Source organism: Cibotium barometz, chromosome 10 (genome assembly GCF_041138505.1).
Source record: "Cibotium barometz isolate CiBa-2024 chromosome 10, ASM4113850v1, whole genome shotgun sequence".
In the NCBI taxonomy this organism is placed as follows: domain Eukaryota; kingdom Viridiplantae; phylum Streptophyta; class Polypodiopsida; order Cyatheales; family Cibotiaceae; genus Cibotium; species Cibotium barometz.
The window spans coordinates 19,819,896-19,891,984 of record NC_141055.1 but is presented as its reverse complement, the minus strand read 5'-3'; the positions used below and the strand labels follow the sequence as shown (position 1 = coordinate 19,891,984).

Here is a 72,089-nt window from a genome sequence, read left to right as displayed (position 1 = left end):
CTATCACCAGGGTACTCTCCACAACGAGGCAGCCATCACCTTGTTAGCTTTCCACCATCACCCGATAGCGATCATGGTCCCTGGCTGCGCACCCTTCTCTTACTGCAGCTCTTTGCCAGCCCTTCACTCACCTCTCTGGCACCAGGCGGCTCACTTTGCTTCGCCTGCACACACTCTCGAGCTTGCTTTCAACGAGGCGGCTGCTAAACCTTGACCTGCGGCTATCACCACACGAGCCCGTCTGCCTCCACTGTCCAGCCGGCAACCTACTGTTTGCTGCTGCTCAACCACCCGAGCGGTCTTCCACAACCAGGCGGCCACCCAACCTTCGTCGCCTGCAACTCACCAGCCAGGCCTGCTCCTACGCGGTAGCTGCCTTCTTGTGCGACTGTCCCTGCAGCGCCTCAGCAAGGTGTCTCTGCTTATGCATGCCCACCCAGTCGGCCAGCCCATCAGCCTTTAGCGCTAGCAGCTACGCACTCACCCCAAGGCGGCTTCCCTATTGTTTGCTCTTCAAAGTCCAGTCACCTTCCACACCTTCCTTGTCTGCAGAACCCGGGGGGGCCTCCTCTAGGCGGCTAATTCTTCCTTTTCCACTCGCTCACCCACCTTCCACGCCTTCGCCACCTTTCTGGAACCTCTGTGCTGGCAAACAAATAAGACCTCCACGTATCTCTTCTAATTATTGGCCACTTGTATCATATTTTATTTATTTTTAAAGCTCAATAATGGCCACTAATGCCCTCTACATCACCTTGTTTCAAGTTCAAGTGCGGCATCCACGACTTCCTTCCAGAACAGATGTAAGAAGCGCCCACAGCTCATAGTCAGCAGCATCAACTTACCAAACACATTAATTCCATCGGTGCCCATGCACTGCCGATCATCATCACACGCTTGCTAAAAATGGAGTGCCATCCTTGCATCCAGAACCAGCCCCAGATTGACCAACCATCATCACATTCGGGGTTCCCGTAACACTTTCACGTGCAGGCATCACATCAGCTCGTAAAAAAAACCATAAAACCACCCACTCTGTACATTTGCCAGGGCATTCAGGACAAAGTTTATTCACAAACCACGCACACCATATGTACACAGACCCAAAACACCTTTCAGATTTTAGCCTGACAACGGCATATCATTTGGCATGTGAGTACAATTAACAAGATTAATAATTTAAAGAATTATACATACAAGATAATTTCATTCTAGGCAAGATATCTACTATGCATTACATAAGAAGCAATGAAGAATGTAAATTCATTAAGGTCAATAATTTTTTAATTATAATTGAGATCATGGCCTAATTATTTGAGAGGAAGAGGGAGTGAGAGAGAGAGAGAGGGAAAAAGAGAGATAAGAACATGACAACATTACATCCTTAGGATCAAAAATACCACTTTCAATTATAGATAAAACCAAGTTCCTTCACATACACCTTCCAAGTACAACTCTTCTATCATAACCGTTATTTAGAACATACAATAAACTGAGAATTTGACATAATTAATCAAAACAACAACAAACCAAAAATTTGCCAAGGCAATTAATACAAAAGACAAGATGATCTGTAGTTGAGACCATTTTATTCCAAAAAGGTTATTACATGGGCTACTGCAATCTAACATTGTTTAAAATTGAAAACATACCATAACTACCTACGGATCCTACACCTATACACTTTTTTGGGCTACTCTATTCTTTAACTAGGGCTCCTCCGTCTCTTTGACAATATGCCAAGTGCCGATGGCACTTTCAATCTTCATGTTCCACATGAATAAATCTCCAAAATCAATAGGCTCATCCTCTAGCATCTTTGTCCAAAGATTGCAGGCCTCTGTTGTGATTCTAAGATGTTCTGTCGCATCTCTGTCCATTTTGTTACATAAATCTTTGCAAACCCTTTCCAGGGTTTCCTTCAGAGTATAGCTAGGGCCATTAAAGATGAACAAAGGTTAGTTTATGGTGGTGAGGCGTATAGGGAAGAGAATGATAGTGAGAGAGAGAAATACAATGAGAGGGAGAGGGAGGCAATAAGAGGGAGAGGGAGGCAAGATTTGGAAGTGAGGATTAGAGTAAGAGGTAGGAGTCAAATTTATAGATACACAAAGCAAAAAGCAAAAAGGTACTTTGCATGGTTATCCACTAAATTTAGAAAAGTAGATGCATGGCTTTTCTCTAAATTTAGAAAAGTACATACATGGCTTTTCCCTAAATTTAGAAAAGTAGATGCATGGCTATCCCCTTCATTTAAAAAAAGTAGATAAATGGAATGAACATATTCAAGCCATTGACATATAACTATATTAATTATCCTACTAAAATATTAAAAAAACAAAAAGAAAATAGTCCTTACTGGAGAATTGAGACAAAGGACATTTTATTATTGCAACATAAAGGATCTTTTCAAAACTACAGTACAATGTCATCAACAATACTAGGTCTTTTCACATTGTTCTCCTGCCTGTTGAACATTCTCATTAGGTCCTCTGAAACCCTCTCCTGCTAACCAACTTGCATGTTTTATTTTTGCTAGATTGGTGGTCGGCATGTGCGGCACACTAGCATTGTCAATATCCTACAATAGGAGATTACGTTAATTGCAAGCTCCAACTGCATTCTATAACCAGATAGTTAAGTTGGTAATTCATATTCAAAATATAAGCTATTCTTTTCAAAAACAACATACAAAGTAGTCGGTCTATAGTGTGAACCCAACTATATGAGCTAGCGCTATACCTATGCCATAACTCTAGTACTCCAAAGTGGCTGTCACACAGCTTGTCATCCATTGGCGGCATATCAACCACCATAACCGCACCAACCATGCTAGTGACATAAGTGTGGAAGCTGTCACACATGCGGGTCATCAATGTTCATCATAGCACTAGTTAAGCTCCATATCTCAACACTCCCCCTTGAGCTCAACTCCACACACTGCACTCCAAGTAATCTCCTAAACCTATGGAGCTTCTCTGTGCCTAATTCCTTCGTTGAAGATGTCAGCCACTCGATCCTCTTTGCTAACATATACCAGATCTACATCACCTGCTAGAACCTTCTCCCTCACAAGGTGATAGTGCATCTCAATGTGCTTTGTTCTAGCATGGTATATTGGGTTACTCACCAACTGTATGCTACTCATGTTGTCACATTAAATGACAACTGCCCTATCCATGGGCTCACCCATATCACCAAGTAGCTTATGAAACCAAGCTACCTCACAAGCTACCATAGCAGCACCCCTGTACTCTACCTATGTACTCAACAAAGCAACTGTTGGCTGCTTCTTACTATTCCAAGTCATAGCAGCACTCCCAAATAAGAACATAAAACCATTGGTAGATCTCCTATCTGCAACACTACCAACCCAATCAGCATTTGTGTACCCATGAAGCTGTATCTCTATACCATCCTCATAGAAAAGTCCATAGTCAACTATGGACTTTATGTACTTGAGAATACATCTAGTCAAATCCAAGTGTGGCTTCCTAGGGGTTTGCATAAATTGACACATAAGTCCAACAGCATAGCTCAAGTCTGGCCTAATGGTTATGTAGATCAAGCCATCCACTATGCGCCTATATGTAGTGGGGTTCCTCCACCAAAAGCTCACCTGTATCTACGGAAAGCTTTGTGTTCTGCTCCAATGGCATTGAAGTAGGCTTATAGCTTGTCACACCATACTTGGACAACATGTCTAAGCCATATTGCCTCTGCAATAACAAAATGTCATGAGGTGATCTCACCACCTCTATGTCCAAAATATATCACAGCTCACCCAAATCCTTCATCTCAAAATTTTACTTCAAAAGCCTCCCGACATCCTGTATGTCAACATCACTATCACCAGTGATAATCAAGTCATCCATATAGATGACTAACAGCGTGATCCCTCTATCTATCTTTTTTACATAAAGTGAAAAATCTGCATTGGATATCTGAAATCCAATGGTAACAAGATAATCCCCGATCTTGTTTGACTATGCTCTGGGTGCCTGCTTCACAAGGCTTTGTGTAACCTACACACAAAATCTGGATGTACATCACTCTGATAACCTGGTGGATGCCTCATGTAAACTTCTTCTTGCAAATCACCATCATGCAAGACCAACCCTTTGCTGCAGCCATAGCAATGTCAGGTCTTACGATTGCCATTCTTACAACCGAGCTAAACGTCTCTTCATAGTCAATGCCATAAGTCTGCGCATAGCCTTTGGCCCCACCAATCTTGCCTTATACCTGCTCACTAAACCATTAGCGTTATGCTTGACTTTATACACCCATTTACATCCAATTACCTTTTTTTCCTTAGAGGCAAAGACACTAACTCCCATGTTGCATTTGAATCCAATGCTGCCATCTCCTTATTCATTGGCATCTTTCCATTTCTTATTTCCAAGTGCCTACTCAAAACAAGTGAGCTCCAATTCCTGTATTGCTTTAACCATGTAAGCATAATGATGGGCTGTATATCCATCATATCTCAACTTGTCAACATGGTATCTAATCCTCATAGACCTGCGTACACCTAGATCACCACCATGTGTCCTCGAAATAGCCCTCGTTCTCCTTACACCAGGAGTAACCACAGATGGAATGCCAAGCTTCTCATCAAGGCTCTGCTCATAGCCATTGGAGTCACCCTCCACATATGAGTGACCTACTCACAGATCAAGCACAAAAGGTTGATCTACCTTTTCCTTCCCTTTGCGTGATACATGTGTACCTACATCTGTCCTCAACCTGCCTGACCATGGGCTAACATTGGATCCACTGCTAGAGGACTCTCATGGTCCACTAAGCACATGTAATTGCTGCTCTATATGTGGTAAAACATCAACACTTCTTACATCTGTATCTTCTGTTGCCTTCACTACTAGTGCATACTAGCTACTCATCTCGTCAAAAACAACATCTCTACTTACTCACATCTCATGAGAGTGGTAGGGTTATAACATCTATAATCTTTTTGCTCCATAGCATAACCTACAATTGTTGCGGTCTTGGTTAGTCCCCATACATCTAAATGTATGACATCTAATGACCTTGCACTGATATGCTTTTCATGTGGGAAAGCATGTTTGGCCTATGTACCAAGCTGGCATGCTTCACATACTTTATGCAGACCATCAACCTTAAACTTTGGCAAACTTGCAACAATATTTGGGCCTGCATAGACTTTAGTGGCTCTACATTCACATGACCAATGCGCTTGTACCATATGTCAATATCTACAATGACACATGTTCCATGCGCAAACATGGCTGCCTTTGCTTCAGGCATGCTCACATCCAAAGTAAACATCCTGCCATTTCTGTTACCCTTTGTAACCAAGCGACACTGATTTTTGAAGTCTTCCACAAAACATCCTTGAGGATTAAACCTCACTTGCACAACCTGCTCAACCATATGTCCAACAAAAATTAGGTTCTTTGTAATATTTGGAACATGAAGTACATCTGCCAGGTACTTCACTTTGCCATCCTGCATAGACAATGGCACTTTACCAACATGCGCAATGGGATGCGCAGTATCATCACCTGTTTCTACATAACCTAGTTTTTCCATTTTCTACATGTCTCTAAATCACTCAGCATGACTGGTCATATGGTTAGAGGCGCTAGAATCCACATACCATGTATCTTGAGATCTGGACACATCTCTTGTTATGGAACTGAGCATGTGCTGCATCACAAATAGCTGCTCACTTCTGTCATGACCTCCCTATTTACTAGAAGATACATAGTTACCTTGCTGCAACTTTCCACTTTTAATGTCATTCTGCTTTTTATAGCAATCCTTTGCCATGTGCCCTGGCTTGTCATAATAAAATCACTCTATGCTATTTGCATTCTGATTTCTTTGCCAACCACCTCGGCCTCTTTGACTCCCCTTGCCTCTAGACTAGCCTCTTCCACATGTGTATGATTGTTGCTGTTGTGAATCATTGGACTGTTGTCCAGAATTCTAATTTCCTTGTCAACCACCACCTTGGCCTCAACCATGACCTCTACCTCTGCCTTTACCTGAATTGGACTAGAAGGCCTGTTCTAATGTGTTCTTGCTTTGTGAAGAAGAGTCCTCACCTAAAGCCTTTTCTTCTATGATCAGCATAGACACCAAGTCCTGAAAGTTGAGAATATTCTCCTTGACTGCAATGCAAGTCTTGAATGGCTTGTACTCTTTGCCAAGCCCATTTAAACAAACACTTACCAAGTCATCATCTTCCATCGATACATTGATAGACCCAAGGGATTCAACAATTTCCTTGATCTTTAAAGCATACTCATTGATTGACATGCTTTTCTTTTCCACGGTATGCAGCTCTTGCTTTAGCTGCAATTTCCTTGCCTTTGTGTTGGTCTTGAATATATGCACCAGATTCTGCCACACGCAACTGTTGGAGTGTTGGCATCCTGTATATGTCCTATCATCGTGTCTATGACACTAATGGAAAGCTAATACATGACTTTCCTTGCACCCTGGTTCTAATCCTTGAATACCTTTATGTCTGCTGGAGTGGCATTCTCTTTAGACAACTCAGGAGGCTCCTCATTGTCTCCTTTGACATAGTCCTAAAATCCTTTACCCATAAGGAAATTGGTCATTCTAAACTTCCAAGCATGGAAGTTATTCTTATCCAGCTTCTCACTAACAATCTGATTGATTTTGTCACCAAACATGTTTTCTTGCAATAAGAAAAAAACTGCAGCAGTAGCAGACAGTTTCCGTATGCAACTTGTAACACAGCAGTATCTTCTATGACTACTGAAGTGGTACTTCTGTGCAACTTGTAACACAACAGTATCTTCTGTGACTACTGAAGTGGTACTTCAGCACAACTTGTAGGTCACCACCAGATCTGACGAAAGTACATGTACATACACCCAATGTCAACAATACATGTGCAAACACTATCTGCACTCCCAAAATGCACTACTCCACTGCAATAACTAGATTTCGACTAGAGACAGTTCTCAACTGAAACTTCCCAAAATTGTCAAAAATACCTTGCAATGATAGAATGGAGACCGAGGCATGCCCGAAACGTGATTCTGGCTTAAAAATTTAAGTACAAAGCACTGTGTACTACACATGCACCTCCAAGCCTGTGAAGACAGCTCCCCAATCAGAGATGCAGTAGCTCCTGGAGCTACTGCGAGATGGGTGTTGTACCTAAACCAAGAAGGGAAAGAGATGATGATGCTCTTACCCATGTACCACTTCCTTGCTTGCTTGTTCGTGTCTCATGCTTGTCTCCATAGCTCTCACATGAACCAGAGCTCTGATACCATATAAAGAGAATGTGGGGGAGAGAGAGAGCTTGAGTTCCTTGCAATCAAACACACGCACACACAAGAGAGTGCAAGACACAAGAGAGATGTGGATGGCTGAATTTTCTTCTTCTCTTCTCTACAACTATATAACTAAAAGATAAGAGGGCATAAATAAAGGAAAAGTACTCTCCTCTACAACAACATATAAAGTAGTCGGTCTATAGTGTGAACTCGACTATATGAGTTGGCGCTATAACTATGCCATAACTCTAGTACTCCAAAGTGGCTGTCACACAACCTATCATCCACTGGCAACATATCAATCATAATTGCACCAACCATACCAGTGACATAAGTGCAGAAGTTATCACCAAGGTGGGTCATCAATGTCCGTCTTGTTGTAGCACTAGTTGAGCTCGATATCTCAACAAAGAGGGTGGAGACAGAGAGGGAGGGTGGGAGAAGGAGAGAGAGGGAGGGTGGGAGAGTGCAAGGGAGGGAGGGAGAGTGAATTAAAGGAGAGAGATAGGGGAGAGGATACAGAGAGATACCAAAGAGAGCGAAGGATAGAGAGAGTTAAGAAAGAGAAGGATAGAGAGAGTGAGATAGGGAGGACACAGAGAGTGAGAAAAGAGAAGGATAGAGAGAGTGACATGGGGAGGATATAGAGAGCTGGCAAAGAGAGACAAAGATAGAGAGAGAGAGGGAGAGTGAAAGGGAGGGAAGAGAGAGAAGGGGAGGGAAGAGGGTGGGAGAAGGAGAGAGACGGTGGTGTGGGCTGGGCTATGCTGAGCTGGGCTGGGCTGGGTGGTGGTGTTGGGCGGAGATGGTGGTGGCAATAGTTAGAGAGAGATTGTTCAAGTAGAGAGAGAGGACATCCAAGAAAAGCTCCCTCAAAAATCACACTCCAATGATTTTGACTTAAAAAGATGGGGATGTGAGGTTATTAAAAGGGGACAGATTATTAGACATTTAGGGGTCCCTTTTGGGGTTGATGTTACTAAAACAAGCAATTGACTAACTGGGCCCTAGAGAGATTTTGCTTGAAGCTAAACAAATGGGATGGCATCAGAATTCCTTTTCAGACATGATAGCTATATGCAATACTATGTTGAATGCCTACATTAAGCTCTTATGCCCTGTGCTAGAGTTTGGAAAGTATCACTGGCAGAAGATTGTGGGTCCCATAAGGGATTTATTGTGGAGGAATGGGAGTCCTAATAAAAGAAGATCTCAACCTAGCTTGCCTAGGATAAATTATGTTTACCCAAGACTTCAGGCTATATTGCCATTATGCATCTCCCATCTCAGACTATAGCAAGGATTGCTTTACTTCTCCCCAAGTGTCTTAAGCAACAGGAGGTATGGACTAAGATGTTGAAGGAGATTGTCATATCTACTCAAAAGGTAGGTGGCAGGGACTATGATGGAAGGACAAGCTATTTTCATATGCCCCCCCTGAAAATCACAAATTCCCATATCTACTCAAAAGGCAAGTGGCAGGGACTAGGATGGAAGGACAAGCTGTTTTCTTATGCCTCCCTGAAAATCACAGGTTCCTCTTGTTGTAGAATGTTGTGCAGCAAATGGAAGGAAGTTTTGGGGCTGATGGTTTGGGATGGTTGTTGTTGCAGAGCATCAGGGAATTCTTTGTTGAGCCTGGGGATATGGTGGACTCACAAATTTAACCCGCCTTTAGCCCTGCAGGATCCTAGAGTAGTTAAAAACTTGAATAATAATGGGCTAAGGAGGCTATCTGATTGTTGGGATGGGACAACAGTGGGGGGTGGAAGGAGCTTGAACAACTAAAAGAGGACTTTTGATTGTCTTTAAGGGAAAAGCAATTAGCTGGATAGGTGTTGGTTGAGGTATAAAAGGGGTGGACATCTACAGCTTTCGATGAATCCTGTTGGATAAAGGATTGGGCTTGGTACAATGGTGTGAAACTGGACAAAGGGGTAACCAAATTTTTGTATAAGGAGCTGAGAAAAAGTGACGTTAATGTGGAATTTTGTAGCAAAATTTGGAGGGTAAACTGGAGCCCAAACAACTGGAGAAGGAGATGGAAAGCAATATGCGAGATAGGAATTTCTAAAAAATCTCAGGTCTTTCTTTGGAGGATATGTATGTGGGCTTTACCCATTGGGATCAAGTTGCTTTAGAGAAACTTCACGAGTGGTGGATGTTGTCCCAAGTGCAAGGCAGCCTTGGAAGATGGGAAACATGCCTTTTGGGACTTTCTTGCTATTGGAGAGGCATTGGGCAATGGGTGTGCTATAGTATAGGGATACAAGGCCAGTGGGGGGACTGGATATTAGGAAGAGTAAAGTCAATGATGAAGCTACTGATATGATTCAACATAATCAGATTTTGTTGTTTATGGGAGATATGGAATACCAGAAATTGCATAGTCTTTCAAAGAGAAACCAATTTAGGGATGGATGTGACAGAGCTAATGCACAAATGTACATACATGTGTTGGTATGTATTACATGTGAATAAGCTAAATAAGGATGAGATGGTTTAGAAGATTCAGGCATTGCAAGGTGGCATAGGTTGACCCCTATACTTCTTTGGGTGACTTTCATACATACGGTAAATCCTAACAGGCTCTCTTTATGCTTTATGCTTCAGGGTATTACAGGGTTACATTTGAAGCCAAAGCTGTGAAGTTTGGGCCAAAGACCAAAAGGTGGTATCTCAAAGAGAAGCATATTGTATACACTTATGTGGCCTTCATTGAGAACCTTGTTGGAAGTGAAAATTTGGACTAAGAAAGGTGATGTCTTGGAGAAACAATCTCCTAAAGGTTGCACAATTGAAGCTATGATTGAGGCATGTATTCAGCTTGGTTACCAAATTTCTTGGGGAGAGTCTTCTTTTGTGTTGGAAGATGACATATGGTCTTTAATATGTGGTCTGCTCAACATGGAAATGTTAAGATCAAGTGGGTGACACTCATAGGGCTGGCTCTCTCTGCCCTGTCTCTCGCAACCCACTTCTTGCTTGCCCGTTTCTTTGCAAGAAATGAGGTCCAAGTTAGCACGCACGAGATACAAGCCATTATGGGATGGGCCAACCCCACTGAGGTAGATAAAATCCTGCCTCAAAGTTTTTAACTGTAAACATTTTCTGCTATTGTTGAAGTGGATTTGATTTTCTTTGCTAACCGTAACCACAAGCATCATGCACACACACACATGCCTGTGCACCACATTCTCTCTCACATACATATATATGTGTATGTATGTGTGTGTACATACATACATACACTCACAATCATACATACATAAATACAAATATATATATATAAATACAAGTATATGTGTGTATCTATCTGTATAAATACGTATGTATGTATCCATATGCGTGCATATATCTATATGTATGTGTGTGTGTGTGTGTGTATGTATAAATATGTGTGTGTATATCTATATGTATGTGTGTGTGTATGCGTGTAAATATGTGTGTGTATATCTATATATATATATATATATATATAAATATGTATTTGTGTGTATGTATCCTATACGTATATGCGGTGTATATCTATATGTATAAATATGTTTGTGTGTGTGTATATATGTGTAGAAATATATATGTATGTATATCTATGTGTACACACACATATATGAATATATATATGTATATATATACACATATACACATATACACATATACATATACATGTATGTATATATTTATATACATAGTCCTATCAACTATTTATTTGCTGTATTAATTCTTTCTATTATGCTACTTCCCTTAGTGCTAGGCTTCATTATGGCCGAGTCTGCCTTGCATCTCCGGAGGCTTGACAAAAACTCAGTATGAACGGCTTTGTGTGAATATATGCTCTATGTGTGTGTGTGTGTGTGTGTGTGTGTGTGTGTGTGTGTGTGTGTGTGTGTGTGTGTGGAGTGCATGTGTGAGAGCATATCTTGATATAGTGTTCTACACCCACTATTGGGCACTGATGACATTAGTGGGCATGTCGTTGTATCTAGTCCATACTATGCATAATGGAGTTGATAGTTATATAGTCTCGTGCGTTGACTACCATGAGTATATAACATGTACGTTCCTGAAAGGTGAATTTGGGCATGTTCCTGGTTTCATCTAGGTATATAATTTAGCCATATTAGCGGACATGCAGATTTCACATTCTGAAGTTTTCATCCGAGTTGCAGCCAATTGATATTGTACTTATTCTTTCTATCTTTAGTGGTGCATTTGTCCTATCAACTACTTATTTTCTATATTAATTTTTTCCATCTGCTACTTCCCTTAGTGCTAGGATTCATTATGGCTGAGTCTGCTCTGCATCTTCGGGGGTTTGACAGAAACTCAGTAGTACGAAGGGCTTTGTGTGAATATATGCTCTTATGTGTGTATGTGTGTGAGAGAGTATATCTTGATAGAGAATTCTACACCCACTATTGGACACTGATGACAGTAGTGGGGATGTCGTAGTATCTAGTCCATACTATGCATAATGGAGTTGATAGTTATATAGTCTTGTGGGTTGACTACCATGAGTATATAACATGCACGTTCCTAAAAGGTGAATGTGGGCATGTTCCTGGATTCATCTAGGTATATATATATATATAGATCTATATCTATATATAGATCTATATATCTATATTTATATAGGTGAATTTGGACATGTTCTTGGATTCATCTACGTATATATATACATAGATATATATAGATCTATATCTATATATAGATCTATATATCTATATTTATATATAAATATAGATATATAGATATATAGATCTATATATAGATATAGATGTATATATAGATATAGATCTATATATATCTAGATATACATATAGATCTATATATATCTAGATATAGATATATATCTATATATATCTAGACCTAGATATTAATTATATATATATATATATATATATATAGAGAGAGAGAGAGAGATCTAGATCTAGCTCTATATATATATATATAGATCTGGCTCTATATATATATATATCTAGATCTAGCTCTCTCTCTCTCTCTCTCTCTCTCTCTCTCTCTCTCTCTCTCTCTCTCTCTCTCTCTCTCTCTCTCTCTCTCTATATATATATATATATATATATATATAATATTCCGTGAAGTCCGATTCACGACGTGAATCATTTTCTATAACTTCACGGAACTAGAGTTCATGTCCTTGAGAACCGCGTTAAAAAAATTTAAAAAATTAAAAAAAATCGAGATATATATATATGTATATATATATATATATATATATATATATATATATGTATGTATATATATGTATGTATGTATATGTATATGTATTGTCATGTGCAAGACATGCACTAGCTAATCCAGCTAATCTTGAAGAGGTAATAAGATAAAGAATAAAGATCAAAACCAGATGTTGGAGTAGATACTGTTGTTATTGGCAGGAATACCTTGTGGAAGGACACAGAGGGTTGTCGGTCAAGCATGACTGGGGAATATCTCTGTCGACTGTAGCATATTATGGATTTATTTGTCCTTCTTTCTTACAGTAGGTCAGCCAATCCATGAGAGATTCTAGGGGCTATATAAAGCATATGTGTGTTGGAATCAGGGTTGCAGGAAAGCACACAAAGCTTGGAGAAGAAGAAGCAAGAATGCACACAACACAAAGTGTTAGATTGTGTCAATATACAAAAGATAAGTTAGCCCTAGAATGATGGGCGTATATACAAGCCAGGGGAAAAAACCTCCTAAAGAGGAAAAAAGTGCCCCGGCGGTCCTAAGTGTGTTCACACACATCACTGCCTATGTATATGGCAACAAATCCCCCCTGGGAGTGATGGTGTGAACGAGAGCTGGCACTCATGTATAGGGGAGTGCCATGCCCGAAGTAGATCAATCCACAAAGGGAAGCAAGCCCAAAGCTTTGCGGAAAGCTTCGAACTTCTCACGAGGAAGCGCCTTTGTGAAAAGATCGGCGAGGTTGTCCTGTGTTGGCACATAGACCAAGCTAATCTCTCCTACTCAGAGAGTCTCTCCCTGACATAGTGATAATGCACCTCAATGTGCTCTGTGCGAGCATGAAAAACTGGGTTTCTCGCAACTGCCAATGCGCTCTGACTGTCAGTGTAGATAGAGGTGGCAGACTCCTGTCCAACACCCAAATCAGCCACCATAAGCCGTCTGAGCCACACACACTCAACCGTAGTTGTGAAAGCTACCCTGTACTCAGCTTCACAACTAGAAGTGGCCACAGTAGGTTGCTTCTTGCTCAACCAAGATATGCATGAGCTACCGAGCATGAAACAAAAACCACTTGTGGACACTCTTGTGTCATAGCAACCAGCCCAATCTGAGTCCGAAAAGGCATGTAAATCTGGCAGCAACGATCCCCCCTTGGGATAAAACAACCCAAGATGTATGGTGCCACTCAAGTAGCGAAAGATGCGTTTAACTGCCTTCTAATGCTGAGACCCTGGGCTATGCATAAACCTGCTCACCTATGAGACTGCAAACTGAATGTCCGGCCTCGTAATGCATACATAAATGAGGCAACCAACAGCTGTCTGATAGAGTGTGATATCAAAGTGATCTCCAGCATCATGAAGACTCAACTTCAAACCTGTCTCCATTGGAGTAGCAATAGGCTTGCAGTCTTCAAGGCCAAATCTCCGCAACAATGTCTCAATATACTTTGTCTGACACAAAGCAATACCTCCATCACACTGCTTAAATTGTATTCCCAAATAATGATGCAAATGCCCCAAATCTGACATCTCAAAAGAGGCATTCAAATCAGCCTTAAAATCAACAATATGACTCTCATTTGGTCTTGTGAGCAGCATGTCATCGACATAGAGAGCAATGTTTAGATGTACATCATCCACACGTTTAACATACAAAGTGCTTTCTGTTGGACTATTCTGAAAACCATGTGCAGTCAAATATGCATGTATCTTTTCATACCAAGCTCGTGGAGCTTGCTTTAAACCATATAAAGCCTTTTTCAACCTGCACACTTTGTTTTCCTGCCCTCTTTGAACAAAACCACGAGGCTGCGATACATACACCTCCTCATGCAAATCTCCATTCAAGAACGCAGTCTTTATATCCAACTAATGTACATTCCAACCATTATGAACTGCCAATGCACAAATGCTAGGAATGGTAGTCATACGACAAGTGGGAGCAAAGGTCTCATCAAAATCAATGCCCTTTTCTTGAGCATAACCCTTTGCAACAAGCCTAGCCTTATAGCGATCAACACTGCCATCTGGCTTTCGTTTCAACTTAAAAACCCACTTACATCCAATGGCCTTTTTACCAATAGGCAAATCACACAAAGACCATGTACCATTCTTCATTATAGCATCATATTCACTTTGCATTGCAGCCAACCAATTTTCTGATTTTTGTGCCTCATCAAATGAAAGAGGTTCTTCCTCTTCACACATACTAGACACAGCCAAAGCATAACAATCTAATGCATAAGAGGCATGCTGAAAACCTGAACGAGTACGACTAGATATAGGTGCATCAATTTTACTATCACGCAAGGTTTGCACCAACCATTTAGGCATACCTCTAGCCTGCTCATTTTCAACCCTATCCTCATGAATTATATCCTGTAAATCTGCATCAGAAATAGGCTGATCTATGATGTTTGAAATCTGCATAGGCTGAATATTTGCCTCATTAGGACTTACATTTGAACTCCCACCTGTAAATAGAGGCAACAACGTATCAAATATATCCCGTGAGCTCACACCTGTCTCTTTGGTACATGATAACAAAGGCTGCACAACATCTTCCACAAAAACAACATCTCGACTAATCAAGATACGCTTTGACTGTGGATGATACAATCTGTAACCCTTGCTCTCAGCACTGTAACCAACAAAAATGCATTTGACAGCCTTATCATCCAATTTTTTGCGTTGTTGCACAGGCACTAAAGCATAGGCCAAGCAACCAAAGAGTGACCAATAGAAGGCTTCCTGCCATGCCAAGCTTCGTATGGAGTAATAGACTGCAAGGCCTTAGTAGGACACCTGTTGAGTACATATACAGCACACATGACAGCCTCAAGCCAAAACGCATGTGGCAAAGCTTGGCTCTTGACCATACATCGTGCCATCTCCATAAGTGACATGTTTTTCCTCTTAGCAACACCATTTTGCTGAGGGGTATACAGCACTGTACATTGGTGTTTTATCGCACGACTAGCCAGAAATGCATCAAACTCTTTAGACAAGTACTCCCCCCCTCGATCAGAACGGAGGGTGCCCACAGTACAATTGGATACATTTTCAACCATAAGAAAAAACTGTTTGAAGCACAAAAACACTTCGGACTTTGCCTTCAGTGGATACCCATGTATGCCTTGAGTAATCATCAATGAAAGTCACGAAGTACAAGTGTTTACCAAATGACGGAGTTTGCATAGGCCCACATATATCACTATGTACAAGCTGCAATTTGCGAGTGGCCCGCACAGAACCATCCTTTGGAAACGCTGAACGCTGCATTTTGCCCAAAATACAGCCTTCACAAACATGTTTCAATGGTGCCTCAAGAGGGGGCAATGAAGCAACCATATCAAATTTCTGCAAACGCAGCAAACTAGCAAAGTTTAGATGACCAAAACGAGCATGCCATAGTTTTGCATCTGAAACTACCTTTTCATTTGAAACTGCATTTGCTGAATCTTCCACATACTTGTCATAAGAATTGAGCCTATACAGCCCACGAAACAAGGTGCCAGATGCAATAATCGTATCACCAGAAGTCAAATCATGAACAGTACATCTGTCAACCACAAATTTGACTACAAGTCCAAGTCTAGCAAGCGCAGAGACAGATAATAGATTCTTCTTTATCCCTGGCACATACAAAGCATCTGAAAGTGTGAAAGCGCTGCCATTTGCAGCAGTAAGCATAATTTTACCAACGCCCTTCACTAGGTAAGAAGCATTATTGGCACATGTGACAGTATTCCTATTAGAGACAGCCTCAAGACAAGTGAACATATCACGATGTGAGGTAATGTGCTTTGTAGCACCACTGTCAAATACCAAACATGAGAGTCAACAGAAACTGCCAAACATGCATCATGTACAGATGGGTCATACTGGCAATACACGCTAAACGCCCATTCTGTATCCTGCACAACATTTGCAAAATCTGCATTTGTAGAAGCATCCGCTATTGTGGCTGCATTTGACTCTTCCTTCTTTGCCTCTTTAGCCTTTAGCTTAGGGCAATTCTTAATGACATGATCATTTGCCTTACAATAGTTGCACCTGGTCCTTTTCTTGCCTTTATCAAGAGCCTTCTCAGACTTATTGTTGCTACCTGTGGAAGGAGAAGAAGTTGCAGACCTACTAATAGGAGAAGAAACAGTGGAAGGGGCTGCCTTACCACTTCTTCTCTGCTGCTGGGCAGTAATAAATGCTTGATCAACTGCACGCTGCCTAGCCCTGTTTTGCCTGGACTGCGCTTCTTGTAAGAGCTTGTTGACTAAAGTATCATACTTGACACCATCAGGTCTGTCCTCATTAAGAAGTCTCCACGTGGAAGCAAAAGTCTGATATGTCTCAGGTAAAGCATCAAGAACAGTCTGCACAAGAGAATGATCAGGAATAATCTCACCTGCAGAAATCAACTGTTCTTTGAGATCTTTAATCTCAGCAAGAAAAACATTCATGTCATCATCTTCTTGCATAATCTTTAATTCTAGCTCTTTACGCAGGTAAGCGATTTTTGCCTCGTTACGACCTGCATACAAACCAGCTAGAATATCCCAAGCCTGTTTTGCTGTTTTAGGTGAACAAATATGTGGGGTGATGTTACGTTTGACAGAAAGTGCAATCAAGGCATGAGCCTACGCATCTTTACCATCCCAACGAGCTTGTTCAGCAGTGGGTAAAACAGCAGCAACAGTAGAGCTGCTAGAACTTGCAACATCCTCAACAGATCCTACATCCACAGAACCTGGACGTACATCCATACCCTGCACAATGTTCCACACTCCTTTTGCAACCAAAACATGCTGCATCATGTATGCCCAAAGTGGAAATTTGTCATCAGCAGATAACATGCGAAATACATCATTGTTGTTATCAGCCATGGCCACTGACTGAAACTGATGCAAAAGCTACCTGTAATGAAGCAAAGACTGAATAGAAAACAACTCGTGCTATGTAGCACGGTCCACAATAGAGTACGTATGCCTGTTTTGCAGAAAACTGCACTGTCAAAATTTCTGCAGAAAATGACGAAAACACCTGTGCAGAACTTGAAATGCAAAAACGGAGCCCGAAATGACCTCAGATGCGATTTCTGAGAACGCGAAGCCCTACGAGATAATTTGCATAGTATAGGGACCTGGAAGCGCTCGTGAAAGCTCACCTCAATCAGAGGACGTGAGTCGGAGGGTGCTGGCGGCGTAGCCCTGGGAGCCGATGCCTGCTCTGATACCAATTGTTGGAATTAGGGTTGCAAGAAAGCACACAAAGCTTGGAGAAGAAGAAGCAAGAATGCACACAACACAAAGTGTTAGATTGTGTTAATGTACAAAAGATAAGTTAGCCCTAGAATGATGGGCGTATATACAAGCCGAGGAAAAAAACCTCCTAAAGAGGGAAAAAGTGCCCCGACGGTCCTAAGTGTGTTCACACACATCACTGCCTATGTATATGGCAACAATGTGCTCATCGTTTAAGGTATTCAGCTGCCCTAGCTTGGGGCGGGGTCTAGACATAGGCTTAGAGTAGGTGTTATACCTTTTTATGGAAGGCAGTCTAGGGCTGCAAGACTGCTGTACCTTTTTGTACATATATGAATATACTGAATACTAAGCTCTCTCTCTCTCTCTCTCTCTCTCTCTCTCTCTCTCTCTCTCTCTCTCTTTTGCATCAGCATGTTCCCAGATGGTGTTGAGGATTGAAAAGAAAGGTTCCTAGAGCGTCCGTATGTAACATTGGTATCAAATCCATAGTCACAGGGGATGTGGGGGATGGACCACTGGAACGAAGGAACGTCATTCCATAACGCGCGAGAACGAAAACGGGCTGGGGACATGCGAGTCCACGCTGTTACAAGGGGACGGCGAATCAGGAACGTCGGGACGGCTGGCCATGTGGGACGAGACGGGACGGTGAACTGGCCGTTGCACAGTTTGCTGTTACTTGTAGCCGTTGCGCCTGGGAGCCGTTGGGCACCTAGCCGTTGAGCAGCCCTCCTCACTTGGCCCATGGCTATAGCCTATAAGAAGAGCCCCCATTGGCACATGCTATAGGTCTTCAAGAATCAAGACACACCGCGGTCCTCCTTGGCACTTGCTCTAGCCTCGAAGTACCTCTTAGCTCTTGCCTCTTGGTACTTGCAACACTCCTCAAGGCTTAAGCAAGGCTCAACTTTCAAGCTCAAGCCTCAAGGCTCAAGCAAGGCTCAACTTTCAAGCTCAAGCCTCAAAGCTCAAGGCTCCTCAACTCAAGCAAGGCTCCTTGCCGCTCGAACCTCAAGCTCTCCTCTCAAGGCTCAAGCCTCAAGGCTCAAGTGGCATTACCAATTGGGTAAATTGTAATTTCAAGTTGTCACTTGAGTCTTGTAGTCTTGTAAGTTGTTGCTCTCCTACACTCACCTCTTGCTCTAGCCTCTCCATTGGCAAGCCTCTCCTAGTACCTACATCTCTCTCCTACACTCACCTCCATTGCTCAAGGCTCTAGCCTCTCCATTGGCAAGCCTCTCCTAGTACCTACATCTCTCTCCTACACTCACCTCCATTGCTCGAGGCTCAAGCCTCTCCTACATCTCTCTCCTACACTCACCTTCATTCCTCAAGCCTCCTACATCTCTCTCCTACACTCACCTCCTCTTGCTTTAGCCTCTCCTACATCTCTCTCCTACACTCACCTCCATTGCTCAAGCCTCCTTGAGTCCTTTTGCCACTTGGACCTTGGCACTTGCTTCCATGGCATCTTCATTGCGACCATCCCCCGCACCTCGTTTCGGCGGCGCCAATACGAATAAAGGAGGACTGAAGGTTGGTCTTGGTGGGAAGAGGTCAACTCCGATCATCTCGGAAGTGGAGGAGGCTCTCGCCCATGGTCATGCAAGCTATGTCCATATAGGAGAATGCGTGGGGCGGACAAAGTGAGAGCTCACCTCTTGCACGAGCCCGGTCATGAGGTCCGATTTTGTGATCAGGTCACACCGAAAGTAACATAAAAACCCATTTTGCCCTCTTAAAACGGCACGAAACGTTCGCAACAAAACGAAACTTGCCCATCAAAATGGTGTTTCGCCCAAATATAAAGTGAGGTCAAAAAAATAGGCGAGAGGTTTTTTTTTTTTGCAAATGAAATTTTTGCCGTCGTTTCCATCTTTGTTTGCTGCCCATTTGCCACTTCACGCATCAGACACTTCTTCTTGGCCGCAACCTGTTGCTCTGCCTCTTCTCCTCGTTCACTCCTCCTTTTCACTCCTTCACTTCTTCTCCTCCATGCCTCCTCTTCCTCTTTCTCTCTTCTCCTCCACGGTCCACCCCTCCTCTTCCCCCCTCCTCTTTCTCTCCTTTTCTTGTCTTCCAACTTTCTCTCCTTTTCTTCTCACCTCCTTCCCTTTTCTTCTCACCTCTCTCTTCCCTTCCAACTTGTTTCTTTCCTCCTCTCTTTCTCTCCTTTTCTTGCCCAAATTTTGAAAATAACAAAAAACCTACTCCCAAAATCATGAATTTCATACCCACTAGTCCCAGAAAATGCATCTTCATCTTTCTGTTGTCTATGTTACTAATCCTGAAGAGGAAACAAGATAAAGAATAAAGATCAGAACTAGATTTTGGAGCAGTGTTGTTATTGGCAGGAATACCTTGTGGAAGGACACAGAGGGCTAGTCATTGCGGAATATCCCTGTCGGCTGCAGCATATTATGGATTTATTTGTCCAAGAGTTGGCCGATAGTAGGTCGGCCAGTCCATGAGAGATTCTAGGGGCTATATAAAGCATATGCGCTCATCGTTTAAGGTATTCAGCCCTAGCTTGGGGCTGGGTCTAGATATAGGCTTAGAGTAGGTGTTATACCTTTTTATGAAAGGCAGCCAAGGGCTGCGAGACTGCTGTACATTTTTGTACATATATGAATATACTAAATACTCAGCTCTCTCTCTCTCTCTCTCTCTCTCTCTCTCTCTCTCTCTCTCTCTCTCTCTCTCTCTCTCTCTTCTCTCTTCTGCATCAGTAGAGCTTCCGCATGTAACATGTATGGATGTATGTATGTATGTATGTATGTATGATAGTCACAAAAAACACGTTTTGTCTTTTCAAAACCTTTAAAACCTTTTGAAGCAAAACATTTATAAGAAACCTCTTGGTCAGTGATGTTTTGAGAAAAAAAACCTTTTTTTTTCAAAAAAATTCCCCCCTTGAGTAGATCCTTGTGTTATAGCAACTTGAGTGTCCATGGACCCTCTCCTTCTCCTCCTCTTCCTCTCCTTCTTTTCTCTCTTCTTCTCCTTCCTCCCCCTTATAAAAAACTTCAAAACCTCTTGGTCAGTGATGTTTTGAGAAAAAAAAACCTTTTTTTTCCCAAAAAATTTCCCCCCTTGGGTAGATCCTTGTGTTATAGCAACTTGAGTGTCCATGGACCCTCTCCTTCTCCTCCTCTTCCTCTCCTTCTTTCCTCTCTTCTTCTCCTTCCTCCCCCTCTCCTTCTTTCCTCTCTTCTTCTCCTTCCTCCCCCTCTCCTTTTTCCCTTTTTCTTAGTTGTAGTCTTCTCCTCCTCCTCTTCTTTTCTTTTCACCTCTTCTTTTCCCATCTCTTTTTCTTCCTAATCCCGAATCCCTATCTTCTTCATCTCCTTAATCCCAAATTTTATAATGCCTTGTCATAACAAAAATGATAATACTTGTAATGTGTGAGATGACACCATATTCTAGTGGTTTATTCTCTCTCTCTCTCTCTCTCTCTCTCTCTCTCTCTCTCTCTCTCTCTCTCTCTCTCTCTCTCTCTCTCTCTCTCTCTCTCTCTCTCTCTCTCTCTCTCTCTCTCTGTGCGTGTGCGTGTGCATGTGCATGTGCGGTTTAGTTTTTTTTTAACCTGCGGTTTTTTTAGTGAGGGACGAAACCTTTGAAAAAAACCTTCAAAACCTTGAAACGCTTCTTGTGACTATAATACATACATACATTGATGTGTGTGTGTGTGTGTGTGTGTGTGTGTGTGTGTGTGTGTGTGTGTGTGTGTGTGTGTGTGTGTGTGTGTGAGAGAGAGAGAGAGAGAGAGAGAGAGAGACCAAAAAGTAGTACAATGAATCCATGAGAATACGAAGTCATGAAAAAATTGAAAAGGGACAAAAACTAGCTACCTATGCAGTGATAATCATATGAGTACAAAGACATCAAAATGGGTACATTGAGAGATAATAGAAGGCTTTGTGTGAATATATGCTCTTGTGTGTGTGTGTGTGTGTGTGTGTGTGTGTGGAGTGTGTGTGTGTGAGAGCATATCTTGATACATTGTTCTACACCCACTATTGGGCACTGATGACGTTAGTGGGGATGTCGTAGTATCTAGTCCATACTATGCATAATGGAGTTGATAGTTATATAGTCTTGTGGGTTGACTACCATGAGTATATAACATGCACGTTCCTAAAAGGTGAATTTGGGCATGTTCCTGGATTCATCTAGGTATATATATATATATATATATATATATATATATATATATATATCATCATCTTCCATCCAAAATGTGTGTGTGTGTGTGTGTGTGTGTGTGTGTGTGTGTGTGTGTGTGTGAGAGAGAGAGAGAGAGAGAGAAGAAGAAGAAAGAAAGCTGTATTAACGTCTACTAGAGACCGAACTCGACCTATGAGACAAATCAATGTGCAACTGTCAATGTCTTCTGGATGTCCAGAAAAAAAAAGGACAAAATGAACATGAAATAAACTATGAAAGTACTGAGTTAGTGGGGCGGTGTGATGGATGGAGCACTACTGCTAGAGGCTCAGTATGCAACCTATATGTGCAGGGTATAAAAGAATGCAATGCAGATCTGTCTAGCTCCAACCAGTACCATAATGGGGGTGTAATATGTGATACATAGGCGATGGCGAGGCAAAAATACCTCGGAGCATGATCTCCGGGTGTGAGTGTAAGTGAGCTAGCCGCTCCTGGATATGGTGCTGATGTCGAGCCCGTATCTCTGTGATCTCCCTCTGATGTAGTCTGAGAGTCTGGTAGCCTGGTGCTCTCGGTCTCCGTCTGGCTCGGAGGTCCGCAGCAGCGCACTAAAGCGTAACCCCCTCCTGTGTTGTCAAGGTAGGCACTGGGATAGATCTCTGGAAGAAATCAGTGAGCTGGAGCTGTCACCCATCTCTCCCTGTGGTATGAGTCCGTAGCAGTGTCTCTCTGTGGCGCTGTGTCTCTTGCAAGAACTGGCCAAAGCTGCGCTAGTCTGCGGACTCCATGACCTGGCGGAGTGAGGGATGTCCACTGAAGATGTTGGTGTATCTCTCTCTAATGACACTATATGCTCTACATCTGCATACATAATGTTCCTCACTCTCAACCTCCTCCTGGCATAGTCTGCATATCCTCTCTGCTCTCTTGGGATCCGTGCTGCCCTACCTGCCTCAATCTCAAGCTGGTGTGATGACACTCTGAGTTGGCCAATCACCACTCGGGCACTGTGACGCATGTACACATCCATGTATCCAGGTCTCTGTATGAATCCATCCACTGAGATACGCATAAACTGATCTTTGTAGTATAGCATCTTCGGCGGTAGAGGCCGACTGGGTGTAATCCAAGTCTCTTAAGTGTATCGCTAAATCCTGCCGAAGGACTCTGTTCCTCTCACTGTGAGAGAGCTGGATGTGTGGTGCATGTACATCATACTGGAAAGGTGGCAGGTGATCTATGTCAAGACCATGCTGAGTGAGCCATTGTATGATATGCATGATCTCCTATCTCCACTCTCTGCGAGCTGCCTGGATGCCTCAAAAGCTCTATGTGAGAGTCAATCTGATGGCATATCTCTGATCCTCTGTATGAAGCAGATCGTCTAGAAGAGGGCCTCTACTAGCATAGGAGGTGCAGCAAACTCTGTCCGGACAATGTCGTGTGGGACGGAGGGTTTGCTGCTGCGGATCATCCGTGAGAGCATGAGAATCTGAGGCCTCTCTATCTGAGACCATGTGGAGGTGGCGAGCCCAGGCACCCATACTGCTGCAGCATACATCAAAGCAGGGGTTACTAGTGTGTCAAACAACCACCCCTTCCTGTGGGGCTCCTGGAAGTGTGCCTAGTGACACTGTCTCTCTAGCATGGCCAGAGTTGCATATCCTCGTGTGAGTCTATCCCTGGCTGCCTGTGCCATAGTAAATCTTCCTAGCGGAGTCGTAAATTTAATCCCCAGGTACACATATGAGTCTACCACCTCTACCTGTCCTCTTGCTAGTGTGAATATGGCCTGTCATGTCGAACCAGCCCTGGCCTTGGTTTTCCCAAGGTTCACTATAAGCCCCCTCTGTGTGCAGAAGTCATCGAGTGCATGGAGATGGTGCTGTAGTCCCATCCGCGACTCAGAGACCAGGATAATATCATCTGCATATAGCATAATGTGGACTGTGGTACCTGAGATGTCTACCCCGTCCCCACCACCATGAATAATGAAGTCAGCCACCTCATCGATGTATAGCCCAAATAGTGTAGGAGAGAGTGGGCATCCTTGCTTCACACCTATGGTGCTAGCAATAACATCAGATAGCACCCCGGGGCATCGTATGTGCCCGAGGACCTGCTCATATAAAGCATAGATGCCCCAAACCATCTCTGATGGGATCCCCAATGACTGTAGGCGCTGGAAGAGTCTCTCTCGTGGCACTGTGTCAAATGCTTTGCGGAAATCCACAAAGCAGCAGTATAACCTCTTCTCCCGCCCCCTAGCCTGGTCAATCAGACATCTCAGAGTGAATATATGGTCAATAGTGGAGAAAGCTCGTTATTAGAATCCAGCTTGCCCTGGTGCTCGCAGTCCCTCCTTCTCTACATATATGAGCTCAACTCTGCCCCTCGAGCACTGCGCCATAAATTTTGGCCGATGTATGACCAATCATGATAGTCTTGTAGTTGCTGGGGTCTAGCATGTCTCCTGCTTTGTGGAGAGGCACAATGGTGTGCATAGTCCACTCAGCTGGTAGGCCCTCCACTAGTGCCCTATTAAAGAGGTGAGCAAGAAAGGTTCCCAGTGTGTCAGCTGCATAAATAAGATGCTCACTCTGTATACCTGTGTGGTCAGCCGATCTCCCATGCTGTAAAAACCGGCAGATAGCTCTCTCTACCATCAAGGCGGTAAAGAAAGTAGAGGTGGTAGGGCGGGATTCCTGTGGCTGTGGTATGGGCGGCTGCTGAGGGATATGCTGAGAGAGAGAAATGAAATGAAATGAAATGTTATATTAACGTCTTCAAAAGGCCAAAGTGACCTATGAGACCAAAGTTACAACCATGTGACATCTGATACACTGTCTGGAAAAGAAAAGAAAGAACTAAAGGTAAGTATCTAGCCCTACAATACATCAATAGAGGGACCATTCGGAAGCAGCAACTAGGGAGAGTGGGAAGCTAATGCTACTAGTCAAAATGGGGTACATGAGTACATGGATACATGAATACATGAATATGGGGGGGTACAAAAGTGACAGTAAGTACAACAGTATATGGCTGGAGTGGTAATCATCCTAGGAGCTCTAGCATGGGTCTCTACCGGGATGGCCTGGATATCTGCCATAGTGAGATGCCTGGTCAGACGAGCCCGATGCCTTGGTATGTGCGTCCTGATCGACTGTGAGGACGATCTAGGCTAGGCCCCCAGATCTGTACTCCATATAGCATAGCCGATGTGACCAGCGTGTCAAAAAGCCACAGCTTAGTGCATGGCTCCTGAAACTGTACCTGTGATGAGCACATCCTCTCTAGACCTCCTAGTGCTGCATATCCTCTAGTCAATCTGGCCTCTGCTGCCCCCCTCATGGAAAATGTGGGCCCAGTGAACACCACTCCAAGATATGTGTATGAGTCAACATACTCCACTGTCTCCTGCCCATATGTGAAAGTAGGCGCTGATCTCCAGACCCACTCATGAACTATAGTGTTAAACACCATAACCTTGGTCTTACCAAGGTTAACTGAGAGCCCACTGTCCTGTGCATAAGCATGTAAAGTATCCAAGTGCCTCTGCATACCCTCTGGTGAGTCTGCTATAAGCACAATATCATCAGCATATAAGAGCAGAGGTATCCAAGTGCCAGCCAACTAGGCTCCTCTATCCCCTCGTGTCCCAATATAATCAGAGATCTCATCAATGTATAGTCCAAATAGAGTTGGAGAGAGCGGGCAAGGGACTATTTCACCCCTATAGTGGAGTGTACTGGCTGGGAGAGACCCTCTAAAGTCCGCATCTGCCCAACTACTGTCTCATAAAGTGCCATAATAGCCCAAATGAGCTCACATGGAACCCCCAGGTCTTGCAGCCTGCGCATCAGTCTAGCTCTGGGCACTGTGTCAAAGGCCTTGCGGAAATCCACAAAGCCACAGTAGATCCTCCTCCCATGTGCTTTGCCCTCCTCAATGATAGCCCTGAGGGGTAAAGATATGATCGAAAGTAGAGAATCTCCTCAATGATAGCCCTGAGGGGTAAAGATATGATCGAAAGTAGAGAATCTCCTCCTGAAACCGGCCTGTCCCTGAGCTCGAACCCCTTGTCTCTCTACCCATCTGCTCAACTCCTGCTCAAGAATAGAGGCATATAGTTTGGCCACCAGCGAGTGACCAATCATAATGGTGCAGTAGTTAGTCGGCAAGCTCAGATCTCCAAACTTGAGTACTGGCACAATCATGGAAGTACTCCAAGTCCCAGGAAACCCCTCACACATGGCTCTATTAAACATGAGAGAGAGAGAGAGAGATGAAGATGTAACATATTACATATATACATATTATATATTATGTATATGTAATAATACGTATTATATGTATATATATATATCCTGCTACCATTTGAAGTGTGCTTTATGTGTTGGTTTTTGAAGAATCCAAACTACAGAAAAGTGTGTAGGGTAAAACCCTTGCAGAATCTCCGTCCTTACTCTGCACCAAGAAAAGCCTATCCTGGTGAGTAGTTCCTAGTGAAATCAATAAATGTTTCACTAATTATACAATATGCGAACATATACTATTTACAATAGAGAAGATCATGTAGACTTGAATTATCATATATTACCAAAACATGAATATATACAATGAGTTTCCAAATATATACTAAGATCTCTGGTGCATATCCATGCATATCTACCATGCAATGCAAGACGTGTTCTCCAGTTGAGAATTGCTCAAATGAAGACTGTGAATTTGATTATGTTGATGCCTTAGCTTTGTAGTTCCTGAATGATGACCTACAATGAACCTTGCTTTTCCTTATATAGTGGCTTAAGGGTTGGTTGGCTCTGCCGAGGTTGGTTGGTTGGCCAATTGTGCCGATTGGGCCAACTGTGCTTGTAACCCGACTGGCACATTTAAGAAATTAAGTAGACTATTTAAACATGGATTAGGACTAGATGACAATTTAATGAACATTCACATCAAACAAAAATAAACAAAATAATATACTAACACCACATTGGACTGGAACGGGCCGACCCCCCTTTGGAAATACTCATATTTCAAAATACTATATATGTACAAGTTGAGGGAGTCCCACATGACCACCGGATTTCTAGACATAAAACATAAAAGCAACAGAGTAAACAGTACTTGAAGAGTGCCCTTGGAAACACTATCCAAGAGATCTCTTTTTGTACAACGATCCCTCATCCACCATCAAGAAGCAACATGATTTTCCTTGCCTAGGTACAAGATGAACAATAAGGTAGATTTCCAAAAGGATTCTACCATCTAATGCTCCACATAATCTGCCCTACCTCATGCCTTATTTGAACTACACATGTACTTACCAACCCACCTATGGAAAAAGGGTCCTTGGGATACCATTTGTCTTCGCCTCTAGGTGCATTTTATGCGCTCGTAGGCGATGCCGTCGAGGAAGCACCTTGTGGGGTTTTGAACCTAGGACCTCTTGGTCCTAGGCAAACACCTTCACCACTTGAGTTGTCACCTCATTGGCGGGTCCAAGGCTTTCCAATGCTTTTCGAGCTTTCCAACACTTTTCACACGCTTGGGAGGGACATAGCCCATGGATATGTTCATACATCTAGACTAAGTTGTACTGCCATAGAGCAATGACAATGTAAACACTGTATGGGAGCATGCAATGATGATGTTAGCAATAGTATGGTGGGAATAAAATGGAAAATAGAGAGAATGTATGGCTAGATGTGACATGCTAGCAATACGGTAGGTGATAAGTATGACGATGATGATGTCAACAATAGGACGGCCAGGTGCGCAGGCAGTATAGCGATGGTTTGACATCAAGTCGTACAACAGATCTATGGTCAGCTATACGGTACAAAGCAAGTTGAGCGCTTTGTGGTTGGTTTGAAATTGTCCTTGCATGCAAATCTTCGTGCACATCACGGGCTAGTCATCCTTGTTATTATTTTTATTACTCAAATACCTCATATTTTGAATAAGTTTTGGGGAAAGTAAGTTTTAATAAAAACAAAAACACAACTTGGTTTCTCCCCCAAAAAGCAAACCATGTATGTATATATGTATATATGACTGCTATTCACACATGGGGACATAGAACCTCTACACGATCTCCCTCTCCAACATTAATGCCAACTTCATCACATTGGTGTCCTACCATCAACAGACGATCCTCTGGAGCATGTGCATAATCTTCCAGAAATGTGCTAGTAGGTAGTGGGTTACATGCTCAACCTGTTTTTAGGCAAAGTGCTCCCTTTGTTGCTTTAGCTCACGGTAATAGTTCACATGAATAAACTGCTGCAAGATCGCCTTGCGGGAGTCATCCGAGCAATCAGTGGTGCCAAATGTGGTCTTTCCACCACGAGGGCCTTTGCTCCACTCTCACCGAGATTATACAATCCCCGATGATGGCCTCCTAGCACTTGCCTATTGGAAATTGGAGTGGTCACACATGATGGGTTTAAGTTTAGTTTACAATGGGCATTGGAACTTGTGTATTTACTGACTCTCTATAACTTAGAACTTATAAGTTTGGCTATTCTTTTCAATTTTGTTTATAGTGGGTATTGGAGCCTATGTGTAGTGCACTTGGAAGATGGAGTTGTAGAGTTTTTTAACACTCCATTCAGAACACCCATAAAGAGTTTTCAAGGTGTATAAAATTTTTAAGATTTTCAGTTTCAGTGTAGCTTCAAGACTTTCAAAGTTTGGTGTCAACTAATGGTGAGGTTTTAACAGGGTAGTAAAGCAGCTTTTATCTCTTCATGCAAGAACAAGAGACCTTATCTCTACATTGAAGATAAAGCATATGGTGGTAGATATTTTGGGCTTTAGATGTTTTATGTATATATCATTTGAATTGGTAACATAAAATTTCTTGTAATTTACATTGGTTATATAGGCTCCAATGTAAAATGACTCTTGGAGTTTTCTAGCAAAGTCATGACATGACTCTTCTTAGAGGGCCTTTTTGAGTCCAAATTTTGCTTAATAAAAGAAACTTTTTTGGAAGTACTAAAGAGGTTAGAATTCAAAACTATGTGATTTTTTTAAAGAACTAAAAACTATAATGAGAATAGCCATAATGCATTAATTATAATTTTAACATGTGCTTTTTTGTATATAGATTTACATGTATATAATGACCAAGACTTAGAAGTTTTCATAAATAAAAAGATCGAAGTGTTTGTTAATAACTCTAAGGCATATGATGATAGTCTCACCATGCTTACATCTACTCCTATGGCCACTATTGAATACATGATCACTACTCCTTTTATGGGGCTACTAAATATATGGTCACTATTGAATACATGCTTACATCTACTCCTATGGCCACTATTGAATACATGATCACTACTCCTTTTATGGGGCTACTAAATATATGGTCACTACTGTTATGGTCACTACTCACTACTCCTATGGCCACTACTAAATACATGGTTACTACTGGATACATGGACACTACTCCCATGGCCACTACTAGATAGATCACTACTCTTCTGTGGCCACTACTTAATCTATACCCATCACTACTACTCCTATAATGCTCACTACTTGATCTATACCGACTACTACTCCCTCTGTAATGCACAATACTCAATCAACACCCACCATTACTTGTCCTATAATGCCCATTGCTCAATCTACATCCACCACTACTATGTCCACAACCACTCCATACTACTACTCCTGGGAAGAGTAGCGAATCCCCATATATCAGTATAGTTAAGAGAAAGCCTAAGAAGATTTTTGAATTTTTGGTAGAGTATTTTATGATTTCTCTACTAAACAAGTGCAAGAAGTACTAATGGAACAATGACTTGAATGGACAAATTGTGGCAAAAATGTTGTAGAGGAGTACAATTATACTCTTCTTTTCTTTGTAAATATTCAAGGAGGAGGATATCTGAAGTATCTTCTGTTTCTCTACTAAACAAGTGTAAGAAGTAATAATGGAACAATGCTTGAAAGAACAAATTGTAGTGAAAATGTTTTGGAGAACAACATTGTACATATTCAAGGAGGATATTCAAGGAGGAGGATATATGAAATATCTTCTAGACAAGGGCAAGTTATAAAATATTTCTTGAAAGAGGAATCAAGGTTAAATGAGTCCACATTTTATGATGGTTTGAGTTAATTCTCTTGACTACCCTCAAAATCTTGAATTTTTAAACTTACTAATTTATTCTCTCTAGCTTATCGTTATTTGTGAAAGAATTGGTTTATTGTGGTCGTATTGCATCTCATTATTTCAAGGATAATGATGACTTAAAGAGTATTAGGAATTGGTGGATGAATGGCATTTACTATGAATTAATGGGTGGAAGGCCTTGGCTATGATAATTTGATATATGTCATTCTTTGTTATGTTGCAGGGTAAGACCTTTGAAATTACTTTGACCGTTGCAAGGTAAGACCTTTGAATTTACTTTGACCATTGTGAGGTAAGACCTTTGAACTTACTTTGACAATTGCAAGATAAGACCTTTGAATTCGCTTTTGGTTAATATGAATATGTTTCTTGAATTACCATTACACATTTTTAGTGGTCGTTGGAGATTAGATGGGAGAGTGATGGAGAGACCACGTTTATAAGTGGATGTGTAAAGTTTGCAAACCATATGTAAAGTGCTTGGCTCATTTTTATTTCTTATGGTTAAGTGCTAATCATCTTATTTAGCCTATCATAGAGTTGGTTATGATTAACTTTGACACACCATTTATTAAGCTTGGAGTCATTTGAAAAATCAATTGTGTGAGAGGGTTCAATAAATGCTAAGAGTACAAAAAATTATAGTATTGTACTTAATGATGTTCCCAACGGTCTTGTTTATTAACATAGGAGGGCACTAGGCTATGTCCAAAGATATGCCTAATCATAAATAAATAAAAATTGCGTTAAGATATTGTGAACACAATTGAATGTTAAACAATATTGGATTAAAACAAGATGGGATTCTAAATAGCATAAAATTTGGAGCCCAATTGGGAATTTGCTTGAGGAGCTTGAGGATAAGGCATCATACTTGGGTTCCGCAACAAGGATCGAGGTGGTTTGTTGCTCTTTTTGCCATTGAAATTCATGGTCTTCTACACCACTTCGGAAAGACGAAGGACCTTAAAAGGGAAGCACGTCATCAAGTTTTGAAATTATTCCCTCCCCTAGAGATAACATTATTTGCTTAATTTCCACTGCAGCACCACTCACTTGTAATCCATGGCTACTCTTCAACAATGATCACATAGCCAGGTGTGTGCCATCTGGTATGCAACATACATGTTGTAGGGGTTGAGAGAGAGAAGTGTTAATGGAACAACAGAAATCATTCTACTACTCTAAGTTGTGCTGGAAAACAGCTATGACTTAATTCAAGTCAATTAGGAAGGTTTTCACTTCCTCGTCTAGTAGGCTGCAAAATGATTAATTTACAAACAGTTGGTAATTGCCTGGGGCATTTCAAGGATGAATAACAAAAGCATGGGTGTGCAAGCACTCTGCCACGAAGGAATGCATCTCCTTCCTTGGTAGGAGGTGTCCTTCACTTAGGGTAACATTCCCAAAGGCCAGGCCTGTAATAGGCATCAAAACAGCGGTAATGGAATTTTTGCTGGTAAAAACATGATCCAAGTACATTCAAGCTTACACAAGGTTGGATAGCCACAAAACATAACAGTTGAGATGAAGATCTGTCTAAAGCGGCTCCTACTTTGGGTGTGCTCTTGAAGGGGTGTTTATTATGGCGGGGATAGGACATGCGGGGGAGGGGGGGGGGTATGGAGGAGTAGGTGGTGGGGGCAAAGAGAGAGAGAGAGAGAGAGAGAGAGAGAGAGAGACGTAGAAACCTTAGGTGAGCCTAAGGTTGTGGGGCATTAAATAATTACTGTGGGGCATTAATTATTTAATGCCCACAATAAAAGTGAATATGGAACCAATTTTTTTGAATAATTAGTACTAGTTTTTAAAAGAATGGCCAAATCAGATGGTTGTAAATAAACATCTGAAGTTGTTTTTCAAATGTTTATTTAAAGAAATGATACCCCTGCCATGTGTGTTGCTATCCACGCATCAAAATTGCTGTCTTTTTCTCGATCTGTCTTTGCCTTTCTTGCATACAGCCCCTGCTCTCTGAAAATATAGCAAAGGCTTGTAGTCTCTCCCTCTCTCTCTCTTCGTAGTTCAAGGGTGCTTTCTCACTCAGTTCATTTTGCGCTCACTCTCTCTTTGCTCATGCATATTGTATATGTGTGTGTCGTGGGACAGGTGGAGAGAGGTTACACATAGGGGGTGGAAGCGATGCAGAGGGCGGAGGTTAAACGGAGGGGCTGGAAGGGATGGATGGGAGCTGTCAGTTCGTTTTGCGCTCACTCTCTCTTTGCTCATTCAGCGGTGTTTATTATGATCACTTGTTAAAGGGATTATACAGCCCCGCTGCTTTCAAATTCCTGAAATAATCACAGGTGTCTCCTTCAATAGAGAAGGCAGCTTCCTTGAACAAAGATAAGTACATACATGGATAATTCCTTCAGATCTCCTGTTCTAGAAGAGACATCACCTTACATAGTTAGCTTGTATGGTCAAGGTCTTCGTGGCAAGGGGGGGGCATTGCCATGTTTCCAGAACATGTACAATGCAGACAGCTCTAAGACCTGTCACATTGAGCAAGACATTGCATACTATAAAGACAAGTGTGCCAGGCCATACTTTCTGAACAAGTTTATTAACAACACTTGATTATACACTCATTATCTTGGCCAAACATACATGTCAGACTATATCTACAAAGGCTGTCCTAGAGCATTCATCTACTTGAAAGCAGATCATATGCCACAGTGCCAGCACCTCACAAAGCAGGGAGATCATCCAAGCCCAAAAAATCATATGATTGGTGTTCAGAAAAACCACTGTTGCCATACGTCACTGCGATGCTGGGATACACCCTTCCTTTCAGCTCGTGGAAAAGCTTCAAGTTGTCCACCAGCTTATGAAACACATTGCACCCTGCACACTGCAACATATTCACGCTCTTCGTAAGCTTTATCTGGACATTCGAGAGAAGAAAATCTAGGAGTGTAAGCAAGGGGATGCAGAAGAATGCCTTTACCTGCACAAACACAGTGCCATCCGTGTAAGCATGGGGATTGATCGCTCGAGTTGTGCGTTCACCGCAAACATTACATGTAAACGCTACCCGCATGCGTCTACGTGGTGACTTGCTCAACATGGGCCACCGATGCTCACTAACTTCATTTATTAATTGCCCCTCTGTCAGTTCAAACAGGTTGGATGGCCCTTCCAAACCTGAACCTGTTGTCCATCCTGTCCCAGAGGCTGCCCGAAGGACTAAGCCCATAGCCATGTCCTGCATGTACCAATCACATCATTCACACTGCTCCTACATTTAAGGCGAGGTTTGGCCTAGACATGAGATCATGCTGAAAATTCATACCTTTGATAATATTTGAAAATTTGAATGTGCAGTCAGGTTATCCTCTTCTTTTTGGACATGTACCAACGCTTTGACCTCTTCATTTCCATATGTTTCCCATGGATTGCCTGGAAGAGCATGGCAAATATGCATGTAAGACATCAAGTCGCGATGATATTGTAGCACACCAAACAATACAAATTAGCAGCAAAGATAACTTTAGTCTTTATCATAGTACGCGAGAGACAAAGAAAGAAAGAAAGAAAGAAAGCTGTATTAACGTCTACTAGAGGACAAATCAATGTACAACTGTCAATGTCCTCTGGATGTCCAGATTAAAAAAAAAAGGACAAAATAAACATGAATGAAATAAACTATGAAAGTACTGAGCTAGTGGGGGGGGTGTGATGGATGGAGCACTACTGCTAAAGGCTCAGTATGCAACCTATACGCGTAGGGTATACAAGAATGCAATGCAGATCTGTCTAGCTCCAACTAGTACCAATGAGAGAGAGAGAGAGAGAGAGAGAGAGAGAGAGAGAGAGATGGAAGCTAGAGCGCTCTGTAGAAGACAAGTTGGTGGCCCCAAACTTGCCACTAGTTGGTGCCCCCGCAAGTATTTATATATATATATATATACCTAAATGAATCCAAGAACATGCCCAAATTCACCTTATAAGAACGCTTCGTGTTCTTCTTGCTCTTCACATGCAAGAACACAACATTTTCAATCCATACAAAGTGGCATGGAGGCTTTTCCTTTATAGGCACTTTGGCCGAAAATCTACAACCCGAAAAGCAACTTTAAAAGCACTTTTTACACAAAAAATGACTCTTTCCACACAACTTCTAAAAAATTCTCGAACAACTTTGAATTCGAAGATGCCGGAAAAGCAAAGATTGCTCCTCTCAGCAACAAGCTTTATGCAATGACGCAAACAAATCTTCATTTTGATAACTTTGAAAATTAGGGTTTTCAGCTGCAGATGAGGGTTTGCTGAATTTAGGTGTTTGTGCTTCTGGGATCTGTTGTAACACAGGCTGCCCACCATACCTTGCAGCTTCAGCCCGTCATGCACCACATGCTTCAGCAGCAGCCCGTCATCTGCTACAGCCTGCCATGCCGCAACTTCAGTCCATGCCTCCTCTGCACTGCTACTCTCACCTGTTCCCACCATCCATCACTCCTCTGCCTACCACACACAGGTACAACCTATGCCCTCTGTACCCACCATGCAAGTACAACAACTTGCCAAGCGGGGAAGGGTATAAAGTTGCTAGGAATATGAGTGTTGGGTTAGGGTTCCTAGCAAATACAAAGTTGAGGTCTTACTGCCAGTCGCATACACAGAGCTGTATGCAGTTTCTATCACTTCTCTAGAGATGAAGTGTCATTCACACAGCAACAGCACGCACACCACCCCAGGGCACTAAGCAACGTTGGTGGCTGAGCTCCCATCTCCCAGCCATTGCTCCCCCCAAAAACCTGGCCGGAGGAGATATCTATGACAAGGTGCCACCACACCCTATATATTGCTCTTTGACTTCCCATACTCATATACGGGAATCCACCACAACTTCCATTCATGCGACAACCCGAGAGTAGCTACGTGAATTGCCACCTCCAACACCCTCCTTCAATTTGAGCACCTCGATCAAACAGAGGTTAGGACCGCCCAGGACCACACAAGTCGAGCAGGTTGAGCTCTGATACCATGACAAAGTCATGCAGCAACAGCACGCACACCACCCCAGGGCACTGAGCAACGTTGGTGGTTGGGCTCCCATCTCCCAGCCATACTTGCTTCCACTTATGGGATAATCCAAGGCACCTTCTAGCCATAGATCACACGCTCGAAATCGCCAACCTTCCAACACCCTCCCTCGATTCGAGCTCCGCAAGCCACCGAGGCGCGAGGGGGTCGCCCAGGACCACACACGCCCGGACTCTGATACCATGTTAGAATGCGCAGCGGAAGACTAACGCACGTAGGAGACGCATCACCATCGAGCACCACGGACACCCCCAACGGGCAGTACAGGATCCATCCACCGGGCTCCCATCTCCCGGTGAGCTGCCTCCCAAAACACCGGCCGGAGGAGATGATTATGACAAGGTGCCACTCTAGCCTATATATGGCTCTTCAACTTCCCATGCTTCCACTTATGGGATAATCCAAGGCACCTTCTAGCCATAGATCACACGCTCGAAATCGCCAACCTTCCAACATTCAAAGGTTCTAGATAATCCGCAAAATAATCCTCGTCCATCCATTTTGCATCCATAGCCGAATAGTTTTTAAACTTCACAGGATACCTGCGCACTAGCTTGCCACCTGCATGCTTACGCTCTTTATGAAAAACTATCTGCTCAGGTTGCAATACCTCCTCAAGTTCATCCACTTCTAGTGGATCTTCCAAAACTGGTTCCATAGGAAGTGGTCCCACATAAGGCCTTAGCAAACTGACATGAAAGGCATTGTGTATTTTCCAGTGATCGGGCAATACCAATCTATATGCCACTTCATTTATTTTCTGTAAAATTTGGAATGGCCCATAATACCTGTTTGAAAGCTTAGGAAACCGGCCATCCTTACCTGGCCACTTCCGAAGACATGCTTTCTCAAACTTAAGTAATACCCAATCACCTTCCTTGAAACCCACCTCTCGCCTATGTTTGTCAGCTGCCTTTTTCTGCTTAGCTTGAGATCTTTCTATGGCTGTCCAAACCTGTGCAAACGCAGTATTCAAATCACGAACATACTCATCTGCTGCAAAGATTTCATCTTTTGTTCATAAGATAGGTGGAAGCACCAACTTGCCATAGACTCTCAAATGGAGCCTTATTAGTTGAAGAATGCACCGTGTTATTGTATGCAAACTCAACCAATGGCAAATACTTTTCCCAATCTGACTTCTGCTCAGATACATAACACTTGAGCAAGTCAAGCACAGCTGAATTTGCTATTTCACTTTGACCATCCGTATGAGGATGATAGGCTGATGTAAAACTCAGCTTTGTGCCCATATTATCAAACAATGCCCGCCAAAATAAACTGGTAGTCCCAGGATCTCTATCTCCCACAATAGACTTGGGCATGCCATGATGTTTGAAAATCTGAGCTAAGAACAACTTTGCCATGTGCTCTGGCTTGATTGTTTTCCTCACAGGAATAAAGTGTACCTGTATGCTAAAACGATCTATAATAGTCCATATAGCATCATTTCCATGTGTCGATTTCGGCTAATCCATAATGAAATCCATAGCATTGCTTTCCCATGGTTCCTGTGGAACAGGTAAGGGCTGAAGCAAACCAGGTGTCTTGTGTCTATCAAACTTGACTTTCTGACACACTATGCACTCTCGCACATAAGCTTCAATATCCCTACGTAGAGCTGGCCAAAAGAAATATCTTTCCAAAGCCTGTGTAGTAGCCAGAATACCACGATGACCAGCATATGGTGGAGCATGACACTCTTCCATAACTTTTTGGCATAATTCACGCACTACACAAATACGATTCTGCATCATCAGAAACCCATCTCTAATCGAATAAGATGAGACAACAGTACCATGATTCAAATCAGCCCAAATAAGCTGAAAATCTGTGTCCAAAGCATACATATCTCACATCCCTGATAAGTCCTCACGGTAGGCAATAGTTACGGCATGCACTTGTGGCCTGCATGACAAAGCATCATTCTTCTTGCCCGGAGTATGCAAAATCTGAAAATGGAACATGGACAAGAAGTTTGCCCACCTTCGATGCTTTTCCAAGAGTTTAGGCTGTGTAAGAAAGTGTCGCAAACTCTAGTGATCTGTTTTTACCATAAATTCAGCCTCCAAAAGATAATGCTTCCATGTTTAAAAGGCATGAATAACGGCTAACAACTCTTTCTCATAAACCTACAAATACAATTCCGCATGTTGCAGGCGACGGCTTTCAAAAGCCACTGCATGTTCCTCTTGGTTCAAAACAGTCCCCACACAATCTCCACATGCATCACACTTGACCACAAAAGGTCTATGCAAATCTAGAATAATAAGAACTCGCCCTGATATGATGGCATCCTTCAACTTCTGAAAAGCTGCCTTTGTGGGTTCCGACCAACGGAATGCTAATTGCTATGGCAACCACAGGTGAGAGCTCTTCATTGCTTCACATCAAGAAGCTTGAAGGCTCGCATAATTATGATATTTGGCAAACCCAGTGCTACAATGTGTTGCTCCAGAAAAAGCAGCACAAGTCTATCAAAGAAAGGGGTGTGATGCCCGCTTCTCTTACTGCTGAAGAGTGGGAAGATATGGATGAGCTGGCAAGATCTACTATCATGTTGTCTGTGTCAGACTCTTTACTTTTCAGCATTCGTGAAGAGAAGACAGCTTGGGAAATGTGGCAGAGATTGCAGGACTTGTATGCCCAACAAAGTGCCTCAAGCAAAGTGTATTGGTTGAAGAAACTCATAGGTCTTCAGATGAAGGAAGGGGCGTCTATGACAGCCCATCTCAATGAGTTTAATGGTATTGTCAGCCAGGTCATTAATCAAAAGTTGGCAATGGACGATGAGTTCAAAGCCACTTTTCTGTTATGCACTTTGCCAGAGAGTTGGGACACATTCAGGACAGCCACTAGCAATTCGAATGCTATGCTGTCATATGCAGATGTTGAGGGTGCTCTTCTTCAAGAAGAGATGAACAGGAAAAACAACTCTGTTGGAAAGTCCAATGCAATGAATGCACGTGGGAGATCCCAGCAAAGGGGGAAAAGCCAAGAAAGGGGAAGGAGCAAGTCTCGCTCCAAAAAGGATTTGGAATGCCATTATTGTGGCAAGAAGGGACACATTAAAAAACAATGCTACAAATGGAAAAATGATCAAAAGGAAAAGGGAAAAGGCAAAGACAAAGAGAAAGATGAAGCCAAAGATGTAAAGCCAAAGGACAAAAGTGGAGTCAAGATTGAAGAAATCAATGTGTCACATGCAGGTGGCAGTGAGGATGAGGTCCTCTTTACGTCTTCACTTGATGCCCATTCACTTCTTACAGGTGGTCATGGTATGCACTCATGGATCATTGATTCAGGTGCCTCCTTTCATGTCACAGGTTGCAGAGACTTGTTTGTCAGGTATACTGCTGGCAATGAAGGAGTGGTTTATTTGGGTGATAACCATGCATGCAAGATTCTTGGCAGAGGTGATGTGAGGCTTGTATTTTCAGATGGCTCACAGCTTATGCTCCATGATGTCAGGCATGTGCCTGAGATCAAGAAGAATCTGCTTTCTACTGGACAGCTTGATGATGCTGATTATGTTACCACATTTGGTAGTGGAAAGTGGAAAATTAGTAAGGGCTCACTGGTTGTTGCCAGAGGCTCTAAGGTGGACACTCTTTACTTCATGCATGCAGGTGTTTGTCACCATGCTAATGTAAATGCAACCGAGCTGCCGGAAATCTCTATGTGGCATAGCCGGTTGGGACACATGAGTGTCAAAGGAATGGAGCAATTGTCTCGTTTGGGTTACTTGCCTTCTCTAAAGTTTTCAAGTTTTCAATTTTGTGAGCATTGTATATATGGTAGGCAACTACAGTGCCCCCACAAGAAAGCTCTTGGACAGAAAGATGCTCAGTTAGAGCTTGTGCATACAGATGTATGTGAGATGCCTTAGCTTTCTTTGGGAGGGGCAAAATATTTTGTGTCTTTTATAGATGATGCCACACGCAAGGTGTGGGTTTATCCTCTTCGTTTGAAGAGTGATACATTCTCAGTGTTTGAGAAGTTTGTTGCTCTGGGCATCAAGAGGGAGCTCTCTACTCCTTATGATCCTCCACAAAACGGGACAGCAGAGAGGATGAACAGGACCATTCAGGAGAAGGTCCGTTCTATGTTGTCACATGCTGCATTACCTCATGGTTTTTGGGCTGAAGCTGTTCGTCATACAAGCACTTGAGAGTGTTTGGTTGCGTTGCGTACGTGCACATACGCAGGGAAATGCGCACCAAACTTGATCCTAAGTCTCATAAATGCATATTCCTAGGATATGGTGACAGAGGTGAAATGGGGTATAGACTTTGGGATCCCATGAATAGAAAGATCATACGCAGCAATGATGTCATTTTTGATGAAACATGCATGTATAAGGAGCCTGCAAGGCAACAGGAGCCTGGCAGAGTCATCTTTGATGATGATGGACATCATGGACAACAACAAAGGGCTGTAAATCAGCCATTACAGCAGGAAAACCAGCCTTAAATGGTGCTGAAAATGGTCCAAATGGACAGCCAGAGATGGCAGAAGATATCCCTATGGATATACCACAGTTAGAGGAGATACCGGGCATGATTTTTCAGCCTTATGGCATGGAACAGGAGCCACCAATGGGTGATATGCAGGCTGGACAGCAACCTGCAAATGATGGTCATTGGGTACGGAGGTCCACAAGACCCTCCAAAGCCCCTGACAGGTTTGTTCCAGGGGTTGACTACTTGATGCTTACTGACTGTGGGGAGCCCTCATGTTATAAAGAGGCTTTACACAGGGCAGACAAAGCTCTATGGGAGCGTGCCATGAAGTCAGAGATGGATTCTCTGCATAAAAATGGAACATGGAAGTTGGTGCCTTTGCTTGCAGGCAAGAAAGTTTTGCCATGCAAGTGGGTATACAGGCTCAAAGTTGCACCAGATGCAAAGCCAAGATACAAAGCCAGGTTAGTGGCTAAGGGCTTCAAGCAGGAATATGGTGTGGACTTTGATAAGATCTTCTCTCCAGTGGTCAAAATGACCACACTTAGAGCTGTGTTGGCTTTGGTTGCGCATGATGATCTGGACTTGATTCAGATGGATGTGAAGACTGCTTTTCTTCACGGTGATCTCCATGAGGAGATATATATGCAGCAGCCAGAGGGTTATGCAGTGAGTGGAAAGGAGAAGCTTGTATGCAAGCTGAAAAAGAGTCTTTATGGGCTCAAACAGGCACCAAGGGAATGGTATCATAAATTTGATACATTCATGAAATCCCAGAAATTCAGGAGAAGTGACATAGATCACTGCTTGTACACCAAGAAAGCTTTGGATGGCAGTCTATTGATCCTCATCTTGTATGTTGATGATATGTTGATTGCCGGGAAATCTCGTAAGGAGATGGATACCTTGAAGCAGAGGTTGCATCAAACCTTTGATATGAAGGATTTGGGTGATGCAAATCACATCTTGGGTATGCGGATACTTCGGGACAGAAATCAGCATGTGTTGTATTTGTCTCAGAAGGAATACATTGGCAAAGTCTTGCAGAGGTTCAATATGGACAGGGGGAAGAAGACTAGTACTCCTTTGCCTCCATATGTGAAACTCAGTGCTATGGACAGCCCACAGTCAGATAGAGACAGGGCTGATATGGCCAAGATTCCGTATGCTTCAGCATGTGGCAGTCTCATGTATGCCATGGTTGCTACTAGGCCGGACATTGCATTTGCAGTGGGAGTGGTTTCTAGATACATGGCCAACCCTGGCAAGAAGCATTGGGAAGCAGTGAAAGGTGTCATGAGATACCTGAAGGGCACACAGGATTTGTGCATTTGTTTTGGCAAACAGGATGCATTAGTGCATGGTTACACGGATTCGGATTATGCCGGTCATCCAGATAACCGGAAGTCTACTACCGGTTATGTGTTTACATTCACAGGAGGTGCTGTGTCATGGATATCCAGGATGCAGAAGTGCACTGCCTTATCTACTACAGAGGCTGAGTATATTGCAGCCACAGAGGCTTGCAAGGAAGCATTATGGCTATCTCGGTTAGTGGTTGATTTGGGTTATACACGGGATATTCCATTGTTGCATTGTGACAGTCAGAGTGCCATCCAGTTGGCAAAGAACCCTGTCTTTCATGCAAAGACGAAGCATGTGGATGTGAAGTATCACTTCATCAGAGAGGTGATAGAGAACAAGCAAATTCAGCTTGTTAAGATTCATACGGATGACAACCCGGCTGATCTGTTGACAAAGAGTTTGCCTCCGGAGCGGTTTGCTCATTGCAGACACTTGATGGACATTGGATGAGGCCAGTTTCAGCCTTGATATGGCCTTGTATATTATCATGTACATGCTGATTTTTTCTTTTCCTTTACTTAAGGGCACTTTGCCTTTAAGTGGGAGGTTGTTGGGGTAAAGGCGTTATGCCCACCCTTATAGTGTGTACAAGCCCATAAGTTATAGTACATAGTACACTTAGTACTTTTAATGTACTAAGTGCACTATGTGTACTAGTGCAATATACATGTGTGATAGGGGAGTCACACACTCATGCCTCATGAGTTGACTTATCCCCACAACTCTCTCTCTCTCTCTCTCCCTTGCTTCTGTGTATATCTCCCACATGAACTAACCCTAATTCTCACTCCCATTCAGTGCAGTGTTACCCTGAACATCGGGTATAACATTCACACTCGGTTTGGCATCCTGCACATTATTCTTTTTGAGATTCTGGGGGCATTGAGCTTTCATGTGATCTTTGCTCCCACATGTGAAGCACTTCCCCTCTCTCATGCAATCAAAGATATGTTGTCTGGACAACTTAGGATCATCCTTTTTACCCCCTAACTTATTTTCTGAGCCCCCTTTTGCATCCTTGGACTCATGAGGCATAAACTTAGGTGGCTGTCCACCCTTTTTCAGTTCATTTCCAGCTCTGAATTTTCCTTTATATGAGCTGAATTCTTGTCTTTTTGATGCTCCCTTGCCATGCAACTCCTCAGAAATAGTTGCTGAGTATATGAGCTCCTGTTAAGTGTTGTGGGGATACACTGCAAGGCTCTTTTGAATGATTTGTTGCAGCCCTGACTCAAACTTTCTTTTCTTCTCGTCCTCACTAATCGTCATGAAAGGTGTGACTTTAAGAAGAATCCACCAAAACTTTGAAACACGAGCAGCTATCCTATCCAAAAGCTTTGCCATCCACCAATCACTTGCAGTCTCTTTAAGATGCGTACCCACATGCCTGAGCATAGATTTCTCAGTAAATTCCTCAGTGCAAAAGGCTATTTCAAATTGCCTTATGAAAGCAAGTGCCTTGGTAGTATCCAACTTTCCATTATAGCTCTCGAATTTAATGTCCTTGTCCCCTGACTTGAACTCTTTGGCCTTCTTGCTATGACGAGCATCCCGACGCTCTAATACATCATCCTCTTCGCCATGCTTACGCTGGCGACGATGCCCAGATCTAGGGCTAATTTCCCGCGTAACACCTTCCACTCTGGATGAAACTTTAGGAGCAAGAACATACCTAGAAAGTGGAGACACCACCGACAATGCATGAAGATCTTATGCATCTCTTAAATGGGCTGAAAACCCCTCATCATCCCCACGAGCTGCATGTCGATGTACATCATCTCCTCGGGCTACATGCCCCCTCGGTATCTATTGCATGGGCTACAAGGCCCCTCAAAACACTTGCTCGAGCTGCATGCCACTCACATCACTTGCTCGGGCTGCATGCCCTCTTACATCATTTGTCATGTGCACACCAGTCAGGTGTACAGTGACATGGCATCATCATATGGCATCATTAGCATCATAGATATTATCAGGCATTTAATCAGCATTTTACAGTCATTTTTAGGCACTTATGAGGCAGCCGACTGGTTATATTGGTTTTGTATGGAGATATGCACTGGCCGACTGCATTAGTGCTGGCCGACCAGCCCTCTCTCACCCATATAAATACAGGCGCCTCTCCATAGCAAGATCATCCATTCAGTCATCAGCAGGCTCATCAGGGAAGCGCATCCTAGTCTGGATCATCAAGCGTTTCAGCCTGTCATCATCAGCATACAGCAGCAAGCTCATCATTCAAGCATTCATCAGTGTGCTCTCCAACGCATCTCTTCCAGGAGGCCTTGGGAGCAGCAGAACCAGCCAACGCATCAGCAGATCATTAACGCATCTTCATCAGCATTCATCTTCAGCAAACGCAGCCCCATTCAGTTCAGTCCAGCCCATCAGTGCTGCGTTTCATCATCAGGTCAGCATTCAGCCTCTGTTCCCAAAGCTCCCTTCAGCGTTTCCTTCCCAGGAGACAAGGGAAAGAGTGGACAGCAGTTCAACCGCATTTACAGCATTTAGGCAGCATATTCAGCTTTACAGATCCATTTGGATCATCATTGTAACATCATTCATTCCTCTAATATAGCTGCATTGCATTGACACATATCTGTTTGTCTCTTAAACATCATTAAGTGCAGTTTATCTAGACTAAGGTTGTGTTTACGACGGTCATAAGCTCTCACATGTTACATCATTGGTGCGGTTTGTATGCCCTCCCACATCACTAGTGCGGGCTGCAGTGTGAAGACCCACTTGCCCTCATCATCGGAAACAACTTCGCCACGGCTTTTTAAATAAGCAACAGCCAACTCTCGAGGTTTGTCGATTCCCATCTGTTGGGCAATTGCATCAAAAGTGACCACATCAGCATTGACATGAGACTTTGATTCTATGACCCTCTGTACATCAGGATCTCTTTGCAAAGCACGGAGCTCTTCAAGCTCATTCATCAAGGAATCAATATCTTGCTAATCCTCAGCCCTGGCAGACAACGGTGGATCGTTATCCGCCAAAGCCCCAACATGATCCCTGTCTCTATCTTCTTCCCGCAAGTGGCGAATACGGGTGATAAGAGTCCTCCACAGAATGATCAGAATGGCTGGCCATAATGTATCTTCTAGCTTTTCAGAAAGAAAAGAATTTCCCGTGCCCCAGAATCGTTCTCTACCAGTTCCCCAAGTATGATACTAAGTAGACTGCAAGGGTGCAACAGTGCCCCTACACAGACAGGAGGGCCACGAAGTCTTTCCACACTCACTGCCGCTTATACCAAAGGTAACCTCTTTCGAGGCACAACGATAAGACGAGGACTACCTCAGAATCCCAACCTTCTCTCACGGATAATGACTCCTTACAGCCATATCCAACATCATATTAGGCACAACTGTGTAGAAAGCCAGGCTCTGATACCAATGTAAACGGAAGGACAACTGAACATGAAAAATCTAATCAATCATGAAATCTGAAAGATACACATAAGCATGCCAAATAAAACAAGATGACAAATCTGCACAGTACACCACACTAGGGGCCAGAAGATGGGCTGACCCCCCCCCCCCTCCCTTTATGGTTAGATTACCAAAAAGGAGTCTGCTTCCAATAAAACTTTGTGGGTGCCCAGGGTTCACCACCCACCACTGGCTGCACCTGTTTCTTCCAATACAATATGAAAACAAGAAAACATCACATAAACTGAATTTGCTGACAATTCTCAGCACAAGTGAGCATTCCCGGCATCTAGCACATGCAAGACAACTATGGACAGCCCATAGCACTCCCACATCAGCCCGGGACAACTCAACATCATCATCTTCTTCCTGTCTGGCTCATAGAGCAAGTCGACCAGCCCTCAAAGGCTGTTTTCAGCAGTCAACCAGTCCTCAGTAGCCTCAGAAGAAAGTGACCAGCAATTGTACACAAGCCTGCAAACCCCTAGTCGCAAGGAAAACTGTCTAGATGCCCACAACCAGCTCTTCCTCTCTGTTTTTAACCTCTGTCCAGCCTCTGTTCAAGCTATAAATCAGCCGACCAGCAGTGGAGAACATGCAGAAGGAGTCGGCTACCACCTCCCATGCACCTGTTAGGTATTTGTCACGATAGAAGGCTGTAAACAGCTTGGAGAAGCCCCCATGCACCTGGAAAAGCACGTGCCTACCTCCAAACTAGAGTTTTCTCCCATAATAGGATTTCCCTGCTAAAAATAGCCCACACGTGTGCTTTTCTTGTCCAGAAAGGGGCGCCTACACGAAGGAGGTCCAAATAATGTCCAGTGCCCAGTTTTTGGCCGCCACGTGTATTAAATAAGTCCTGCTCAATGTGTACTCACTTATAAGTTGTCCGGCCACTTATAAGTGAGTGAACCTGCATCAATAATTATTAGCATGTGAACTCATAAAGCTGTAAATTGAGTTTTTGGAAATACTTACCACCTGCAAAACACATGTAGACCACTTGTCAGTCCCAAACAAGTGTGCACATACATGTCCACAAGGTGCCCAAGTGTCGCCGGCCCCATGGACAACACAGGCAAAAATCTCAAGCATTGTCCAGGCAAACAAGACAAGTCATCCAAAGATAAAATCAAGGTCAAGCACACACATGAGTGCAGTTACCTTGGAAGAAACACCCATCTCCTCAGTTGTATCTGATAAATGTCCAGGGCTCATGATCCATCCAAAACCTTCCCAGAACATAAATACAAAAGATCTCCAAGATAGCTAGTCCCCAGAGAATTTCATCATGTCAGGCTCCATGGGCCATACACGTACATCATGTCAGGTCCCACAAGCCACACACGTACCATCATGTCAGGCTACGTCAGCCATACATGTACTGTCATGTCAGGCTCCATATGCCACTCAGACACACCACGTCAGGCTACACCAGCCATACATGTATGTCATGTCAGGCTCCATATGCCACACATGAACAGTAGAAAAAAAGAAGTTGTAAGGAATTTTGTGACATACTCATGTTGTGCATATAAATAGTTCAACATTGCACCATTCATTCCATCATATCATAAATCAACCATCAACGTTGGAGCCTTCAACACAAGGAGCATAAGCGATTGAAGCATTCATTACCTCAACCCTCAGCGTTTCATCCTTCAGCATCTAGGAGCATCAACACATTTGTATTCAGCCTTCATCAACCTAAACGCATCAGCATACAGCATTCAACCTTCAGAATACCTTGCGTTTTCTGCATAGGAGCAATTTTCAGCATACATATCTTCATTGTTTTGCTACAGCACTTTGGTGAAGGTATACATGGGGATGAATATGCTAACAGTTTGTTCTCAACTGAACCCTCGGGCCATGTGAGGAATCTTTTGAGATTTTTTAACTATACATTAATAGGTAAGCTCCACTAAAAGAATTAGGAGAAATTTTGAAAGTGATTTGTGGCTGCTGAATCTATGTTAACACGGACTACCCATGATTTGAAAATGCCAAATCCCGCCATCCACCATGGCTACCTACTAGATATGAATAGCCTCTTGTCATTGAAAATCCAAGACTCATATGACATAGAACATGATCTTGTAGGCAGCATATTGCAGCAACAAGTGGACGAGGGGACTGAGTATCCGGAGGAGATGGACAGATTCGTTGCAGCTCATGGATGCGTTGGAGTGGAGCTAATTTTTTAGGTATGAGTTTAAACTCTGTAGGCAGCATGCTGCCGACATGCGATCTTGAATTGAATGACAAACTTCAGGAGTAAAAATCTTACAACCATCATTCGCAGCTATTAACACGATGGTGGTGGTGTGGAGGGCTGCCGCGCATACGCCGATGGATGCACGATTCTTGTGAAGCAGAAAAATCTACAGGTAAGAAAACGAACCAGGAGATGATGACGGGAAGGTGTCATTGGAATCCCGAGACTTTCCGGTGGCATTGATAGAGGAACGACCGAATTTCGGAGCTTCAAAGGAGAGAAACAGACCAGGGTCAGGTTTTTCTGCTCCGTTGATGGGGTTCCAACCGGCCTGGCAACAGCAAGGCAAGAGGGCGGGCGAGTAAGGCCTTGAGGTGCAGGAAGGCAGGGCGCCGGAGAGGGGGTGTGGAACCAGGATGCGCTCCATGATCTGCCGATCAAACAGGATGAATTCGCCTCTGCGCGCGCGTGTGCGTGTGCGTGTGGCAAGGGTTTTTTCCCTGTGTAAACACACTCTTGTGTGTTAACCACACTCTTGTGTGGTTAACACTCTTATGTGGTTAACACACTCTTGTGTGTTAACCATTTCAGCCCTAGGGCAAGGGCTATAGTTCTTTTGTACTCCACTCATTTCATATCATTATCATCGATTATTTTCCAACATCGAGCTTTGCCTCTCTTGCTCTTTGAGCTTGTCTGTCCTCACTGTGTGCGTGTGTGTCTCTATGAGTGTGCAAAGCATTTTCTCCCTCATCTAACAACTACCCACTCTACACACACATCAAGGAAGTTAGTGATCGTGCTCTCTTGCTTTTGTAAAAGATTTCACCCCCCTTCTATAGATGTAACCATGGTGTAAGCAAGCTGATAGAGTTTAAACCATTAAACTCATTGTTGGACCCTAACTACTCAAACCATCAGCCATGGCTAGAGAGGACATGTCTCATTGACCTTGCCTGATTATATTGGAAGAATCTGCAAGATAATTAAGAAGCAAAAGAACAATTGGTGCTACCCAAGAATAAGAAGGTGCAAACTACTATTTAAAAGGCAATGCCAATGAGACAAAATGGCAAAAGCCCTACATCTCCCATTTGAAGGTATAACAAATGTAGATGCATCAAAGGGGCATCAAATGTAGATGCATCAAAGGGGCATCAAAGGAAGATATTGCCTCAAAGCTAAAGAAGGTAGGCAGGGAGTACTCTTCTGTCTACTGGCAAAAAATGCCAACATGAGTAAATCAAACTACAACTTGTTGAAGGTAGTGGAAATGAGGAAGAAGGTGAACTATATAGCAATGGTCTTAAGGAATATGGTGACTCAGGCCTAGAAAATTACTTCCATGGGGGAGGACATTCTAAGATGTGTGGACATTGAAAAGAGGTAGCATAACTCAAAAGCCTAGAATAGTTCGATGAAGAGGAGGAAGAGGATACATAAAACATGCAACACAACATCCAAGAGGAGAGAGAGGAGGAGACATAAAAGTAGCAAAAGCCCTCACAAGCCCAACCCTCCACTCCTCAAAAGAACAAAAGATACATGCCTCTCCTTAACCTATTTGGAAAAGGTTGTTTGAATGGACACATAATCTTGTCACACAAACTAATGAACACCAAGCAAAAGAAGAAAGAATAAGACAAGGCCTAGATGGCAGACCTTGGCAAGAATGTCCTACATAAGGTCCCTCCATCCTAAAAAGTAGTAAGATAAATAAGAGCAAGTGGTAAATCCAATTCTCACCTATGTAAAAAAGTGCACCATGCCATACTTTCTACAAGGTGCAAGGGGGATAAGTGTCAGCTTACCATGGATCATATTCATGAACAAAATGGTGTTGTGGAAAGAAAGAACCACACAGCCATGAAGATGGCTCAAGAGAAAAGGGCTACTAAACATTTTTTGGGATGAGGCAATCAACACTACAAATGGCATTGTAACATACATAACTGGCTCTTAAGAAACCTACAAGCATGCATGTTCAATCATCAAGGAACAAATGAGATTCAAAGAGCCGTAAGTGAATCTTCACATGGAGTTAAAAGTATGCAAGTAAAATCATAGAGTTGTGATGTGGCATTTCTTGGACAACCCCATCAAGAGGAGGAGGAGGCTCCCTCCACTTTTTCATGAGAAGGAGGAGATCACTGCCCCCCAAACAAACACAACCCGCTTCCAAAGAGGTGGGGTTTCCTACATGTCCATTCCAGAGGTGGTGGAATCAGATGATGAAAATGAGTTTGGAAGAGGCATTAGCAGGCACAAATTGAATGGAAGCCATGTAGACATCATGAAGAACGACACTTGGGACCTTGTGAATCATCATCCATTAAAATGCAAGGTGATTAACATCAAGTGGGTGAATAAGGCGAAGTATAAATCTGATGGCTTATTAAAGTAGTATAAGGCATGACTTGGGCGGCGAAATGGATTTGTACAAGTTTAATTTTCCCCAACAGCTAGATTGACATCAATTCGCATAGTCCTTGCTCTTAGGAAGAGACAACTTAGGAAGGTTTGGCATCATGCCAAATTAGGTTGCATGCAAGTGCAGGCTCATATAATTAACCAAACCACACTATTGATTTGGGAGGACACTTTGTCCTAGGGATGTGGGGCTTGTTTAGTAGCCTAGATGAGCCTGGAAGCTTCTAGACCTAGATAAGTCTAGAAGTTTCTAAACCTAGATGGACTTAGAAGCTTCTAACCACCTCGTGGGTACTATATATGGAATCCATTAGGCAATTTCATCATCAATCAATCCACTCATTCACTTATCTTACCTTCTTGGCTTTCGAGAGCAGCCTTGTTCTCTAGCATACAACCTTTCATCTCAACATCTTTCTAGATTGTCATCAAACCTCCTCTCCTAAAGCACATGGGTGGAAAGGAAGCAGCCATCGGTTGTATCATTTGGTTTACAGTATAATTAGATTTTTTCTTCTCCTTATCTATTGCTCTCACAGTCTTGTTATGTGAAGATCATCATGTTGTATTATGTAAACGCCTACTCTGTAATTTCTTACACTATTGGCAACTTGATTCTTATATTTTCTTGTACTCCACTCCTCCTCCTTTCTTTACCTAGGATACTTCCCTCTTCACTATTGGCAACTTGATTATTATATTTTCTTGTACTCCACTCCTCTTTTTTTAACCTAGGATACTTACCTCTTCACTGTTGGCAACTTGATTATTATATTTTCTCGTACTCCACTCCTCCTCCTTTCTTTACCTAGGATACTTCCCTCTTCTCCAAAAAAGCTTTCCTTCGTCACCATTCTCTATATGTTATGCTCATAAAGTAGAAAACAATCTTTTCTTCCAACCATGCGCTTTGCCTTGTGCTGTTATTCAAGAAACCCTAGCTAAGAATCTTATTTGAAGCTTTTTTGGCTCTAATATAGTAGTAGTAATAGAGAACAAAAGTCTCAACTTATCAACATGATGCACACATTTAGCTTCTATTGATAAAAAGTATTGTTTGGGTCCTAATTGCAACCACATTCATTAACGACAAGGAGTGTGTTTTTTGCTAGTGTAGACTACATCCACAAACACAATGCAAACTCAAAATTAGCAATGTGTAGACTACATCCATAAACACAATGCAAACTCAAAATTAGGAATGTGCTTATTAAGGAAAATTATATTTATATGACTTAGTCAAGACATTTGTATATAGATGGTAAATGGCATATAACTTATGGTACATTACACATCACACATGATTCATGAAATGCATTACTCATAATAAAGACAAGTTATCATGGAAGGGAATTTTATAATTTTTTGTGCTGACTCTATCACATCTCGTTATTATTATCACAACATGTTGTGCTATTGATTTATGACACATAACATACATGACACATGAAAGTGCACACTATGCATAACATACAATAGACGTATCACCATCCCTACACATGATATATGACACAAGCCATACACCTTATATACTATATGATACAGTTCACTATACAAAATACCATATTGACACACTACGACTTATGTACTAAATAATACGACACACTACACAACTTACCGTATATACACAAGCCATACACCTTATATACTATATGATATAGTTCACTATACAGAATACCATATTGACACACTACGACTTATGTACTAAATAATACGACACACTAAACAACTTACTGTATATACACATGCCATAGAATACAACACCACTATATGTATAACTACCATATTTGGTAGATAGCATACAATACACTCTACACATGATATACATATCACATGGCATATGTTTTTTTGTTTTTTGAGCCGGGGTTAGAAGCGAGCGCAAGCTTGTTCTAAGACTTGAACAGAGAAACGCTTTTGTCATTAATTTTATCGTCTCAATTCTCAAAGATGGTTTCGCTATTCCTTTAAAACATTACCCTGAAGTTGTGGTTGTGTGGGTAAAGAACGGGAGTGGTCAGATTGGCACGGCAAGCAGTAGCTTCAAGTGACTTAGAGTACCTCAAATGTCTGCTTAATGCATGTGCAAACTCACCAAATCAACAATTTGCAAGTTGGAAGCTGCAGGTGGAATTGGATGGAGAAGTAGTAGATTAGAATCAGTTGTCTAGAAGCTAACATGGCATCAGCAAGTTAGTAGATCTCAAATGCTACCGTGGAGTCAGTAGATCCAAAGTTAACATGGCGTTAGCAGATCCAAAGTTGACGTGGAGTCAACAGATGCTGACGTGGAGTCAGCAGATATGAAATAGTAAGTTTGATGCTGCTGACATGGCACGTCAGCGAATTTGAAAGTAAATTTGGCCAGTTGGCCGAATGTTAGCAGCTAAAGGACTGTAAGTTGTGCGGAAGCCACAATAAAATGTTAAACGCTGATGGGCTGCAAGCTGAATGTTGAATGCCAAGCGCGCTGAAAGCTGATTACTAAGCTATTGACACAGAGGCCGCAGTCGAATTTTGAACGCAGATGGTTGAAAATTGAATGCATAAGCCAAGCGCTGAAAGCTGACTACGGAAAGCCTAACGCTAAAAGCAGAAAGCCGAGCACTGAATGCTGAAGGCTAAAGCCGACGGCTGTAAGTGGAAAACTTGAAGCCGAATATCTAAATGTGGAAGCCTGAGAACCGAACATTGAATGCCATAAGCCAAGCACTAAATGCTCAAAGTTGAATAATTTATTGTTGAAGCTAAATGCTTTGATGCGAAATTCCTGAAGTAGAATGACTGAATGAGGAAAGGCAAACGTTGAACAGTTGACTAGGCAAAGCTGACTGATACAGCTGATGGACGAAGAAGTCCGATGCCGTGAGCTGAAAGCCTAAGGTTCAATTGACAAGGCAAAATCGACGGAAGCAGCTAAATGGCTGATCAATGATCAAGTACAATTGAATCTAAAGATGAATGCTAAATGTTTAAGTGCTGACCGAGAAAATCAAAAGACAGATCTGTTGATCAAGTAAAGCTGACAGACGTAGCTTAATGGCTGATTGGGTAGAATTGATATGGACATAAAAGTCCAATGTCTAAAGGAGTGCCAAATGGTTGATGAGGCAGAATTGATGGACTTAGAAGTCTAATGCCAAAAGCTGAATGTCAGTATTTAGACAACAACAACACCAGTAGAAACAACAAAACTTGGGGGGATATCGATCCAATGCCGAAAGCTTGAGTTGAGTGTAGTGCTAGTGTGTGGGGTCGGCCAGAATGTACGACATCATAGAGAAAAGCTAACCAATGTATAGAGTAGACAGAAACCCTAGATTTGTGTTGTAAAGTGAGAAGTGCTTGAGTTTACTCAGGCTTGTGTGGCGGTGAAGATGAAAGGATGTAAGGTGGCAAAACTGAAGAAGGCCACCAATGTACACTTGATTCATAGCTTCAGAGACTAATGGTAAGGAGCTATTTTCTTTGTAGCCAAGCTTAAAAACTAGCTCTAAACAACGCAACAAGAGCTAACACCAACAAAAAGAAAGGCACCAAGGCCAATGGTAGGAAGTCGAGGTGGGAGGAGACGCAAGTGTCAATGAGATAAGTGCCGATAGTCGAATGCGCATAGGCTCCAAAACCAAGAGACTGAAACCAAGGCCATAAACCTTAACAAAGCTCGATGTTGGAAAGTAATTGATGTGATAATGATATGAAATGAGTGGAGTACAAGAGTACTATAGCCCTTGCCCTAGGGTTGAAGTGGCTAACACACAAGAAAGTGTTCACATAGGGGAAAAACCCTTGCGCGTTCTTCACAACAGGGACTTCCAGGCTAATAGTAGTAACTTTGGCAAGGTCAAAGCCCACATATGTTTCCTTCATGATGAGGGTGTCGCATAGGAGGCATCTTGTAATTATTGCACTCATGCCTACATGTGACCATCTTGTTTGCCTTTTCCACATAAAAAATGCTAGAAATAGAATAATCTTCACCACATTATCATTTTTTGACTCATCTATTTTTAAATGCACTTTTTTCCTACATGTTCTTTCTATCCTTGCATGGTATGCATCCCCACTGTTGGCGGGTTATTGAGACTAGCCCATGGTATGACTATAGAACAAATCCATTGACTACTTTTAGTAGTAGTATAACATTAGGTGAAGTCATACTGAACGTGCCTTGCCCTAGTGTTCTAGTTATCTATATGGTCCTGTCTATCTAAGCTTTAATTTTCCAAGATGTGGACCCATTCTTGAACACCAACGCCCAGTCACCTTCTTGAAAGACTTTGTATTTTATATTCCTATTCACCCATGCTTTTTTTCTCTGTTGCACATGGCACTTTTCAGCATGCCCTCCTCTAATGCTAGTAGTTCTTCTAGTTAGTGATGCACATACTTTATCTAAGTAAAGCCACTCTTGCACTACCACTCTCATGCTTGGCACAGGAAATTTCATAGGCAGCACAATTGCTTCTAGCACATACATCAATTTGAATGGTGTCTTCCCATTTTTGACCTTGTATGATGTTGTTTTGAATGCCCATAGTGTAGATTGGAGCTTCTAATCCCAATGTGTTTGATTTTCATTGACAATCTTTTTTTAGTATTTTTAGTAGTGATTGGTGGACTTTGCCTATCCATTGCCTTGTGGATAGTATATTGTTGATTTTTTGTGTATGAACAAGGGTTTTTTTGTGAACTTGGATATCACATCTATTGAGGAAATATCCCCCTTGATCACTTACCAGCTCTACCAGACATTCAAATCTTGTCATTACATTCTCATATAAAAACCTTTGTCACTTACTAGCTCTACCAGAGATCCATACCTTGTCATTATATTCTCATACAAATTTTTTACCATTGAGTTGGTTTTCTGTGAGAGGGCCTTTGCCTCTACCCACTTGTTGGTGCAATAGTCCATTACAACCAAGATGTAGCAATTTCCTATCCCCGCTGGTGGGCTGCAAGGTTGACCTTACCAAACAAATCTAGCCCCCACTTCATAAATGCCAGGGTTGGGCCTCTGACAAATTTTGTTACTTTTATCTCTTAGACTACTCTCTCTCCTCCTATCTATATTGCATGCTTTCTGTCTCCTCTTCTTCCTCTTCATTGGACTGATCTAGGCTTCCGATATGTGCAACCACTTTTAGATATCCACCCATCTTAGAGTGTCCTCCCATGTGGAAGCCATTTTCAGGGCTTGAGTAACCATGTTGATTTTGAGACTGTTGTTGTGCACTTCACCTTCTACACCATTTCTTCTACCTTTCCATTACACCATTATGATCTTATATAATACCATAAATCATATCTCACAAATCAAAGAGGAGAGGGTACCACCTACATAATTCATAGTACACCACATGATACCCTCACCACCCACATGCTTATAATCCCCTTTCCTTGTTTGCTTCTCCTACAGATCTAGACTTAAGAAAACAATAGCGCTATTGTAAAAAAACCTAATGTGGAAAACAAAAATAAGGAAAAATAAAAAATAAACCCTAATCCCTTACTATGGCCAACCCTAGGTGACTTTGATACCAACTTGAAATTGCTAAGCTAGGGAGGCTCGTAGCAAGTCAATACGGACATATTTGATTAACAAGGATAATTAGCACTAATAGAGGTTGAGAAACACAAAAAATAAGCATAAATAAGATTCTTGCTCTCATTGAAAATCCACACTCATTCAATTAGATAGAGGGCCTTTATATAGGATTGAGTCATCTCCACCATTAGACACTAACTATGACTCATAAGCTTGATCCATCTCCTAATCTTGCCTAGATTTGAGGACCACCTCCCTTGAAGTGAGCACCCACTTGGGCCTTTTGTCACCTTCTTCTAGGCACCTTCTTTTGGCCACCCTTTGGGCTAAACATTCCTTCAAATTTGGGCCTCCTTTGAGCCTTTGAACCTTAGTCCTATGCTAGTGCAACACTTACTTTGTTTGAGGGTCACATAGCACTCCCCCTTTTTACTCAACATCGCTTGTTATTTTCAACATTAGCCACTACTTAGCATAAAAAAGAGGTGCACGTTAATGGACACCTCTTTCTTATGCTATGTAGAGGCCAAATAATTGCACAAATATCTTGCATAGAGCCATTACTTATGCTGAAGAGGCCAAAGAGCCACACAAATATCTTGTATAGAGGCATTACTTATGCATAGAAGATAGATGCCACACATAGAGGCAATCATCTTTTAGTCCCACTTCCCAATTATAATGCCACCTGGGCCATGAGATCTCCTCATCTCCCTATGCTCCTAGAACACCACCATTGAGGCCCAAAAACAATTAATATCACCATCGTGCACATATTGTTCTACACGGTCATGACATGTAGAAGCAAACTTCTTAATTACAAAAAATTGCAATATATCTTGCTTGAATTTTGAATAATGCCTTGGGAGTAGCTAGTGGGAATGAGGGCTCTCTATTTGCCTTTTTTTCTCTCTTAATAATTACTAACATTCAAAAGCCATAAATTCATATATTGCCTTTAATTTAATTATGCACTCCTCATGTGCACGGTGTTTGGTCCTTCTAATGTCTACCTTCTTATACATCCCATACATTCCTTAAACACACTTGAAACATGTGATACCTATCTCAAGTCTAGGAGTTACATGCCTACTTTCCTTATGTGCATCAAGAGCCAACCAAAGAAATGCATGAGGAGATAACAACAAATATTGATTCTTGTAGTAGGCCAATAGAAGACCCAAATTAAACTACATGAACATAGCCAAGATCACATAACCCTGACAAGAGGCTTGAGAAACTACCACTTCCCTTCTCCTACTATCATGTTTATCCATATGCATTAAAGTTGTGTTTTTTATCTCTTTTTTTACAAAACATGAAGGCTAGCCTTATTTATGTGAGTGTTAAACATGGAGGATGGCCCGTTTTATGCGAGTGCTAAAAACATGGAGGATGGCCTTATTTATGTGAGTCCTAAACATGGAGGTTGGCCAACTAAATGTGTAAGTTAATGTGCACATAAAAAACTCTTACTTATGGCCTTATTTATGTGTGCATCATTGCACACATAAAACACTTGGTTAGGGCTTGTCTAACTTTCCTCATCCACGCACTACACCTAGTGTTCTGGGCATTATTGCGCTCGATCTATGGGGGTAGTTAGGATTTGTCTGATTTATTTCTCTCATTCTAATGTTCTAGGCAGTACTATGCTCGATGGCTACACTTTGTTGGTGCAATTCCATGATGATTAGATGCAATCGTGTATCTAAGCCTTATGTAAGGCTTTTGCATCATTTAGGGAATGCCTTTAGAAAGCCTTATGTAAGGCTTTTTCATCATGTAGGGCATGCCTTTAGAAAGCCTTATGTAAGGCTTTTGCATCATGTAGGGCATGCCTTTGGAAAGGCTTTATGTAAGCCTTGTGTGTGTAAGGACTTTATGTTTTACATAAAGCCTTACTAACCTTATATATAAGATGGCTTACATTAAGCCTTGCTCTATTGCAAGGACAATCAACAAGTTCAAAATATAGTGGCATCAAGTCATGTGAAGAATTAGGTTCACCAGTCACTCTTCAAACCTAGTACTAAGTATGTATAATATAGCTATTTAGTCTTTTTTGACGATGTTTTGGTTTTCAGTAATAACTGTAAAAGTGACCATGAGCATCATTTGAACATTGTTTTTTGTTTTCTTAAAGAGAATCACGTGTATGTTAACCCTAATAAAAGTATTTTCTTTCAAAGTGAAATTGAATATTTAGGACACATTGTTTCTAAAGATGGCATTCATGTTGACACAAAGAAGGTAACTACCATTAGAGACTAGCCTATTTTGAATAATTTGCATGAAGTTAGATCCTTTTTAGGTCTCTCTAGTTTTTATATAAAAAAAATGTGCATAATTTTTTCGTCTTTGTTTTATCTTTAACCTTGCTTCTTAAGAAGTGCATAGTTTTTTGCTGGGGTGACTCAACAGATATCTTTTGATTGTCTTAAATACCTCTTGACTATTGCTCCTGTCCTCTTGCTCCCTGACTTCATGATGGCATGTGGACCATAGAGAAGGCCCCATAAACTGGGCATAAGTAATGGCATATGCTAAGATGCAATTTTTCCCCTTAAACCCATATATATCTTGTTTTTTCATGTAAGATGAATCCTAAAAGGGAGCTAGCAAGCTTCATTATAGAACATGTCATGTTTTTGGGAAAAGGGAAGGAAGAGAGAAGTTTACACATGAAAGACAGAAAAGAAAAAGTTTCCAAAAGATTAATGGCCTTTTCATATTTTTTATCTTATACTAAAATCTACACCTACTACAATAATTATCATTCCAAATTTTATGGTCACTCCCCTCTTACATTATAAATCCTATAAACTCTAAATACCACCAGCCCATTGAAAAAAATAAACCTTTAGATACTCTCTATAGATAATGATGAGAGTCATTCATCATTATGGCCACTCCTCTTTTACATTATAAATCCTATAAACTCCAAATTTTATGGCCACTCCCCTTTTACATTATAAATCCTATAAACTCCAAATACCACCACCCCATTGAAAAAAATAAACCTTTAGATACTCTCTATGAGAGTCATTCATCATGATGATGATGACCTAATTAAAAATGTTTTTACTTTAAAAAAATACTTTCATAATTTTTAATTTTTAAGAACACTTCCTTAGATAAAAATAACTTAGGCCAAGTTTCTTCTCTAGGCAAGCCAGACAACATAAGCCTTCTCAAATGCCATCATGCTCATAGGTGAAACTTGTAAGCCTTCATGTTTGATAGTCAGCTACTAGGGGGGGCCGATACTATTAAAACTAGGAGCTAAGAAGAAGAAGAACAAGAAGATAAATCTGAAGAAGAGGAGAAAAATAAGAAGAAGAAGAAGTTTTCTAGGAGAAAAATTGGACAATCTGACTTTCCTCTTGGACAAGGATCTCTTAGTTATGACCTCATAACATATCTTAGGGAGAAAACGGCACAAATCACATTTGGGTAGCTTTTGGCACTCTCTCCAAAGCTCAGAAAGGAATGGGGTAAGCTGGCTGGCACAAGGGAATCTAAGAAAAAGAAGAAGAGGGATAATAGGACTCCTATGGCTCAAAAGGTGGATATTGATGTAGGAGATGATGTACCTATGATTGATGTCATCATTGAGGGGCAAACAATTTCTAATGCATACATTGATGGAGGTGCATCAATCAATGTCATGAGTGAAAAAACAATGAAAGATGCCAATTTAAAGTTGTCTTCTACTAACTCTCCCTATCGCATCAAACTTGCTGATAATACTAGGGTGAAAACCTTAGGAATTGTCAAGAATTCGGGAGTGAATGTATGTGGTATTTCTGTGCCAAAAACTTTCCAGGTCATTCTTACAAAGCCTGATGCTAGGGCTTACCCATTGATATTGGGTAGGCCATGGCTTCGCCAAGTGAAGGCAATTCAAAAGTGGGAGACAAGTGATCTTATTCTACAAGGTGAGAATAAGAAGGTCCACTACAACATCAAGAGTCGTCACAAGAAAGTGGTAAGAGGTAAACCTTCAACTTTCGAAAGTTCAGAGTCAGAGTCATTCGATGAAGATGAGACAAGTGGTAGCTCCGAGGATTCCATCTCAGAAGGGGAGGTGGAGGGAGTTGCATTTGGTCTTTCCCTGGGAAGGGACCGAGGGGATGTTGAAGACAATGGAGCTTTGGAAGGGAAATCTTCTTCAACCATGTTCAAGAAAGGAGATGTGGACCTCACTAGTCTTCACCAATAGAATGAACTTCTTCTTGATGAGTCCATAGCAGGTACTAAAAGGGAGAATTACTTAAAATGTTGGATGGATTTCCTAACCTTTTTGCAAACAACCACTTACAAGTATGCCAAGTTACCCTAGTAGAGCACAAGATTGATCTCAAGCCCCAAAGCAAGCCAGTGGTACAGTGGCTAAGGCGTTTGGGAGTAGTGCAAGCGGAGGTGCTTAAGAATGAGGTAACTAATTTTCTTGAACCTGGATTTATTTTTCCAGTAGAGAATTCAGAGTGGATTACCCCAGTTGTAGTCACTCCCAAAAAGAGTGGAAAATGGCGTGTGTGTGTGTGTGGACTTTTGCCCTCTAAATGCATGCACAAAGAGGGATTATTATCCTCTACCCTTTCAGGATGAGATTTTGGATCAAGTTGCAGGTCATGAGTTGTATTCAGTGTGTGATGGATACTCTGGATACTTTCGAATCCGGATTTGTGAAGAAGATCAAAGGAAAACCTCATTTATTACCCCTTGGGGAGTGTATGCCTATAGGGTGATGCCATTTGGCTTGACCAATGCACCAGTAACTTTTCACAACGCTTCATGAGTCAGGTATTTGCACCTTACTTGGGAAAGTTTATAAGGGTCTTTTTGGATGATTTTTGCATTATTCAAGCCGCATGGATCACTTGGAAAAGTTGAGGTTGGCCGCCTTACAAATTATTGATGATGCAAAAGGGTGTCTTAATCCTGGAAAATGCCGCTTGGCATGAAGGAAGGTGGTTCTATTGGGACATGTTATCTTAGAAGAAAGCATAGAGATGGATCCTGAGAAGGTGCAGGCAATTGTGGCCCTCCCACCACCTACCAATGTAAGGAAGGTAAGGAGGATTTTGGGTAAAACAAAGTATTACCAACGCTTTGTTGACATGTTCTCTGAGAAGATGTATCCTATAAATCTGTTGACAAAGAAGAATATTTCTTTCCAATGGGGGCCCGATCAAATTCAGTCTTTTTGTTTGCTCAAGGAATGCATAAGTCAAAGAATATTTGTGCAGCCTCCTAGGTGGGGGGAGGATTTTTATGTAAACCCAAGTGTCTCATCACATTCAGTGGGTGCTATACTCTTGCAAAAGGGAGAGCAAGGGCATATGCAACCAGTGTATTATGCAAGCCGATAACTCACTGATGTGCCGAGGAGAGGTATGGTGAAATGGAGAAAGGTGGTTTGTCTCTTGTTTTTGCAGTAAAGAAGTTCAGGTCATACTTGTTGCCTCACCCTTTTTTCTTCCCACTTCTCAACCTTCTTTACAATTCTTGGTCCGCAAACCCAATCCTGCAGGAGGGAAGTTTGCAAAGTGGATTTATGATCTTCAAGAATTCTCTTTCTATAAGATTCCTCCCCCAGCCCCTCAAGATGTCCAGTTTCTCTCCATGTAATCAATCCCCTTTTCAGAATAATAACAGATCTTGTTTTTCTTTGTTTTGGCCTAGAGAGAGATAATTCAGTTTCTAGATATCTTTGGATGGAAAAATATCTCTTATTATTAAAATGATTTTCCCTGAAATAGAAATTCAAAAAGAACTTTCCAGTGTGCAATTGAAATAAATTGAAAATAGGTAAAAAGGACCTTAGCCTGAGGGTCCAGATTTTCTTAAAATTTTGGATTAAGGTTCCTATGGACCAATAAGATTAATCCAAATGTAAGGAGGAGATAAATTGAAGAATAAAAGATAAAACCCCCAAAAATGAGTAAATACTCACATAAGATGAAGAGCTGACTAAGGACAAGGTTTATTAGTTAAAAAAGAAGAGATATTTAGAGGAAATGATGCATTTTTGACACCTCAGTGTGGGAAATTCCCCTCATGAAGGAGGCACCTATTTCACATGTGTGGATGAGTTTTAAACTCACAAATAATGAGATATTTTCATCTCTCCTCTCTCTTGTTTCAACTAGATCCAGAAAGTAAGCTAAACTGACCTAAAAATGGTCAAAAAGTGACCAAACTGATCTGGAAAATTCTAGAATCAGTTTGCTTGGTTAGAGGCTCATTTTTTCTATAAATAGAAGCCTTTCCCTTGTAAAAGGTTAATAGTGTTTATGCATTGTTACTCTACTCCTCGCCAGAGTTAAATACATTGAATTCACTTGATAATTCAATTATTTTTGACTAAATCTTCTCCAAAAGAACTGGTGGCCACTCTTGTTGCAAACAAGAGTAGAACCCTCAATCCCTCAAGCCAAAGGAAAGCTTACAAACTCCATGTAACCTTAATTCTTTTTTATTGTTGTGAATTTTAAATCTATGGTTTTCTTAATTTTTATGCTTTGAAAATGTTTGAATTATAATATGATGCTATGCCTTGATGGAAAGGCCACCCCCTTCTCTTATTTACAATTGAGCCTTTCTTAATCCTAGAAAGTTTAATTAAATGATTGATTAAACTCTTTTCATTGTTTACTCTTAATTTTTTTTTAAAATGGAGTAGATTAGAGATATTAGAATTCAAATTGGATTAATTCAAGTCATAAATTGAATGTTAAAATTGAGAAATGGTCAGCCATACAAAGGAGGTTATGGTGGCAAAATTTTCTTAAATTTTGTGGAACTAAAGTTTATCATTAGGTTATTCTAAAAGAGTAATTCCTTTCGTTTGTGCATTCTAAAAGATTTATTTTTTTGTTTCAAAAGAGTTATTCTCATTAATTTTGATTTTATGTATAGAAAGATGCATAAAGGAATTTATTTTTATTTCAAAAGAGTTATTCTCATTAATTTTGATTTTATGCATAGAAAGATGCATATAGGAATTTATTTTTATTTCAAAAGAGTTATTCTCATTGATTTTGATTTTATGCATAGAAAGATGCATAAAGGAATTTGTTTTTATTTCAAAAGAGTTATTCTCATTAATTTTGATTTTATGCATAGAAAGATGCATAAAGGAATTTAAATTTTATTCCAAAAGTGTTATTCCCATTAAAATTGAATTTATGCATAGAAAGATGCATAAAGGATTTATTTTTATTCCAAAAGTGTTAATTTCATTAAAATTGATTTTATGCATAGAAAGATGCATAAAGGATTTATTTTTATTTTAAAAGTGTTATTTTTCTTAAAAATTAAATTTATGCATAAATAGATGCATAAAAGGATTTTGTTAAAAGTGTTATTCCCACTGAAGTTGATTTTATGCATAAATAGATGCGTAAAGAATCTTTATATCAAAAATTAGAATTCTCTTAAATTCTATGTTTAAACGAATGTGATGAGAATAGATGTGATGAGAATCAGATAGATGTGAATGAATGGACGGATGGATGTGATATGAATAGAAGTGATGAGAATGTGATGTGGATAGATGTGATGAGATGTGATGAGAATTAGATAGATGTGAATGAATGGATGGATGGATGTGATATGAATAGAAGTGATGAGAACCGCAACTCTACGTGCATGTAGGCCTGTTGTATAAGGACTTCCTTTTAATGCTCCTACCTATGTCAGAGAGTTTGAAGTCTTGAACTCTGCCTTTGTAAGTGTCGATGAACTCATTCTTTGTCTTTTTTCGCTTCCTAGTCTGCAACATAATCCAACTACCAATAGAGATTATGGTAGGAATCCACCTTTGATTATCCATATCAAAACTGTTGTATACTATAATAGCTCTAGTAGAGGAGCAGGGACGCCTAGGACGTCTGGTTTCCATGGAAGCAAATAGAAAATAAAAGCAGATGTAAGAAGATGGAAGAACATGAGATGGCAGAAGAGATAACCTCCAAAACGTGCGAAATTTTTAGAGGGAAATCCATTCATTAAATGACGTAGGAACTTCGAAGAGAACATTTCAAATTTTTAGAGAAAAAAAGCACTTTTATTTAATGAGCTGAACGAGGGAAATTTTTAGATTGAAAACCATTCATTAAATGAGCTGAGATTTATTAAATGAGCTGACAACACTCTATTTTTCATATATATTAAAGAAATGACATTATAAAGTGTGGTCAAATGCATTTCGTATTTCTTTAATAACAATATATTCATATAAAGAATATAAAGAATATATGAAAAACGTCTAATTATCAAAAGTTCCGTTATGGTGGCTCTCTTCCTATTGGTCATAGCCTTTCTCTCTCTAGAGAAAAAAGGCCCAAAGTTGAGTCCAAAATTCGCCTAATGAAAATGTCTTGATTGTAAGTTTTTTTAATATCATGAACGAGTATGCCATTGTGAATCCTAGCTTTCACGATGTGCTATGGAATTGTAATAATATATGTAAATGTGATATCATTGCTTATACAAACTATGTCTATTTTTTTAAGAATACTCTTTCTTTGTTTCATAAAGGTGGCGTATACTTCAGAGCTTAGAAAGGCCGAGGAGTTGGTATTAAGTACAATTCTTGTTGGAGAAGCAGGAGGAGGCATTAAGGAAAGAGCATTTAAAAATCCATAAGAGATTGTCTGATCGTATGGGCATGGTATGTATCCACACTTCAATCCATTTTATCAATTTTCTTGCAATATCATAGAATCTTTCTTGTATGTTTAGGTGAAGCTTGTACTTCAAACATACTTATTTTTTTCACATTGACATTAGAAGTGAATTTTTTAAATGTGGTTTAGAAATGTTCTTTATTGGATGTTATCATGAAGATATCTTTCTCATTTGTGCATAAGTTATTTGCTAAGTGTTAAAACCCTAAGATCTCTCTAGATAATTGTTATGCATAAACATGCATGAATCAGGCATAAAATCATCCACCCGACCACCCCTGAGTCCAAGGGATGTAAACATGAATTATAATGAAGTACATCATACCTTTACCTTGATGTCCTATACCATCAAGAGGTATAACTCCAATCCACCAACATGTAGCTATAGTGTGAAATGGTAGGTGAGTAGTTACGATCCTCTACACAAGAGAACATAACATAACCTAGCCTCAAGATAACATCAAGAGACCATAGCCTAAGCCTCCCTTGAGTGTGTCCCATGCCCCTATTATATAGGAGGGCCCTCAAGTGACTCTTGACTCTCCATTTCCCATGTGTGACGCTTGGATGCCTGACCCTAACCTTAACCCTTAAGGTTAGTCCTAACCCATGCTCCACTAGAGCTTGTTCCCATGCACCCATGCTCACAAGCCTAATGTGGGTTAGCCTCCTAGTATATGCACACATAATGTGCATATAACATAGCACACATAATGTGCATATAACATACTTCCCCTCTCTTAAAACATTGCACTCTTGCAATGAAAAGAAGGAGAACTGCGCTGAACAATCTCAACCGACTCCCAAGTCGAATCCTCTATTTCCCTATCTTTCCACCTAATTTTAACCTCAGGGATTAGTCAACTACAAAGTTTCCTTTCGCTGAATTCAAGTACCTTATCAGGTTCATGTGGAACATAGGATAATTCTTTGACTTCGAGTTCTTGAGGAGTAACTATGTTATCCTCACCTCCCAATTTTCCTTTCAATCTATTGATATGAAACACTGGATGTAATCTAACATGTAGAGGTAGTTTAATTTCATACGCAACCATGCCAATCCGATGTATAAATCGAAATGGACTACAATATCTAGGAGATAAATTTGAGCATTTTCCTTTTCACAAAGTCTGAAAATCTTTAGGAACTTTTAAATAAACCAACGCTCCTAGTTCAAAAACCCAAGTTGATCATCCTCTATCAGTATAGAACCGTGCCCAATCTTAAGCACTCTTGATAGAATCCTGAGCTTCGGTCAGCATTTCCAACATATCATGTAAGAAATCCCTCGATGCATCAAGCTTAATGTCCTTAAGACCGACATTAATAGGTGCCCTGGGTTAAAGCCCATACATGAGCATGAACGGACTAAAACCAATAGCTGTATGTTTAAAATTGTTATAGGCAAATTCCATCATCGAAAGATATTTTGCCTAATATGATTTTCCAGAGACATATGCATGAAGCATATCCTCTACAATATGATTCATACGCTCTGTTTGCCCATTGGACTGCGAATAATCATAGGAATTCATACTCAAAGTAATTTCCTCGTTTTTGTAAACCACCGTTCGGAATAAAGTAGGAAAACGTGGCATTATAACAGCAGGAACCAGGTATCCATCGGCGGCCCGATGTACCTACATTTTCTCATAGAATTATCGGCGTCTCGAGTTACCCATATCAACATAGAGAGTCATCAACGTCTCGATGAGTCACATATGTCCATCCGTAAACCATCAGGTTGATTGTATAAATCACCTAGAGTACGGAACTAGAGAAAGAAATGCCAACAAAGGAAAAATCCAAATTTCCTTAATCCGAACACAACAAGATAAACTCGTTGAACTCTAAAGAAAGAGATTTCAACAAATGAATATTCCGACGAGATTACACTCATTAATACATGCAGGCTATAGATAAAAAGAAGTTTTTATAGAGAATGCCTACACTATAACTTCAAGTAAATTCAAAAAATGAGATTATTTTTGAATGTTGAGGTCAACATGCCAAGTGATGTAAGCAAAGCAACAATCTTGATCCCAAGTTATCCCATAAGATAATATATGCGAGGAGTCGCTAGCATCTCATACCACCATGATACCACCCATACATACCTTATTAATTTGAAACTCTCTAGTATGCTGTCTAGGAAATATGAATAAAATCCTGTATAAAAGGAATAAGATGGCCTTATCCTAGACTTTCACATACTAAAACCTGACTCTATATTCCTGAGACCATATCAAGGAATAACTCTTTCCGAGTACATCATTAGAAAAGAATTTTGAATTATTGGCGCCTTTCTAATGATAACTACCCAATAAACTCAATAAAGTTAGGGTAGAAAAATAATAATTCACCTAGATATATAAGCAACTAGGTATCTAAGTTGGAATATGTACAAAAGTACAAGGAACATAGTCCAAAATTACGTGCAAAAAACAAAGGCAAATGCTACCTTCAAAGCACATGATATTATCCAAAAGATCAAAAGATACTTATGAAACCATGGATAAAAGCATAAAAGCTCCTTGAATCCATAAAAACCATAGTTGATCATAAAAATTAATGCATGCCATCTAATGGTCATTAATCATGCCAAAAGAAGCATTAAAATTGGTGGTCAACTCATTAATCCAGAGAATATGAACATGCTGTTGTTCAAGCAAAACTCCAAAGTAAGCAAGTTTCTCGGCAATGCGGAAAGCCAAGAGTTTTTAAGAAAATAAATTGAGAAATTTTCAGAGAATTTTTATCTCAAATTATATATATATATATATATATATTATATATATATATATATAATTTGAGATAAAAATTCTCTGAAAATTTCTCAATTTATTTTCTTAAAAACTCTTGGCTTTCCGCATTGCCGAGAAACTTGCTTACTTTGGAGTTTTGCTTTATATCTTTTTTCCAAGCTTTTTTAAAAGGCTTTCAAAAGCTTTTTGAAAAAAAAAACCTTTAAAAAATCAAAATCTTGAAATAAAGCTTTTTTAAAGCTTTAATCTTTAAGATTTTAAAAAAAATAATTAGGGGGGACGATTTTCGCCCGGGCTGCACTGCAGCCTCCCCCCCGTGTGCGCCTTTTGAAAACAAGAGAGAGGGAGTCCTCTCTCCTCTCCTTCTCCATTCAATTCTCTCTCCACCCCCTCCTTCTCTGTTAACAGAGAGGAGGATTAAAGATTAATGAATCTTTTGATTCAAGAACTTAATTAAACCAAGCTTAATCATAATTAAAATTAATTATGATTAGTGTTTAATAAAATTGTGCCTTAAGAGGCGTTCTCATGGGCGGGAGGAAAATAGAAGAGAAATTCAGATTTGAGAGACGAAGAGGATCCCATGCACACGGGAGAGCATTCCATGCATCAACATGCTGCCCCTACTGCATTTGAGCAGAAAATCGATAGAAAATGGATAGAATATCGGTGGAAAACTGGCAAAAATGCATAAAAAATATATTTTTAAGCATAAAAATGCTCTAAAAATTTCTAAAAAATTAGAAAAAAATCCTAAAAATTTCCATTAATGCTTATTTTAAACCATAAAAAATAGAAAAAAATAGCATTAAACTCACGAAATTCCCCCGCAACGTCGATTCGTCCATTGAATAGTAACACGTGTTTCAACCGCCATATTGACAATCCACGTGCAAATCATCAACACAAATCAACAAGATAACATTTTTATTTAGTAAATATTAAAATTTACTTAAAAAATACTAAAATTTTCAATAAGAAAGAAAAATTAACAACAATTAACTAGAGATTGCTTTGATACCATTGTTAAAACCCTAAGATCTCTCTAGATAATTGTTATGCATAAACATGCATAAATCAGGCATAAACTCATCCACCCGACCACCCCCGAGCCGCCCAAGGGATGCACACATGAATTATAATGAATTACATCATACCTTTACCTTGATGTCCCATACCATTAAGAGGTATAACTCCAATCGGCAACATGTAGGTATAGTGTAAAATGATAGGTGAGTAGTTATGATCCTCTACACAAGAGAACATAACGTAACCTAGCCTCAAGATAACATCAAGAGACCATAGCCTAAGCCTCCCTTGAGTGTGCCCCATGCCCCTACTATATAGGAGGGCCCTCAAGTGACTCTTGACTCTCCATTTCCCATGTGTGATCCGTGGATGCCTGACCCTAACCTTAACCCTTAAGGTTAGTCCTAACCCATGCTCCACTAGAGCTTGTTCCCACAAGCCTGATGTGGGTTAGCCTCCTACTATATGCACACATAATGTGCATATAACATAGCACACATAATGTGCATATAACACTAAGGTTGCTAGAGATGGCCATGAATATAAGATGATGAGGAAGCAGTGAAGTGGGCATGTGACTTGGTTTTCCTTGACTTGCCCACTGGATATGAGATGATGGAGAAAGATTCTGAGATACACCAGTGGAATGTGCTTAGTGAGGGCCATGTTCGTATATGGGAATCACGGTGGGACGTGCTTAGTGAGGGCCATGTTTGTATGGGAATCACAATGGCAACGGGCTCCCTAGCAGATAGTGGTTGGCTTGTAGTGTGGGTTCCCCTTGTAGGTGCTTAATTGTTGTTTTTACTTTTTGGTTCCAAATCCACTTACAAGGATGGGTTAGTGAGTCTTTCCACTTTGCTTTCATGCATAGGTCATGCATTGACTTGGTTGGAGCAGTATTGCATGTTCTTAGACTTGAGGTGGCAAGAAGAATCTTTGTCCATAACAAACTTCTGTATGGACATGATTCACAATGTGGTTTGGACTTGATGGTGGGTCTCTTTGAAACTTCCCGACTTTCGCATTGATTGATTGACATTGTATAACATGTGTAATCATCTCACTATGCAGACGAGGTCTTCATTGATGGTGTTTGCTAGTAGGCAAGTAGGGTATAGACCACCTATCTAACTTGTGGAGAGTAGCACTTTTTTTTCGTAGGTTGCAAATTGATCTAGCAAGCGACTACTACTGGACACACTCTTCCACAGAGATTAAAGATAATGCGGCCATCTTCTACAGCTTCTTGGCGTGGAGCATTGGAGAGGTCCAGTAGCTTTATTTCATGTGTTTTGCATCTTCTATGTCCCCCATCTAGGTTGGTCCTCGAGATGGGGTGTGGTATGACGCCTATGATGCATGCTTGTTATGCATTTTCTCATCCATGCTTCTCTTTTAATGATGATGACACCATAGTTAATTCCGTGGTTCAGCCTCTTGTGCAAGTAGCTAGTGCCAAGAAGGCATGTGTGGAGGAAGTGGAGGGGGTCACGGGTGCTGATGCTTACAAAGTGATGGTTGTTGATTGATAACCCATACGATGAATAGTGAGCTTCCACACTCATCGATGATACTTTCTACATTTGATACTCATCTCATTTCAATTTTATTTTATGCACATGGTGGCTTTGGCATGTTTCTCTTTGTTGTGTTGTATCGAATACATACTAGTAGATGAATTGTAGTTTAGATGTCATTTTTGCAAACTATGATGGTTTGTTGCATTCTTTGTCATGTGAAATGTTGATTGAAGTAACTCATTTTCCCATCTTCCCATTGTCCCCCTTTTTTGTAGCATTTTTCCATGCTACGCCGAAGATATGGCAAATGAAATGGCTCACACCAAAGAGATTTGATGTTGCTATAAGGGAAAGGAAGGGGAGGAAATGCACCTATGTGGATGACAAATGCTCAAAGTCATGAGCATATATATCTTGAAGTAGAGGCGTGTTTTGTTTTATTCATAAACCTTTTCTGTATATCTAGCTAGTCATATGAATGGTATAAAATTTTAGATTGTATAATTGTCGTTTCTTATACTAATGGATAGTTTTTTGTAGGTGTGGATAATATGATCAAAGTGTCTGAGTTAAATGAATGTTGCATGGAAGGCATTTCATGTGTTGCATACATTGAGTATATGGGTAAAATAAATTGTTGTAGGGGTTCTTGCTTGGTTTTCTTTACTCGCCTTTTGGGCCTCAATCGGTTTTGATCACTCACCTTTTTTACTGCCTCCATAAACATTAAACATATAAAAAGGTGGGATAGGATCCCCCCTCGATGTCAGAGTTATCGCCCTTTTTTTGGCGCCGTGTCCATGGTATTGCTATTTGGTGCCCTTGCAAAGATAATGTCCCAAAAGCCGATGTAGTAGTTGATGAAGAATAAGCAGTGGGAGCCCATAATGAAACATAATAATAAAACCATGTGAAAACCTTTAAAACTCATTTTTAAGCCACTAAGGTTAATAATATTTAGGGTTTTTTTTCAATAATAAAACTTTATCTTTCTTTCTCTCTCCCCACGCGGGGTGGTGTCGTTTGACGCCTTCACTCTGATACTCTCTCTCATTGTCTTCGCTACTGCTTGCCTGCTCACCTGCTGTCTGGCTGATGGCAGCTTCACAAGTGCATGCTGTTGTGGATGCGCCTTGTTAGAATTGTGCATCTCAGTGTTTTGGGTCTTTACTATTGATCTAGGATTTTATTGGATTTTCTCCTAATTATTTGTACAAGGCCAGTCAGCCAGTTTCCTCTTGCACTATATAAGGAGTTCCCCATTAATCACTCATTCATCCACTTCCCTTGCACATAGTTCAACATTCAGTTTTGCTGGCCATTGCCATTGTAAAGTTTTATTGCTGTTATAAAAGGTGATCTTGTCCAACTCTCTCAATCTCCTTTGCACTCTCTTATATGTTTACTGTTTATGCTTCCGCTGTGCTTTCTCCTTCATGGTATCATACGCTTAGCTACTCCAAACTCTGCAAATCTGCCCACTTTGCTGTGCGTTTTTGCTTCCATCACTTCTTCATCTGCAGATCAGTCCCATATAGTAGTTGAGTTTCAGTACCTTGCTGCCTTTTTGGTCCAGCCCTCTTCTGGTTGCTATCGGCCAGCCCTACAGGCTATGTTTTACACTTCAGAGGCAGGTTTTGAAGTGTTTTGGCTGTGTTTTCTTCTTCAGCATCTGTTGGTGGTGCGTTTCTTGCTCATGGTGCTGCCAGACAAGTGGCTCTTCACTGTCTTCTTCCTCCACGAGTCCCTGCCCTTTCGGTAGGCAGTTCTCAGTGGAACTTGGATTGTTTTGCTGCTATCCTGCCTCTTTCTCTCTACGGTTTGAGAGGGGGATGATTGTTCCTGGTGCCTTGCTTCATTGGAAAGCACTTGAGAGAAGTGTTTGAGAGCTAAGATTTGTTCTTTCTTGTTGTGGATATGGCTCCCCCTTGTACGAACAAGGATGACAAGTTGAAAGGACCCAACTATGCTCATTGGAAGCTTTAGATGCGGGTCTTGTTCATCCACAAGGGTTTATGGGACCTTGTTCAAGGCAAAGGAAGCCCGAGCGTCCTCAAAACTCTAGACGGTGGACTCAGGATCAGGAGGATGAATTTGTTGTGGAATTACAAGACTAGGAGAATCGAGCCTCGAAGGCGCATTTTGTGCTTGTGTGGACCATCACCGAGGAGGTCTCACCGACAGTGCAAACTTTCACCAGTGCTCATTAGGTAGTATGGTCAAAATTGGAGGATCTTTTTACATAAGATTTATCGATGAGGGCAATTACCTTGCATGGGCAGCCTCTACAGCTTGTTATTTCCTGAAAACAATTCCATGTAGTCTTTTCTCATGAAGGCCAAGGTTATTCATGACCAGTTACTGGCTATGGGTGCTGCTTTGTCCTCTTCTCAACTGGCTGCTCTTATCCTCACCAAGATTCCTCCAGACTATGATGTTATTTCTTGATCTTTACGGCACCAGGTCACATCCACTCAGTTGGATTTTGATGATCTTAGCTCCCGACTTTTGGAGAAGGAGTCCGTTCTCATCTCACAGGGTAAATTGAAGGTGTCAGTCAACAGTTCTGACCAGGCACATTCCTCAGTTCAGAAGAAAGGTTGGAGTCGTTGTTTCTCTTGCGGGAAAAGAGGACATCTGTCCAAGGATTGTTTGTCCGAGAAGAAGGACAAGACCAAGGGCAAGGATTTCATCTCAGAGAAAAGACAAAGGCACGACATAGGATAGTGATACAGATTCTAGTACCACTTCTAGGGCTCCAAGGGCGCTTCCGGCTCAGGAGACCCCAGATGGCGTGCTTCTCTAGTACACATGCATTTCCCCCCATGTGCTTCCAGCCAAAACAGGCTTGCAGGCGGGAGAGGGGGCTGACTTACTGGTGCATGGGGACCGTGATTCGGAGTTCGAAGCATTAGATATCTGGCAGGACATGTTTATCTTTGGTACAGTAGAGATTATGAACTGAATCTGTTCCAAGTTCATTGTTCGAGGCTCTTGGGACATGATGTGTTCCGTCCACTGTTGGGGATTATGGGCACAGTATGTCCAACAGCTCATCATCTATTTTTGGAGTTCATTGCACACTTGTGTGGGAATTTGTGGCCAAGCAAAGTTCCTTGTTGTTCGTGGTGGCATCTTGTTTTGAGGAAACAGGTTGGTGGATGTTCTCTCCGAGGTGATTCCAGTATTCGTGGTGCTGGAGGGTCCATGGTTGCATCTTCATCGACTTATCTTCTTCTGACTCTTGCACACTATGAACTGTAGAGGGGTGTTAGAATTGTGCATCTCAATGTTTTGGGATTTATCTGGGATTTTATTGAATTTTCTCCTAATTATTTGTCCAGGGCCAATCGGCCAGCCTTAGAGGCAGTCGGCCAGTTTCCTGTTGCACTATATAAGGAGTTTCCCATTATTCACTCATTCATCCACTTCCCTTGCACACAGTTCAACATTCAGTTGTTGGCTATTGCCA

At 41.4% G+C, this 72,089-nt stretch overlaps 1 protein-coding gene across 1 annotated transcript; it reads right to left on the bottom strand.

The window, feature by feature from the left end:
- Positions 1–32,393: 32,393 nt before the first annotated feature.
- On the bottom strand, positions 32,394–47,130 carry LOC147634639 (uncharacterized). The gene is made up of 4 exons (XM_086803773.1): positions 46,810–47,130; positions 33,384–33,490; positions 33,039–33,296; positions 32,394–32,942 (listed from the first exon to the last, which is right to left on the bottom strand). The coding sequence occupies exons 1-4, from the start codon at positions 47,048–47,050 to the stop codon at positions 32,778–32,780; spliced, it is 771 nt and encodes a 256-aa protein (XP_086659899.1). The 5' UTR covers positions 47,051–47,130; the 3' UTR covers positions 32,394–32,777.
- Positions 47,131–72,089: the final 24,959 nt, after the last annotated feature.

Excerpts from the sequence above, each read along its gene's own strand:
- LOC147634639 (XM_086803773.1), bottom strand. The coding sequence starts at position 47,050 with ATGGAGCGCATCCTGGTTCCACACCCCCTCTCCGGCGCCCTGCCTTCC. Across the intron at positions 33,491-46,809 it reads CTTCCCGTCATCATCTCCTG|GCAATCCATGGGAAACATAT; the intron begins GTTCGTTTTCTT and ends ATGCTCTTCCAG. Across the intron at positions 33,297-33,383 it reads ATTTTCAAATATTATCAAAG|GACATGGCTATGGGCTTAGT; the intron begins GTATGAATTTTC and ends TGGTACATGCAG.